This window comes from Hirundo rustica, chromosome 7 (assembly GCF_015227805.2).
Source record: "Hirundo rustica isolate bHirRus1 chromosome 7, bHirRus1.pri.v3, whole genome shotgun sequence".
Classification (NCBI taxonomy): Eukaryota; Metazoa; Chordata; class Aves; order Passeriformes; family Hirundinidae; genus Hirundo; species Hirundo rustica.
Window position 1 is genome coordinate 27643417 of NC_053456.1, and position 72089 is coordinate 27715505.

At 44.1% G+C, this 72089-nt stretch overlaps 1 long non-coding RNA gene across 2 annotated transcripts; it reads left to right on the forward strand.

Annotated features, from left to right (window-relative positions):
• Window positions 1–26451: 26451 nt before the first annotated feature.
• LOC120755145 (uncharacterized) lies at window positions 26452–55705 on the forward strand. 2 transcript variants are annotated; one of them, XR_009208039.1, is made up of 4 exons: window positions 26452–26638; window positions 43997–44131; window positions 52298–52872; window positions 54770–55705. It is a non-coding gene; the product is annotated as an uncharacterized LOC120755145 (long non-coding RNA). The 2 variants fall into 2 exon arrangements; XR_005701648.2 differs by lacking the exon at window positions 54770–55705 and having other exon boundaries at window positions 52298–53348.
• The last annotated feature ends 16384 nt before the right edge of the window (window positions 55706–72089 follow it).

Here is a 72089-nt window from a genome sequence, read left to right on the forward strand (position 1 = left end):
GCCCATTGAGGCAGTTCTCTGCAGGCCCAGTTACTTGTTTTGTACCTTGTTTTGTTATCCTTGTCCCTGGGTCCTCTGGAACTGGGGACACAATGGTGGAAGGGCAGGGGAAGGCAGAAGCATTGCTCTGATGCCCAGAGGCTGGGAGCTGGCATATGTGGCACAGCACATGGGACAAAGGAGACAGAAGATTCCAAGGGTGAGTGACAGCTGGGAAGGAGGGAAGGAAAGAACCCGGCTGCAGGGGCTGTTTAAAGCATAAGCTCTCCATAAATCCCGAGAATAAGGCCCATACAAGCCTTCAGAACAGCAGGCAGGAAATGGTGGCTGGGAGAAGGAGGCTGATGCTCATCATGAAAGGTCAGAGAAACCATCAACGCCACGAGACCCTTCCATGTAAACCACAACACCCAGAACATTCACATTTGGAGATATGCGATAGGCTGGATTTAATCTTCTCTCTCCTAATGTTCCTCCTGTTAAAAATGGAGTTGCTCGGAACCTTCATGAATGAAGAAGTCTCACAAGTCAACAAATTTGTCTGATCCCTCCCTGAACCCATTTAACTTTCTAGTCCCACAGTGAGCAGTTCCTAGGTTAGCTGTGCTTTGTGTGCAAACATGGTTCCTGCTTTGCCTGCTTGGACCCTGATACTCAGTTGGCTTGTCTGGTACTTTCCCCGTCTTCAGTTCTTGGTTTGGAAGAAACATGGAGCCATCAGTTTCCTTGAATGATTTGTCTTCTCTGTGCTTCCATAGGTTTATCACTTTCTGATAATGTGTTAGTCATTATTGGAGCAGACCTTGTATCAGAAAAATATGCCGTGAGTTAAAGTTACATGTTTTAAACCCAAGTGAGAATACTGTGTTGGCATTGGTGGAGTGCTTGATAGCTCCAGCTCAAATGAATACTGTCCTACAGCCTGTGTTTGGTGGAACACGAGTTCCATGCTTTTCTGAAAGTTGTGTGGGATGAAATTAGGAAGAGCAAATCCATTTTTGATTAGCATAAATCAGTAGTATACATGCCTTCATCTTCTCTGCTGAACTTGTTTTAGTATTGGCCAATTGAAATACTTGAAAATCATTTCGGTACAATTTCAAGACATACTAAAACTATCTTAGCCCAGAGGTGTGCTGCCAAAACCTAGCAAAGCAGGAAGCGGGTGCATGGGCAAAAGAAGTGATTAAATGCGCCCAGAAATAAAGTGAAGAGCTAATGACTCATACTCAGCATGGTTTTATAACCTGTATGCAGAGCCTGACTCATCATGCCACCTAATCATACCCATGGGACGGGACTTGGCGAATACAGAGTTCTTCCCATCTTTTCAAGGTGTCTGCTCTACCCTTTAAACCAAACAGGTTTGCCACTGCCTCAGGAAATGCTGCATTTTTATATAGCAGTCAAGTCTAACAGCTGCCACACTACCTGGCATTTTGGCAGTAATGCGATGGCGGTTTGAGGTTTTGCCTGTTGGCGTTTAACAGTGTAACTTCCATCATGTCGCCATGCATGGCACCATGACCAGAGTCACAGGGTGGCCATAGGTGAGTCACATCTAAATGAGTTCTGGATATTTGTATTGTAGTTCCATAATGGATCTTAAAGTCCTTATGGCTGAGTCTGATATTTTGGTGTGCCTCACAAAAAAATCAGCTACAGAAATTGAACATGAGGCAAAAGAAACCACACTGCTTTGAACAAAGAGGAATTAATTTTGCTGTTGGAATAACTTTTATCTTCTTCAAACCTTTTCTAGGAATGCTTTTCTAAAAACTTGAGGTTTTTAACTGAGTATTGAGTAAGAGAATACACAGCACACATGGCACCTAGAAATGATGTTTTCTCTTTAAACAGATAAATGTTGTCTTTTTTTTAAAGAAGCTCACCTTTAAATTGGAGAAGACAGAAAACCATCTTTCTCTTTGGGGAATCTGATGTTTCTGCTCTCACATCTACTGTCATGGTCATAAAATTATTTCTCAGTGAACAATCTTTTCAAATAACTTGTGTACTGAATAAGTTCACCTCGAAAAAGACCCAGTGCTTACATTTCACTTTTAGAAGAAGGCCAGCTTTGATGGAGTCTGCATGTCTAAGGCTTATCAAACAATCTTTATCACACTGCTCCGGCTAACTATGTGCACAAAGTGAATCCTACCCTACAGATCAGTATGCTGTACAGCTAAAAAGAAAATAACATTTAAAAAGCTCCAGATGTTTGAGTTGATGAAAAGAAATAGAACAGCTCAGCACTGTAACACCAATCTTCACTCATCATCCTCTGTGCTCCCTCTCTCTGGGCTTGTTTCTGTCTTTCACTCAAGACTTACACTGTAAACAAAATAAAGCAAGGACAAGCTGCCGTGATATTTCCTGGTGCAGACACCAGCAAACTGACCTGAGTCTTGACTTGCAGCCGAAGCTCCTAGAGCTGCTACTGCAGTTTAAGAAAAGGATTATTAATTCCAGGTGCTCCAAGAGTAGTTCTGGAATGTCATGATAAAATGGGGAGTGTCCTATTAAGGAAAAGTTTGCTACTTTTGCCCACCTTCAGTTACTTGGACCTTTCCTGTTTTGATGGAATGGATTACTTGTTTTTCATTTGAGCCTTCCTTAAACCCAGGAGACAGCAGTGCCAGCACAACCAAAAGGCATGTATTTGTTAGGGATTGAAAGCCATGACTCATGTTCTGAGTCAGTTCACCCTGGTTTGAGATGGACACTGTGAATGTAGCAGAGTAGAACAGCCCACAGCCAGCACCATTCAGGCCGCAACTGCCATGGGTAGCTGCAGGAGAAACCTCTTACCTTCTGATGTGCTCAAGGCATTTGGAGACTTACCTGCTCTTTGGTTTCTGTGGGATTAGAACACCTGACTCTCTTTAAATTGTTTTTCAGATTCTGAATGACAAAAAACACACTAGGAAATTACAGAAAATAGACAGGAGACCAGTTAAACAACTGGATCTACTGACCATTTTGTGGGCTATGCCCTATGTCTTTGTAAAACACTGTGGTTGACTGTGCATCTTGCCAGATGTCAGGTAGAAAGTCCACAATGAATTGCAGGTAGTTTTTTCCAAAGACTATTATGGTAATTTTCACACTGCTTTAGGAGTTTGGGGAGAAAGAAATATCTACTTCAGTGCTTGTGGCAGTAGGAGAACAGCCTGTTGTTTGGTAATTCGGGAGCCTGGCTTCATGTGAGGCCGAGTTCCCAGGTTAGTTTGGTCAGCTCTCCCTTCTCTTCTCCACCTTGGCTTCAGTGCCTGGAGAAAGGCTGTGTGCTTAGACTGACCAGAGTTGGGAAATGCTTAGCATTTTATATCCCTCTAACTGCTGTTGTTATTACAGCTTGTAGCTTGGTCGTGTGTGCTTTGTTTCCTTTCCAAAACCTGTTTGAAATCTATCCTTAGTACATCCCTGGGAGCAGCACCATCGCTGCATGGAATTGCATCCAAGCATTTGTTGATGTGCATGTCCTTCCACACAAGTACTCCTCTCTTCTGTCACGGGTGTGACAGCAGAGCTCAGGACTAGGCAGGGAGGACCTAGGCATCACTGCTTTGTATGGGTGAAAAGATGCAGACAGAGGGAGAGAGATTTATATCTCTGTGAGAATGGCTTGAGTTACCACTCAGCAGCTTGGGTGGATGACCTTCACACCAGGGAAGAGTCTGGTCTACAGTGACTGCATTTTACTCCTGTTCATAGAAAAACCACATAATGTTTTAACTGCATTTTGTCACAAAAATAGGTTACAAAAAGAAAGAGGCCACTAAACTAGCTGCCTCAAAGAGGGGGAAAGGGGAGAAATTCACCACTGGTTTATGTATTTGTCTGTGGGAAACCTCTAGAGCTTTGCTTTTTGAGATGGCCGGGGTGTGGTGGCACAGTTTTTTGTGTAATGGAAACCATTATTTATGTGACACTTAGACCACAATGCTCATTTCACTCATTAACTCAGCAACATTAGGACTGCTCTCCAGACAATGGGCGTTAGACATTCAGCGTATTGTTATTTCTATGCCTATGCCATTTATGCAATGGAAGATGTTTGCATATTGCATTTGTCACAGACAACTATGGGGTATCAGATGTAGTGGTATTACTTTAAAATAGAACTGCAAAATGCAACTAAATATGCTCAGCTACAGATAGCTTTGGATTTTCTAAACTGAAAAATCCCATAATCTTACAAGAATGTGGTGCAATGAGAATGTTAATGGCTCAGGAGACTGCTGAATGGAAACAAGGTTTCTTAACTCCTGATAAATAACAGAAATCAAACCCAGCTTGATCATGTCTGAAAGTCCCTATTATTCTTAGATTTACTTTTATTTTGGTTTGGTTTGCTTGTGGTTTGACTAGATGAATATATGATCCAGTTTATCAAATAAAAAGGTGACTCATTCTGATTTAAAAAAAAAAAAAAAAAAAAAAAAACAAAAAAAAAAACAGAAAAAGAAATCTGAGTTAGAACTGGAAACAAGCAATTTTTAGGTACTAACACAAAATGAGGGCTTCCTCATCCCTCTTACTGGAATGAATGTTCCTAAATGAATCCTCCCCAGTGGAAGCCTTTTTGCCATCCAGGGTGAAGTGACAGTGCTGGAAGTCAGGTCTTCGCTCTTTGCGCCTTGGGTGTGTTCACAAAAGGTCTGCTGCACCTTTGGCTGGAGAAGGGAGCACTGTTAACCTGTACAGGGAACATTGTTAACCTGGGAATAGCTCAGCGGGAGCCTGGAGGGATGGGAAGTGGCAGCTGGGCACCCCGGCTTGCCTTAAAACATCTCAGCAGAACCCGAGCTGGTTCAGCCCCAGGGCCATATTGTGCTTCAAGGGAGTAGATTTTGAGAAATTACATTGTTTTAATGAAGAGGATGGTGAATGTTAAATCTGAGGAGGAGCAGGTATGGAAAGGGTATGGAAAAATCCTCAAGTCTGGAAATATGGCAGGTAATGCTAAAAGAGTACGGTCGAAGTAAAATATACAGCAATTTTGTTCTGCTATGTAAAATAAGCTTTTGATTTATGGAGTGTCAAAAATGTAGATTTCTACGCCTTTCACGATGAATTTTTTTGGCAAATTTTTGGATGAAAATTATTATGGGAAAAATGTTCAGAATATAATTATGGCTTTGCTGAAGAATTGAGGGCTCTTTAAAGATGTTTTCTGCTTGTATCTGCCATTGCTGCTGTCAGAGTGCCTCGCTGAACTACTGGGTGGCCCCAGCTGTTGTGTATATTTTACCCCCACCTCCTCTCCAGGGAGCAAAAGCACAATTTGGCCCAAAACTTGCTAGAAATGAATTGATTCCCCTGCAGACTCCATGCAGTACATGCTGAGATAATTAAATAAGGACTGTAAACTGTTGTAATAAAATATCGTGATTTGAAGTAGGGATAATCATCTTTGTTTTGTGGTGGGACAGCACCTATGGGGTCCTGGCCCATAATGCCAATAAAAATGGTAATGCAGAACATCCTTCACGCATCTTTGCTTGTTTTGGGAGGCAAAGTCCAGCTGAAAGCATTTTGAATGCTACTATTTGAATGAAAGTATTTTTATTTCTAGCTTCTGCAATTAGAACAGCGAAATTTGAGTGGGAACATTATTTTACCAGAAGAGATCTTAGCCTACAACTTAGTCTCAATGTATTTGGTTAGAAGAGATGAACAACAAGATTTTGGGGACACCCACTGGTTAATAACCTCACAGTGAACTCTTGTAGTGCATCTATTTTTTTAGCACCTGGCACCACTCCTGCGAATGTACTATGGAATCCCTCAAGGACATGCTGTTGCCTCCTCTGCTTTGAACACTAAGGGAGCAGGAACCTCACCCGGTTTATGAAACTGATGTTAGCATCACCTGATTGCCCCATTCCAGTCACTCCCTCCAGGGCCCTGCGTTTGGTATCAGTGTATCTCTGAACACCAGGCGAATCCTTTCTCTTCAAATCGGACCTCTCTTACTGTTTGAGTATTGCATACCCTTCATTATTAACAGCATTCCATTTAAATAAAACATTTCTCCTTTGTCAGAAATTTTTCAGTAGTTTCCACAGAGGCCAGGGATGAATTAATATGAGCCAAGAACGCATTAAGGTTTGCATGCTTGGCTCTTCTTGGGGGCTATTGTGAAAGTCAATCCCAGCTTGAGCAGGAACACATCAGTATTGCCTCTGTGAGGTATGGGTGTGGGCAACTGAGTCTACGTGCAGTGCCTGGAAAGATCTTATGTCCAGCAAGCCACTTATTCTTGTCTTGCTGTAGTATCTAGCAAATAACGATATTAATTAACACTTCCCTCGGCACTACATAAGGTCTGCATTATGGTGTGCATCTACAGCATGGGCTTCTGAAGGAGGAGACAGTGCCAGGATGCTCCTTGGTGATCTGCAGGGCAGAGACCTGGTCTTTGTTCTTTGTTAGCCAGTGGGATTTTTTTTCTGTATGCAGCCAGTACAGATCCAGGTCAGGTCCTGATGTGGTAAAAAAATCCGTGTGCTGTGACTCCAGTGGAGCCATTCCAGGCTGCACAGGCCAGGGAGCTGGGCCTGAGCAGCCTCTGGCCGCTCCAAGCTAACGCTGCTGGCTCTCTTCAGCACTGTGTTCTCCTCCTGCCATTAGTGCTTCTATAATTAAGCTTCTGCCATCGTTTGCTGCCCTTTTCTACACATACACCCTCCTACATCTTTTGGAGGAATGTTCCCTTAGCAAAACAGTTTGCGTGTCAATTGCTGATACAACATTGTGTTCTCGATGCCATGAGGTTATATTAGCACTTATATTTGTGTTCACAAGGGTTGCTTGCATACATAAACCTTGTGAGTGTTTCAGGGCCGTAGTATGCAGTGTTACTGGGCAATAATCTTATGATGTAACCATAAACTTCGATTGTCTGTTTAATATCTCAGATGTTTCAATTTGCATTTCGTTAAAACTTGGCAAAAGGTTATCAGCTCAGATCCAAAATTCTCACAAAAATTGTTCTAATATGTAAAGTAAGTTTTGATTTATGGAGTGACAAAAATGTAAATTTCTAAGCATTTCAGTTTATTTTTTTGCCAAACTTTAGACTAAAATGTCTTTTTTTTTTTTTTTTTTTTTTTTTTTTTTTAAAGTGAAATGATTCTGGATGTAGTTATTTTCATGATTGTGGAGTGAAAGCAGTTGAAGATGTTAATTTCACTTCATTTACAAATAACTCTGGTAAAGAGCATTGCTTCCCAGGAAATGAATAAGACATCTATACTGAGCTTATTAAAAGTTAGATGTATAGACAGAATATGGTACTATTTTTTGCAGGAAACCTGACTATAAAATAAACTATGAGTATGTTTAATACTACCAAAATATATACTGCTCTTGATGTCCTTCTGAACACTGTTTATTCATTCCAGAGCTGTTCTGCATTATAAAATATAATTGTGGGGTAACCCTTGTTGTAAAAGAGCACATTACAAATATATAATATTTCAAGGGAGTCTTGTTTTGCAACAGGACTACCTTTGACCATTGAGGAAAAGACTCATTTCATAATGTATTTACTGCTGGAATATCATTGAAAGTACAACAGATTTCCAGTGTATATACACAGATAGATTTTGTAGAGGAAATGTCTAACAGCAGATTGCCTTTGATGGTATAAAATTTGAACAGTGGGATAGTCTCAGATTTGTAGTAGTAGTTTGGAGAAGGAAAGAGTACCAACAGCTCACATAAAAAAATCCTCAATTTAAATTCAGTTATCATATTTTCCTTTAAGATACACAGAAACATGATATTTCTTTCATAAATCCCTGCTTTGTTGTTGTTTTATACATAAAACAGGCAATGGGGTCTCTTGTGTTTAATCATTTTAATTAAAAGTGTGAATTTTGCCAGTTGCATCAGCTGGTCTCTCATTTTCTGTGGAAGGATTTCTGCTGTGAATTTGGTTTGAAATCTGGTTACCTTTTAGTATTTTAAATCCCAGAAAAGCATTTGGATTCAAAGAGAAAAATATAACCTATTAACCTAGCTTTAAATATTGGAATGTTATTATTCAAATTTGATATTTTCCAACAAGTCTTCTAAAATACTTGTGGGGTGGGGTGCAAGGAATTCAGTGCATTGTAGGCACAACTTCTCTAGATAAAGCTTGAAATATCTCTTGCAAGAAATGTCAGCATTTCCAAATTCTTTTTCCCCAGTGAAACAAATTTAAAAAAAAAAAAAAAAATCAGAAAAGGAACATTTTCACACAGCGGGGAAAGGATTCAGAGGAGTTTTGAATGGGAAATGTCAAAACAGAAAGTGTAACCGTTTCAGTTTTCAATTTCTTTACATTTTGATTCAAGATGAGATTTTTCATTTTGATTATCTCTATCACAGAATGAAAGGCCTTTGTCAAAACTGCCATTTTCACATGAAAAAGTTTCAAGTTCTAAAAATCACCTTTTTTCCGGCGAGAAATCTTGTTGACTGAGGCAGCTGGACCAGCTGGACTGTGATGCTGAACTGCAGCCAGCAGCTGTCCAGGACTCACACGTGGGTTTTAGGGAGGCTCTGCTGGCCATCCCCACAGGCTGTGCTCCTCAGCTGGGGCAGCCTCCCAGGGGAGGTTCAGTCTGAGCCTGGCGAGCAGAAGGGACCATCTGGCTTTGGGTGGGTGTCAGGCAATGTCGGGTGGCAATGTGGCCCCGCAGCACTTGGAAGGAAGCGCAGGCAGGGAGGGGGGATGTGGCATGGGAAGGGGACATGGCCCCAAGCTATGACCAGCCCACCCATGGGGAGGCAAGACTTGATGTGCCAGATGTGCCCCATCCTGTGTCCACAAACCATCTTGCTGAGAGGGTGGCTCCAGGACTGAAGGCTCCAGGATGCAGCTGATCGGAGTTTCTCGCAGGCTTTTACGTCTGAAATGTCAGGCACTGTGCTGACGCTTTTGGGTTTGACACTTTCATGTGCTTCAGCCACGGAGCAGTCAGGGATGGAGGACAAATCTGTGGTTCCTCCCTCGCTCCCTCTGTCCCTTGCCTGCCTGCACCTACATGGGCAGCAGTGCTGTCTGCTCCTCACCATGTCCTGTGGCACCTCTGCCAGAGCCAGGGCAGGCAGCAAAGCCTTGGGACAGACGCTGTGGCTTCCCCACAGTGGGAAGGCTGCTGTCCCTGCACAGTCCCCAGCCAGCTGTGCCCACGGGAAGGGGCAGCGCTCCTCTGTGTGGGGCCAGCTGTGTCGTGCTTCTCTGGGGAGCTGTATTTGGGGGTCTGAAGGGATACTCTGGTGGTGACAACAAGACACCAGAAAGGCTTGTCCTTTCACATCTTTTGAACTGTGTCCATGCAATGCGTCTCCCCAAAAGAGTGATGACATGTCATAAGGAAACCAATTCCCTTGCTGTGCAGGAATGGGATAGGGTTTTGTAAACCCTAAGGGCACAGAAGGTGCTACAGTAAATAGACATGTAGGCTCTCGAACTTCTAGTTATTCTTGTGTTTAATGCCTCATTGATCCCATCAGGATAAGTGACGTGATTTTAGTAAAATATGTGAGTGCACTTTTCAGAATCCTTTATAAAAGTGAAATTCCACTTTTGGTGGTGGAAACCACAGCTGGAATGTTTTTTGTATGCAAGAGAAAAAAGACAGTTTAACCTCTCTCAATCTCAAGCTCTGTTCAATCTTTGCTCCTAAATAAATGGACCCCATTTTACTTTTCTTTTGCATTCCTGATCCTCTGTGTATTATATGTACTTTGTCACTGTGATCTGCTTAGGAAAGATGTTTATATTTAAATAGATATATTTTATATTTATGTATATTATTTAAATGTGTATGTACATATTTAAAAGTAAAAATGTGCTGTTTTTTCCATTGCCTTTAATTGCAGCTGAGAGAAACAAAGCTTTGATTTGTAATTGCTTGTAAACCGTGCTTTCAGATCTTACGATAAGGGTTATCTTTCCATCTGGGCCCCTGTGTCTGAAGTTGCTAATTTTGCAGAACTTTCATCCTGGGAAAGTTTAGATGAGTTCAGCAGGTCTCAGGAGTGTTCACCTGGGCTGTATTTGTACGTGATTTTGAACATACCTAGGAAGTCTCAGTCTAAACAGTACCATTGTCATTCTGCCCCCAAATCTTTTCTTATTAACAGTCCGTGAGCCTCAACTCCTTGATAATGCAGTCATTACTCTTGATAATGCTCCTGCATTGGTTTCCTCATGGGAATGCTCCTTTCCAAGCTGATAACCTCTGAGCAGCCATCCTTGTGCAATACTCAGCCATGACTTTATCAGTCCTTGATGCATGTGGCACGCCAAATTATCCTTCACATTAGCATAAACAAAATAACTGTATTTTAAGAAACATTAGCATTTTCCCTGTATTTGTGTTAATTACAAGTACACCATACCCAAGTACTGATATAACTTTACTGTATAGAAGCCTTCAACTAAAACAGTATTTATTGTGAAAGATGATTGCAGTTTCAATAACAACTCCTTCTTATTACTTAAAAAACATATATTTAGCCAGATACCATGAACACTAAATTTAGTTCACTTGGCAGCACTTTAACCAACACTTTTATAATCTTTGTACTTAAAATCCCAAATAAGCCATAATTCACTGGCCATGCTGCGTAGTGACTGTATGCATCCTATGTTTTAGAATAAAAGTATAAAATTACAGAGATATGATCAATTATTTTAAAAAATGTAAGTGTAGTGAAATGGCGTAGAAGAGAACCGCACTGGTCTTCATTACTCTGAAAACAGAAATTTTTGGGAAGCACGGGTAAAGGCAATCTGAAAAGAAACGGTTCCTGGGGAGAAATGGCTTTTCTGCAAATGGCACTGACTGAATTCAAAAGAAAGGGGATAACAAGGCATTGGTTAATAACAAGGCACAGGTGTTACATACCCTTTCATCTCTAAAATTACAAATGTAAAGTAACCGTATTCTGTCTGATCATGGGATTATTCATGGGAACCCATTTTCCTTTGGGTCTGAGTGTAGTGTATGTTGACTGAAACTCCCTGAGTATTGCAAGTGGCCATCTCTTCTGAATCACACAGGGAAAAAATTGGGATCCACTTGCATGAGAGACCTTTTACCTTCATCACAAATGTTCTTCTACACCCAGGAGTTGGAGGAGCATTGAAATACAACCTTGAAGTTTTGGGGTTCTTCCTTTTTGTAGGAAAGTTCCTTTGAAGGAGTTCTTTGATTTCCTGTTATAAAAGGGGAGGGATTTTACATATTGTGTTTACAGGGGCCCTTGGATTCAAGTGGGAGGTGGAACAGGTTGTCTGTGTGCTGGCAGTAACCCACTCATGCTGCTGGCCAAGGCTGGTGAGAAGGGACAGAGCTGGATCCTTTTAAAGCATCTGAGCTGCCCTAATGATGCAATTCACTCAGGAGCAGAACAGGGAAGGGTCTTGACCTCCACTGAGGAGTGATTAATTCCCTCAGTTAATAATTTAATTGGAGGTAAAGTCTCCCACAGAGAATTTTATCTGTATTTATAAATCCTGAGAGTACAGAGTGGATGAGTTAAACTTTTCGATATAACCTTGTGACAAATTTAAGTAATTAGTTTCAGAAATGTGGCCCTGTGGAAGAAGCCAAGGCCTTCCTCTAAAATGGAAATACTCAACACTGACCAAATAATAATAACCTGATAAACACAGGGCTTTATAAAAATGTAACATTTTAAAATTTTAACTTGGTGAGAATTAGGAGCAACATGAACAATTATAGATGATATCTTGAAGATTGGTTATAGGAATGAGCTAATATTTCACTATTTGAGGGTTAGGATGTGGACCTTTTCCCCCAAATTTCTTTAAAATTTGCTCCAAAGGGGCTGGGGTCCTCTTGTGGGAAGTGCCCACTAAAGACAAAATGTTTTGGAGACGGTGCCCCGGGGATGGTCCTCAAATACATTTCCCTTTAGCTTGAAGTTGCTTTTCTTCTTTTCTTCTGTGTTGTCCCAGTTCTTCTGTTGATTATTTGTTAAGAATATGGGATTATCTGGTAACGTCTTTTTGTGCATTTTTTACCAGATTCAAAGGCAGTGGAAACTGTCAGTTGTCCTCAACAAAATTTGTTGAAGCAATGAAGGTCTCAGGGATGATTAACTTCCAGCATGTTTTAGGAATATATGTGGTTGTTTAGAGCAGAAAGCTCTGTGAATTTTGACAGAAGGGAAGGATGTGGCATGAACATGCCTGTTAGCAGCTTTAGAAGGTGATCATGTGGGTGGTATGGCCCAGGTACCTGCAGCCCTTGGCTATCAGCTCACAGCCCACGGCCCCGTGAGCCCAGCGCTGTTGGAAATGTGTGGGGATCTTACCCAGGCTGCACGTTTCCTGTCACTCGCTGCCAAGAGGGGCAGTCCTATTGTCCATCCCAGTACTGCCTCCCCAGGCACTGTGACGGCACCGGTGTGCTCGCTGTGGAGCAGCCGACTGACGCACTCTGTCAAAACTGGGATTTTTTTGGCCAAGTGAGTCTGAAGCTTGGTGGGATTCTTGTTCTAGCCCCTGAGACAGTTGTGTCGGTGTTGATGCAGGCCCAAGGATTGAGCAGGATCTTGTACCAGGATCCCTTTGGGTATCTTTTGATACCCTTTTGGTATCTCCACCAGATCAGGACAACAGATGCTGGGGCTTCCAATGAGTTATTTGTGTGTTGTATAGTTGCCTTGTATTTCCTTCCTGCTCCCATTTCAGGTAAACCATTGTGAGTTATTGGGAAAGTCTCTCTGCATCTTTGTTGCAAGTGTCTTGGGTGAACAGCAGCAGCTTTGCACTTGTGAATTTTCTTCTGTTCCTCCTAACCATAATCTAATTTGGAGTTTTTTCATCTTTCCGTTTAACAGGAAAGATGCCTGCTCTAAAAATATAGAATATGGCTCCAGATCTCTGTTCAGAGAACAGCTGGTCACGTTCAAAATGAATGCCTAAAGAAAATAGCAAATTTGAAAAGAAATGTGAGTTTCTGAATTCTGGCAAGTGAAAGGCTGGCCTGAGGTAAGCCAGCCAATTCCTGGATAACTCCAGCGCCAGTGTGAGTGCCAGCGCTTTTGCCTTCTCTCTTTTGCTGCAGAGCTGGTGCTAAGGTTTCACTTTCATGTAAACTGTTCCCCAAATGGTTAGTTCTGGAAATAACAGCCCAGTTCCAATGATGACACAGGTGACATTTTCAAAATCAAAAACTGGGACAGTTCTGTAGTGACATTTTTAGGGTCTCAAAATATCCCTGCAAAAGACGAACGTATGCTTAAAAAAACATGCTGATGTCACTACTGCCAGTGTCTGCTTCAACAGCGGTACATACATACTTCCCTGAGCACAAGGTTTTTTCCAGTTGCTTTAATTTGAAGTAAATTGTGTCATGAAACACCAAAAAGTGCTGCTAACATTCATTCTGGTCTTGTCTGAACCGCGAGGCTGAACAAATTTAACTTAAATGAGTTCAGTAAACCACCAGGACAAGTATGCAGCACCTGTTGGATTGTGTAGAATCATTACCTTTCAGCTCATCCGTTTGATGGCCACAGCTCGGGTTTGAGGTGTCCCGGAGGCATTTGCTGGCTGTGGAATCCCAGGGCTGCACAAGCCACCATGGATGTGCAAAGGCTGCCAGGGAGAGGGAGCCGTGCAGGGGCTGCACTCGTGGGCTGCCCTGCCCACCCCAGCTCCTGCTGTGAGCTGCACTCAGGCCTTTGCTCTCCACAAATTGGGAGAAAGGTCTTGCCCATGTGTTTTGCACCCAGGAAGAAATCAAACATTTTTTTAGTTTATATTGGAAGTAGAAAAACTTGTGCGGCTCGGGTGCTGAAAGAAATTCCTGGGATGCTGAGATGTCCTATGGGGCCAGGACAGTCTTGCTAAAAGAAATGTCAATGTTCCTTTTGTTTTAACTATTAGAAACTAAAATAGCTTTTCCCAGAGAGTCATAAGTCCCGCTAATTAGAAGTGGGACTAATTTTCACCAAAATACAGTAAACCCTGGATGTTTTACTAGGTATCCAGTGTTTGGGGCAACAAGCTGGAGATATCCCTGCTGATGGGCCAGGGTGTAAGCAGACGAGGAGGTGTCTGTGCACTGGGAGGAGCTGCAGGGCAGCCAGGCATCTACAAGGGTACGGAACTCCTTTGTCCAGAGCCCTCAGCTTAAGGACAGCTGCTTAAAGCCCTTCACCATGTTAAGTGTACACACCAAAAGGTGACAGGTACACAGAAGTAAATTGTTGGTGTCTTAAATGTCCCAGCTCTACCCCTTGTTACAAAATGGCTTTTCTGCTGATGGGTATTTCTTACAGTGTTTGTCAAACACTAGGTTCATGGCTTAGTCAGGGACAAAGTTATTAAGGACATAAAACGCCATCTGGATGATGCTAATAAACATAAAACCTAACCTTCAGATGCACTGCAGCAGTGACCAGACTGCACCAGACCAGATTACCCTTTGTGTTAAAATCTGAGCCCTGTACTAACCCTCGTGGCTGCCCAACCTCATATATTTCACGCTGAAAACCTAAAACGTGGTTATTCCAGTGAGACAACTAAGTGACCTATCCCTGACATCTTACTGGAACACTGTCTTAAAAGGACTTATTTCCTAGTAGAATTTCTTTTTCAGTTTCTAAACAGTTGGTGGTTGCTTTTAAACTTTTATTTAGGATTTCTGTTTCTCAGTTTAGTTGGCAGTTCATGTGGCAAGGAAAAAAAATTTAAAACCCTTTTGCAAGCTGAAAACACCCAAACCTATCCTATAAATGCATTTTGTACTTGTTTATATAAGAAAATGCTGGGATTTTCCACACAAAACCAATTCTGTGCTCTAGGAATAACCTAGCTATCACTTTACTCCCATAATCTCTTGCAGATTATATCACTATTAGGGAGAGAGAAAGATATGCAGGCCTAACCCTAAACTATTTGGCATTAAAGTATGGTTTTCTTCTGCAGGAAGATTTTGGGGTTTTTTCTATGACAGGACACGGTTTGTCAAATGAATTTGTGCTTACCACTAGCACTTGCTCTTGAAAGTTGGTGTTTGCTAACAAACATCACACAGGCATTGTGATGCATTGCTCTAAATACAGCTGCTGTGCAGGCAGCAGGTGAGAAGTGCTAGCAAAGGGCAGCTGCTCTGGCTGCTCCCCAGCCGTGCTGACCTCTACAAGGCTCCAAGGCAAGGTCCAGCATCGCCTTCGATGAGCAACGCCGTGCTCTCCCAGGACTTGCACTGAATCCTGTGACTCAGCTTGCAGTCAGGATCTCACCCCTGTGGCTGCAGTGTAAATAAATATCTGCCTCTTTCCCCACCCGGGGTGAACTGAGCAGACCTCTAGACAAATGTAACTTCATGTGTTATTCAGTGCTATGAGACTGTGAGGAAGATGCATGCATTAAGGTGTCCAAATCTGATGCCAGAACTAGTCAGATGCTTCCCAAATGAGCATGCACATGTGTGAGAACTGAAAATGTTACACTTAAAAAGGACAGAAAGTGAAGTTTGCTGTATAATCAGAGGCTTCTCCATGCTGTCAGGCTGATTTGCAGCTTTGTGTACGGCATGTTAAAATAGACAGGACAATTGTAAGGTACCTCTAAGTCTGGTCTAACCTTCCCCTTCGAGCACAACGCAGCAGCAGAGTGGTTAAATAGCTTTGCCACCGTCGCCTGGTACTTTCCAGTGTCATTTTTGGAAAAAAATAGATCATGAAACACTGCGAGCCCTGCCGTGCACATTGCTGTGCAAACAGTGGCAAAGGCTTGACCGCCTGGCAGCATCAGTTTGTGCCCACAGGCTGAGCAGGAACTTTGGCATGGGGAAACTGCAGCTATAGGCACATGTGTTATCTTTTTCTCCCTTCTCTATGTAGGCTCAGTATTAGAAAAACATTTTCTATTGGAATAAATGATATTTCCACTGTGCCTGTCCTGTTGTAGGAATAGTTCTGGGAGCAAGAGTGTGAGTACATGACCCTCACTTTGTGAAATGGTGTCGATGTTAATTATTCCTCTGTACTTCTACGCCTCTGTTGTGACCATCATTTAATGCTTACTGTAGATGATCCTTTTGTTATGTAAGTTTAAAAGTATCCCCTCTGTTCCCCACAGAGAATTCAGCTGCTGGAGGTCCCCTATCTCTCTGTCTCTGCGAATTATGCTGCTGCCACATGACCACCCCTCATTTCCACAGAGTAGATGAGCACAGATTAAGCTCTTGTGAGGTCCTGATTGTTTTTTGGGGCCTTATAAAAACAAACAGAAAGGACTTGCTGGCCCCAGCAGCATCCAGTCTCAAGGGAAAGATAGAGTGGGAGATTTTTAAGCAAGCACGGTAAGGGAAAGTTAGTGGTGCAGGGCACAGGTTTCCACCTGGACAAGTGTTCCTGCCTCACCTCCACCACCCGGTGTTGAGGAGCAACTTGGTGCCATGCAGAAGCTTGGGAAGGGCTTCCCATCCCAGTGCAGTGACCCATGTGTGGAGAGAGAGCACTTGGTTTCTCCTCTCCAGACCCCTCTTTCTTTGTCCCATACACTCTGAGTTTGGAATATAGGGTTTTTTGCTTATTTCTGGTCAGAGACAAGAGGCGTAAATAAAATGAAAATGCTCAGTCAGTAAGCAGCATGTTCTCTACGAAATCAAATTTCTACTCATGAACTTTTAATACTAGTAAGACATTTGGTAAAAATCGTAATTTGGCTGAAGCCATTATGGGTGTATGACTCTCAAATGAAAGTAGCATTTTTGGTTTTTATCCGATATATACTTTGGCTCAGACTCTATGTTCTTTTTCAAGAATATATTGCCTCTAGTTGTCTCCATGTGTAGTGGATTTAGCTTCAGGTGGAAGAAAGTAAAAATCTTTGCAAAAAAAAAAAAAAAAAATCATCTGTATGAAAATTGGTTGCAATTTAATAATTCACAGAGTGATATTTAGAACAAGAAACCTCAGAATAAAACTTAACTAAATATTCACAGTTTGGGAATATCCATGTTTACTTGCTAATGTTTTTTGCAAAATAGGAGACCAAATATAGGAAATCTGTGCTATTATTCATTACAATTAAATGGGCTTTGGTTCTCAGAGACTCTTGCTAAAATCTGTACTCTGGTGAACAAGTCTGTACTAGATTATTTAGTCTGCTATTAATAAATATTTCATTGTGCTGATGGAAAATATTCCTTTTGCTTTGTGATACAAGCCTGGTGTTTTTTTGTTTTTTTTTTTTCATTCTGAAGGAAATTTGAGGCCCTTTTTTTTTTTTTTGTCCTCTTTTCTTTTCTTTTCTTTTCTTTTCTTTTCTTTTCTTTTCTTTTCTTTTCTTTTCTTTTCTTTTCTTTTCTTTTCTTTTCTTTTCTTTTCTTTTCTTTTTCTCTGTGATAGGACTTTAACGCACAGGCAGCTGCTGATCTGATTTAGCAGTTTGTGTTCAGGTTAGTTGGCTGGATGTAATTGAGATGATGTGATAGGCTGAGAAAGGCAAATGGAAGAAGTGATAGGGAGCCCAAATCGTCTTTGAGAAACTGTCCCCTCCTTTGGTGCTGCTGAATCCAGTCAAGGCTCCTGACATTAAACTAGGCTTTCAAATGGAGAGAGGCCTTTTCAGTCAATGGGCTTTTTAAGGCCAATGGAAAACAAGTAAGTTTTCCAAAAAACATTTTTCAATTGAAATATACTTTTGCCAGAGATGCCACGAGTAATCAGCTTCTGCCACCAGAATGGGACTCTATTGTGTATCAGAGAATTGAGATGAAGGAGGAAACCTGGCCAAAACATCTTTGAGTTTCACTATACAGCCCTGGAAAACCAAGGAAATTTCTAACAAAAGCATCTCCTACCCCCACCTATTTTTATCAAAACACGTATGAAAAGATAAAGAGGCAGGAGGGGAGACACAGGGATAGAAGAGTCAGGTGATGGGTGTCCTGACCAGGTCAGTTTCCTTGGCTATAGGACAAGAAGATCCTCTGTCCCACAGGACACTATCCCTTTTCCTCGATGATGATTTCAGTGGGCCGCAGCAATCATAAGGAGCCTGGGATTTGTTCTGTGCCACAAGCATAAATGTGAATCCTGAGGTATCTGTGCATGCCCTTTTCTAGTCTGATGGCCTCTCAGGAAGGCTCCTCTGAACCCCTTCCCTTGAGATCTTTAAATAACGGCTGTACACTGGCTAGCATTAATTAACATGATATTCAGAGTCACCCCTGGATGATAACCCCACACCCATCAAAACTGTCAAAAACTGTTCTGTCACCTCAATGAGAGCAAGAATTCTCTGGCTGTCCACAAAGTCATCGATTCTCATGTTGAGTTTGGGACTTTAAAAAAAGGTCAGTAGTAGTCAAAGGAGCAACTTCAAGGTAACAGTGCTGAGGGAGTGCAAGTTCTGCCCTTCCTGCACCTGCCTCGAGGTCTGGGTGTGAGTTGAATTCTGCAAGCCCCATTACTGGGCACTTGTACAGATCCAGCAGAAGATATGGAAGAGGAAAGCATGGATACAGGAAAACAAAATGCTTCCCCCTGCTTTTCACAGCAGAGCTGACCAAAGCAGCATTGCCTTTTGCTTCTTGGTCTGCTCTCTGCTTTGGGCTTTGTTGCTTCTTCAGTGTTAAAGTGTCCAGCACATGGTGCGTGTTCCTGGCAGTAGTCTGGGGTGTGAGGTGGCTATGGGCACTTCAGTTATTTCAGTACCAGGTTTTGTGGAAAAGGCAGCAAAGTTCACATATTCTCTTGCTTTTTAGGCAGTAGTCTAATGTTTCTTTCCTGACATCCAACTCTAATGGTTGTTTAGGAATCCAAAACATAAAGATTGACAGTTTCCTAATTCTTCCATTACTCCAGATGATTGATTCCATTTTCTAACTGAAGAAGTTGGCTTTTCGTGTTGAATGAACCATGTTCCAATGCCCTTTCATTATTTATGTTCATTAATGAACAATCCCCCTCCTGCCCTACCACCTCCCATTTGCCCATAATGTAGTGGCCATTATGTCCTTATACCAAAATCGCACACCCTTAACTGTTTTTAATAATCTGCGTGTGGTCTGTCTGGCTGTTCTGTCTGTCTGGCACAAGTTTCCAAGGCTATTAAAGAGGAAAAATAGCATTGGCTCCTGTCAATGAGACTGGGGAAGATTTTCAAGGTCAAATCCTGCAGCAAACTGCTTTCTTTCACAAATGTGAGAGACTTGTAGAAACCCCATTCACGTGATAAATATTTATGATTTGGGAGGAGGAATTCAAGAGTAAGCAAAATCTTCTGACATTGACTATCGTGGGAATTTGGGGGGGGGAGAAGGACGGGAACAAAATTAGGGGAAAACCTTCAGCAATTTTAATCATTTCAATTGCATTTTCTCAGCAATTTACTTTTCACTTGGGAAAAATCCTTCTCCATTGGAAATAGTGAATGGGAGGGGAACTTTTTTTCCTTTCCAGTCTAAGTTCTCTATATTAAGGCTGTAAATCCTGCAGTGGGGCTCTCTCAGTGCTAAATACTATTGTGGTAATGGATTTGTTGGCATCCCTTAAAGCTGAGGGACTACATGAATTTGCCAATGTATGGATCTGCTTTCCTTCATTCCAAGTTTCTCAGCTGACATTGCATGGAAGGCATATATGTTTTCTTGGGGTAAATTGAGATTTTGACCCAGGGGGAGAGTAAATCCTTATTCCTTTTTCTTTTCTTCATATGGAAGCCGAGGAGATGGAGACCACTCCCTTTAGACCGAGACATGTTTCTGCACCAACACCATTATATCTTGGTGAAGGGATCCAGTGCATTGAGTAAATATCCCTTACCCATTGTCAGAGAATTTAAAGTCTGAGTATCCTAGAGGAGACTGGCCAGATTTTCTCATTAGTAACTGGACTTCCTATATTTCTAGGAAAGTCTGGAATCACAATTCAGCATGATTTCTGTGCAATCTGATTTATCTGTGGGATTCTGAATTTTTTCCCCATCAAAATAATTTCAGCTTTTTTTGGTGGGTTCTTTTGTGACTTGGACTTTTCCTTAAGAAATGAAATTCAATTAAATTTTAAAATCTGACTCTTCAGAAGCTTTGAGTAGAAAACATTGTCCTCCTAACAGAGACATTCCTTTGGGCATGCTGAGGCATCCACTCAGCCATGTCGGACAGAAACAAGGAAATTTCTTATTCCCAAATAGTAGTATTTTCCTCCTACCAGTTTGATTTTCTGCTCTATTTGTGCATAATCTAAAGATACTAATGCATGGAATGAGATTCTTAGTTCAGCTACATCCTCTAAGATGCACCTTTTTATGTGGGTTTCAGCAATTACAATAGTATATTATATTATTATAGTGTACTAGCACAGGTATTTGTGATCCTCTGGCAAGTGAAACTTTGAGCTGATGAAGAAAACGAAAGAAAAAAAAAAAAAAGTAGTTTATACACAGAGGTAAATGCTTTCAAATAATTTTGTATGTAAAAGAAAAAAACAGCAGACCAAAACCATGCTCTTACTCCAAGAAAGTTAGCCAGAAATTCATATATTAAAGCCCAGAAATATCAGTTTTGGCACATCACGTAAAAGGAAAACATTTTTGCACAATTTGAGTAGTCCATCACCATAATCATCATGTTCCTGTGCTTAGTCCAGGGGAAACCAGGGGATAGAGCATGCAGCACATGATGTACGGCACCAGCAGGCTCCACAGATTCCCTTCCTCTGGTCATCTCAGACCTCATGCCAGCATCAACCATGTCCTTTCTTCCACCTCCCTCCTCAGACCTTGTTTATTTTATTATTATTATTTTATTCCTAATCTTGCTGCCTCCCTGGCCTCCTCATACATCCCTCATGCCAAGGGTTTTGGCCAGGGTCTCTGGCACCTGGAGAACCTACAAGCTCTTCTAGAGACCTGAGATCTGGGCCAAACACACAGGAAAATCTCCAGGAAAACAGAGCACTTGCTTTCAGCCTGACTCCTCTAGTTTTGTAATATTCCCATGTAAAACCAAAACTTTCCAGACAGCGCTCTCAAAATATGTAAAATCTTTCGTGCAGAGCATCCAGAGGGTTCATATGAGCATGGTGTGTAACACTTAGGAGCCCCTGAGTATCACTGCTGATGGCTCTCATCAAATACGAAAGACAGGTTAGTTGTGTCTACATCGCATAAAAAAACTCAAGTTGCTAAATATCAAAAAGAACAGTTATGTCTTCTACTTAATTTATTTAGTAATTGGCAAACAAACCAACTTTCTTTAATGGCTTAAATTCTGAGATTCTTAGAAAAAAAGAATTTGAAACGGGACCTGCAGTCTGTAATAGAGACAAAGTTACAGTCCTTGACACTGACTGTGAGAGCTTCATAAGCCTTTGTGTGTAGTCTGAATGGATCAGAGGGTGTTTTATCTGTCACAGATAATGTTTGGCAACTCTAAGCTAAATGTATTTCAAATTTGAGTGGAGAGATACATGCAGTGATAAGGTTAGTGATGTTATTTTAAATTAACATTTATTACAATCCACTATATACTTGATTGGTGCTTGCTCTGCAAACTTGCAAACTTGTAGATGGCAAAGATTTCACAAACCTTCCCATTTTCAATTTTGTATATTTAGGGTAAATCACAGATACAAAATCAATGTATTGCATTTGCCCTTGAAATTACTCTTTTTCTCATCCTCTTGTTTGTTTTCAGAATAAAATCAAATAACTTTAACAGAGGTAGGTTAGTATTCCTACAAACAGCAGCCATGCTGTGTCTGGCTGGATGTTTGCTCTGCTGGATGATGGTCAGGATGTGGGTGGAGCGGATCCCTGCTCCCACCAGGGGTCACAGGCTTCTCAGGGCCAGGGGTCAGCTGGCAGCAACCCCAGGAGCTGAGCACTTCAGGACTTTCCCTGTGGAAAAGCTTCTGGTTGTGCACAAGGTGCACAAGGCCCAAATGCCAAGCAGGGTAAAGGAACGAGAAAGGAACTGCATCACAGAGCATAGACCTGACTGCTTTATGTCATTGTATTGCTAGAGACCTGCCAGCAGCTTCCTTCTGTTCCCAGCACCTTCTCAGATTTGCTCCTGTTTCCTCAGGGCATGTCCTGCCGTTGGCAGGGGGGACAGTGGCGCATCCCATCTGTGTCTGGCAGAGCTCGCTTTGGAACCACGGAATATCGCACCGAGGGCTTCGGTTTGCAGTGCTTAGACACCAGAGCGTGCACCCAGGCAATTTAGCCTGAACTCACTGCTTATTTGGAGAGAGATAAAAAGCCACTTTCAGTCCCCCTTTCATAATAATTTTTCTGCAACTCTGTTTCTGTTCGATGTTCATCTGGAGATGAAGTCTGCAACCTGTGGCAAGCACTGCTCTCGGGTCAGAAATGCACAAAGATGGTTTGGCCCCGCCACAGCCCAGCTCCCCTGGTCTCCCCTGCCTGGTCCATGGCTAGGAAAGTTCTGCCTTTGGCTTTGTGTAGTTCACCATTCCCATTGTTTGGCTGTTTGTTTGCACCCAAGATGATTAACCTGACACTGCTGGTGGCTGCCTGACATCGAGCAGAACAAACACAGGAGTTTACAGCCCCTCCAGCCAGGTTCTCACTTTGCACAAGTTAAAAACTCCCACGTTGCAAATAATTTTTTCCCATTAACTTGTGTATGACGCTGAAATAAAAGTAACCATTTCCTCTGAAGGAGGCTGTGCTAATAATTAAGCTCTGTGCCAGGATGTTTAAGGAAGAGCAGATACTGAGCTGAATTCTAAACAAAAGTGTAACGGAAAGCGAATCTGTGTTTTCTGTCTAATTTTCTTAGATGTTAAGGCCTATTTATGATCTCCCTCATGCCTCAGAAACCTCTCTGAAATCAACACATATGTGCTGTCATGCAACCTGGTTATATTTAGCAGGGGATGAATTTTCATTTAGGACAACAGTTTGCTCAAAGCTGATATTGTTTCAGTTTCAGGGGGAGCTCTGGCTTTAGTTGTTTCTGATCTGCTGCCTCAAGAGCTGTGTGATCATCCAGATAATGTGTTCTGAAACTACTTCTATGCACCAGCACTGAGGGTTGCTGCTGCCCCATAGCCCCGGTACTGGGGTCCAGATCCTTGGCTGGGGCGTCCAGACTGACCCTCCCCAGCACCAGCTTGACTTTGCCAGTTTGCAGCAGCCTGCAAATGGTACCAGCAAGTTAAACAAAGTTGTTCTCTTTCTTACTTTGAAGTAACCAAAATTGGGGGTATAAGAGAGTTCAGACAGATACGGGAGTTTTCTTTCCTTAACCACAGAGGTCCCTGTTTTCTAGGGAACAAGTGAAGCTCCGTGTCCCCACCTCTAAAGTCTGCAAGCTAAAGTAACCTGAAATCTTGCCTTCTCTGCCTGTGCACGAGGAGAAGGTTCAAAAGGAGCTGAAGCAAGTGCTGATGAGCACAGGCACATGATTCTCTCTCCTCTAGCACTGCTGCAGAAGCCCTGGACCTGTCCTCTGAGCTGACAGCTTTTCCTTGATTCGAAATCCTCAGCAGCAGGAGTTAAAAGAGGGGACTAGTAAGAAAGTCAAAGTGTCTGACTTTCACCAGACCCAAGAAAGGAGCCTCACTCCACCCAAGAGTGCTGTCCTGCTATATGGACCTAGGAAGCCAGTCTGTTGTTTTTCTGATTTTTCATGGGACAGTATGGGTGGAGCTCACAGCTTTCACTTTCGTTGGGAGACAGTACTTAGTAAGCCGACTCTTAGATGGGAAACCCTAACAGCACTTCTGTTTAATGAACATTACTGTTTCAGCATTTGTGGATGTGTACACACGGCAGACAGCACGTGAATGGTTGGTAACAGCTGGAATTTAATTTAACAAATGATCATAGAAAATGTAGGGCTGACTAGTAAGGTGAATTATTGGCTTTTTCATCACTGAGATTATGAACCACATCCAATCCAGACCAGAGAATTAAAAAAAACCCTCTTTTTGATTAAATGCAAGGAGTCTTCCAGGAAATTTGAGTAGATGCTGGTCAGTTCTGTTTCACGGTTGCCAAGCAGAGGCTGTGGGAGGTCTAGGCTCTGTTGCCAGCTGCTGGTGGAACATTAGGGACCTGTGACAATGGGCTAACATAGTTTGGACCCTACCTTTAAGGATGCTGTCCCAGTACTCTGTATTAGAAACCAGAATATGAAACAGTCTTCTTGAGCAAATTCCCTAACACAACTTACATAGCAGCATCTCCAGGAAACTGTGGAGTTGGGGACAGGGGGAGTGTTGAGAGGTGTTGGGGGTTTGGGGTTTTTTTCCCAACCTAACGTATCAACAGACTCCTAAGCAAGGGGATTGGTTTTTGTAAGTTTGAGATTAAACAGAGATGGCAGTTTGGACATACTAAGGGATTTTTTTAAATAAGGACATTTTCATTGTTTGCCATCATTGCTTTCCCCCAAGAGAGGATGGTGTTACCATATGTGAGAACGACTTGGTCTGGAAATCTTGCGTCTGTTTTATCTGCTGGATCTTGCTGTGAACTAATGTGTTTGATTAAAGATTTTAAGCTGTATGCTTACTGTTGGATCTCTTCTGTTTGAAGTGTTAGGAGTCTGAAAACTTCATTGGCTGCTTTGAATCTTATTTACCTAAACCCCACAAGGAAGTTGTTTTTGTTGGCTATTTCTCAAGCACCAGCAATGTGGCTTGGTGATGTGTGAAATGCTAATATCAGGAAACTTTCCTTCTCAAGTAATTTACATTAGAGAATGAACAGATTCTGTGAGACAGGGTGAAACCCCCAGGCCCATGAAGTCAACAGGGGATGTTTTCCTCCTCCTTAACCTGGGGTGGGGTTTTTTTGTTTCATAATAAGGCGTTTTGGAGGAAGTGATCTTCCTAAACGCCAGGCTTGTGCAGAGCACTGTTTGTATTTTAATATCCCCGTGGTGGGAAGGGAGAGGAGCTTAGAGGCAAGAGAGAGCCTGGCTGGGTGCAGTCTGGGGGCTCAGTGGGCTGCATCCTCAGTAGCCCCTGCTCCACGATGCCCTTGGTGCTGCTGAGCACTGCTCTGCAGTGAGGCAGCGTTTGCACTCGCTGCCATGGTGTCTGCAGCTACTCACGGCACAGATGACAGGTTAGATCTGCTTCAAGTGTCCCAAAAGTCCCTGGACTTGTCATTTCTCCAAGTTTAAAGATATAGCCGAGGATTCTAAAAATGTCGCATCTTCCCACAAAAAAGTAATAAATTGGAAATGGTTAGTGTTTGTTAAGGGCACTCACCCTGACCATGCCTAAAAGCAAGGGAGTGTCCACTTAAGAGAGTACATATTCTTCCTATTTTAACCCACAGAAATCGCACTTATATATTCCCCTGACAGACACTGTCTCTATAAATAAGTCCCCGTCACCTCCCCCGGGTACAATAACACAGTATACTAGAGGTGTCAAACATACGGCCCATAGGCCAGATCAGCCCACATATGTACTCAGAACTGACAGAATCTAATCTTTCATCTGAAGAAAGAGAAGTCTCTAGACCTCAGAGGTTGTTTTTTTTAAAAAAAGGTACAAAAAAAAAGGGCTTTGGCAAGGAGTTGGAACTAAGGAGTTCAATAACATCTGCTTGAATCCACGGGCAGCCAGACAGAGGGAGAGAGGACAGGAATTCGTTGTTGACTTCATTGGGATGTCAGTGATTTTGAAGGCTTATCAAGCCTCACATTTTTTCTTTGTTTGAGAGACCACAGTTCAATATAACATCCTGAAGAAAGCATTAATGTTCATTTATGGCTAGTTAACCACTCGTTAGATCTCTTTTGCCTGCACAGTTATTGAAAAGAATTTTCCTCCGTAACACTTTTTCCTCCCTTTCCTTTTTATACTGCAGTGATTCTGTAGCCGCCATCATGGTCTGTTTGACGCTTCATTTTTCCTGGACTAAACCAGCCAAGATCCTTGTGATCCATGCCTCCCTGGCCATCCTAATTGTCTTTCTCTCTACCGGTTTCATTTTTCCTGAATGTGTGTGGTGATAAGAGTCTGCCTGGTGAAGTCTCCTGACCTCCAAAAGGGCTGTTACTGCTACCTTACTTCTGGGGGGATTATTTTGCTTTACCTGCCACAGCAGATGCTTTTTTCTCAAGGCCAGTTTGTGTTAGTTTACTTGCACTTGTCCTGTGATTGGCCAGTATTGCTGCTCCATACAGCTTGTGGTTGGGCACATATGCTGTTGAATCCCACCCACTTCTATCACTCCAGTCATCCAGCTCTTCCGGTTCTCCTGCTCCAGAAATATCTCTCCTATGTATTCCTTTTTGTGGGAAGACAGATAGAGATAATGCTAGAGTCAATCTTGCCCCCCATACATTGCAGCTGTGGTAATTATCAAAGAGTGGGAACAGCCTTGCCCTCACAGCTATGGGTGTGATAAAAGAGTGAATTAGCTGGGAGAGGAGTTACGTGGAGTTTGTTGGTTGTGCTGTGAGGAGGAAGGGACAGGAGGTTGTGGAAGGGATAGAAAGGGTAAGACATTGTACAAGGGACAGACGTGTTTAGGCTAGGGACAGGAAGGTGTGAGGTGGAACTGCAGAAGGAAGGTAGAAGAAGGACAAAAAGAGCCAGAGCTGTTTGGAGCTACTCATGGGACTGCAACATAGAAAAGGTATGAAAGACTTTTAGATAACAAGGTGCTAATCTTGGAGCTTTTGAAGAAGCATTCTTGAGTGCTGTGGCCATCTTGATGACAACACCTTTTCTCTACCTTTGTTGCGTTAATCCAACCACAAAAAACATAAAGAAAATATGAAACACTTGTTTTAAAAGGACATTTATGTGTTTTTAAGTCAAGCTTTTAAAGGCAGGGGATTTGACTAATTTAATTTTGTAGCAAACAAAACAATAGCAAAAATTGGAATTGCTTTCTTTTGCAAAATTATTTTGTGTTTTTTTCCCTTTTGACCTGGAAAATGCAGTGTGGATATTACTTTGAGAAAGTGCAGTGATTCCCCACATGTCTCAGCCAAGTTGAGTGAAATCCTTTCATCTGGAGTCCAAGACATCAGTGGGATGGGTACTGCCCCAAAACTTCATCTGGAGCTGTATCAGTACCAAGTAGCCAGAGTATTAAGTTCTGCTCCTTGCCCCGGTCAAGGGAGTGGTCACAGGAAATTTTGGCAGGTATAAGTTATCTAAAGAACACAGTTGACCTCTGGTGACTCAGGACTTTACCTATAAAATTGTAGAAGTGCAAATATGTCTCGTCCTACTTAAGATATTTGTGAGAATGTGGGGACTTATAATTATTTCTTGGTCAGGTCTCAAAACTAGTTAAAGCAATTCCTGCTGTCTTCCTTTCATGTACAAGATTGTCTTAGCTCTCCGTTCCTTATTCAGTAGTGAGGGAGTCACACCGTCCTCCATCAACTATCTTGAGGGGCTTTTACAGCGTTTAAGCACTACTTTTTATGTAAGCCCTACATTCCCAGGCATGGCCATTTAGGGCACATATAACTTTTTCAGCTCTTAACCAGGAAAATCCTATTGAGAGGAAACTGGAAACCATCACACCCACATGGAAAACACCACCATAAAATATTGACAGGAAAGAGAAGGTCGAGGCTCTTGCTGTTCATTCTCATTTAGGAGACAGAGACATTCAGCACTGACTCACTGAAAACTTTGCTAGGGGAAAAATCATCAAGATAGATCTATTTTCAACCACAATACCCAAGTTGTTTTTCATTTTTTTCAGTCAGGTTATTTCTGTAATGAGACTTTCGCACGAGGCGTAGAGTGCAAGCCAATATACCATATTCATCAGGCCTGGGAAAACCAAAATGATTATATTTTTGACCCTTGAAAGTTTCTGATATCTCCATTTGGTTTGGATTTTCTCAATCTCCAACATGATGCTGTAGCTGAGTAGAGCATATGGTCCTAATAGATATTCAGTCCAGATGTTAGTTGTCTAATATGTATCCTGAACGGCTGTGCCGAGCAGCATATAAGAAAAGCTGGTGGAGGCAGTTAAATAAGGAACATGCACATTCCAGTATTCTCACCAGTTTACGAAAGTTAAAAGTTCCAGATTGCAATACCTCCGGTTCTGTCACTTTGAATTTCTGGGAAATGTTAAGAGCATGAAGCTTGGTGTACACGCTAAGAGCAGGCAGGGAAGAGCCCCACCTGAAAGCCAAGCAGAAATGTGGGGCTGGGAGCTGTGGTGCCCCCTGTCTCGTGTGGGCAGTGAGCGTGGATTGCCCTCTGCTCTGTGCTGGGTGGGAGAAGTGCCCAGAGATGTTTGTGGTCTCCTGGTGCAATTGAAGGTTGGATAACAGCCTGCTGTCCAGAGAGCCTCAGAAAGGGGGCTAGTCTGAGAGAAAACTTCATGCTTAATGGGGGAGGGAAAAATCGTCTCCTGCACCTTTTGAACCCAGGGTCTCTGCTAATCTTGAGCAGCATCTATGAATGGTAGAGGTTTTAGCTCTGGCAGATGAGATTAAGCTGGTGATGGACAAAGAGCATTAATGCTGCTGCCAAGAGGAGGGCTGCTCCCAGAGTGGCAGCCTGAATCCCCCCCACCAGTGGGAAGAGCTTCAGTCAGAACTTGTCTACAGCTCGGCACAAGAAAATCCCACCACAAATTACAAAGCCAAGGAACCCTTCATGTTTTCCCTGCTGCTCGGAGAGCTATTTATATTTTAGTGTTCAACAGAGCAAGTAAGCTGAGAACAGACCTGCTTTTCTTCTCCCATACCATGTCCTCTTCTTACTGAGGTGACACTGGGACTTCTGGGGAGTCCCACGCTGCTGGTTCCTGGCATAAGAGGAACTTGTGCGCAAAGCTTGTGCACAGCTGAACGCAGCCAAACTGGTTCACAGCAATTCGAAGTAGTCTGAGACATCTGGTATGTCCTTCGTTCCCTTTTCTTTGGCTAGAGCTGCGGAAGGATAAATCTGTGTGATGCGTAACTATTCTTTAGCTCTCTCAGATTTTAATTCAAGAATAGGGACAAGACTAAGTCCATTGGGTTCCTTAAAAAAAAAAAGGATCAAAAACGCTCCTTCCCTCCTTATCCTTTCAGTTCATGAGGAAGATTCACTCCCAGTAACAGCCCCCCATAAACAGTGACCAGATGAGTGTGTGGACTTTACTGTCCGAGTTCTCTCACCTCAGGCCTCATTCTGATTTTCATGGAAGACCCCCTGTCAGCTGATTAAGCAAATTGGTTTATAGTTTTAACCTGTGAGTACGAGTTACTCAGCAAGGAAATTAGCAGCTTCAAATACATGCACAGGTATACACAGACCCTCTTATTACTCAAGGAAACCTGAAAGTAGTTTCAGAGCTACAAGTTTATTGACTGGGAAGTCAATAAAAAAGATTAACTTTTAAGATTAACAGTAAAACTTGATTGCTGCTTTCAGCAGCTAACCTAATAATTTCAGGAACAGAGAGTCTGTGAGCTGTAGATCACATACAAAAACTTGGTGAACATCTTTGAAAAGAAATGTTTTTTACACACGGATGGAAATCATTTAAGTCACATAAAGCAGCCTAGATATGCTCTACTATGTGTGGGTTTTGTCCTTGTCAAATAGAGAAAAGAAGACTTTGACCTTTTTAGGAACAAAAGGAGAGGGTTTTCTTTATGAGAAGTACTCTTTAGTGAATAAGTCTCTCACTGTGTTAATTCACAGGGCCTATGCTTATTAATGTTCAATTGTTGATTAAAAGCATTGTCTGTGATTAATGCCTGTCACTGATGTTTGCATGTGATGATGGTGTTTCATCAGAAAAGATAATACTGTTAATAAGTTGCAGCCCTGAGAAATAAGGAGAAGGGTAAGTGCCACACATAGGCCATCAATCACACACATGGTGTGGGGTGCTAAGCTGGACTCCTGAATATCATCCCTGAGCTTGCTCACAAAGGCTTTGCCTGATCTGCAGATAGGCAGGTTTCTGCTTTTGGATTAGCCCAGGGAGATGACAGAAGAGATGCAAGGGGGAACGGGAAAACAGAGCTGACAGGGTCCCAATAGCAGTCCTCTGGTGGTAGGGCTTCTGGGGTGAACCATGGTTACCTGAGCTGAAAAGCACATGAGCAGGTCTGCATTCCTTCTCAGTGGCCTTTAGGAGGATGTATTTGACTTTTCCCCTAGGTTTTCACAATTCTGCCTCGACACCTTTGAAATACTTTTTAAGAAATGTGATAATTTGAGGCAGTGCTGTCCCTGAGCATGCTTGTTTCAGCCTGTAGGGTGGCTGTGCACCTTTCCTGTATTGTATTACCAGCTTGACTGTGGGGCTCTAAATGCTGAAGGGAATTTGCACTTCTCAGCTCCCTCAGCCTCAAGCAAAATCATGGGTTTGAGGTGAAGTACTCCAAAAACCTCCCATAAGAATAATGCAAAAGACAGCTGGAATTCTCTCTGAGGTGGCTGCTGCTTCTGAGCAGGGAGGTCATCCTACCCCTGTACTCAGCCCTGGTGAGGCCACACCTTGAGTATTGTGTCCAGTTCTGGGCCCCTCAGTTTAGGAAGGACGTTGAGATGCTTGAGCACGTCCAGAGGAGGGCAGCGAGGCAGGTGAGGGGCTTGGAACACAAACCCTGTGAGGAACGACTGAGGGAGCTGGGGTTGTTTAGCCTGGAGGAGACTCAGAGGTGACCTTATCACTCTCTACAACTTCCTGAAGGGTGGCTGTGGTCATCTGGGGGTTGGTCTCTTTCTTCAGGCAACAACAGACAGAACAAGAGGAGACAGTCTCAAGCTGCGACAAGAGAGATATAGGCTGGATATTAGGAAAAAGTTTTTCACTGAAAGAGTGATAAAAGTACTGGAATGGCTTGCCCGGGGAGGTGGTGGAGTCACCATCCCTAGAAGTGTTTAAAAAAAACCTGGATGTGGCACTTGGTGTCATGGTCTAGTTGAGGTATCAGAGATGGGTTGGACTCGATGATCTTGAAGGTCTCTTCCAACCTAAAAAATTCTGTGATTCTGTGATTCTTGGCTGGATGAGATACAAAAAATATCTACCAACTGTCAGAGTTAAAGGCATGGAGTGCATACTCAGCAAAACAGAGTTGTCTCCAATAGGATTATCTTCATATATGGAGCTGTCTTCAACAAGTCAACAAGTTATTGCAGGAAAGATGTTTAAAATGAAAAAGAAAAGAAATTGTAACGGGGTAAAATTATACCAGTTGCTGTAGCATAATAGTTTTATGTGTATGTATTATATTTTACTATTAGGTCAGTGTTGTACCTGAAAAAAATCCTGACTTCAACAGAGCAAAGTAATTTCAGTGACCTGGCTCTAGCTTCCAAGTTTAAATTTGTGTCAGGACTAATCCCTGGCTTTTCAGAGAGGGTCAAAGTTGCTCCCTTTTAAGGCTAAACACAAGTACTCGTCCTATGTGGAGTATAAAACTGACCAGAAACATGTAAAAGTCATGGAATCTTCCTAAAAGAGGTTTGAACTCCACATTTCTGGGAAGAAGCAGATTCCTGCTCTTAACTCTGGAATTTATTTTTACATCTCTTCAAAAGTTTTGCAAACAAATAATTTTGCAAGAGGATCCATCCCCTGTAACGACTGAAAGCCCAAGGAGAAACCAAAGGGATGAGAGAACAGGAGATAAGTTTGATGAGAGAGAGAGCATTTCTTGTATTTTATGAAGCTCAGCTCTACTGTGAATTTTTAGTGGCCTTGCACAGGGAGTGGTTGAAAGGGCTGAAAGCAGAATAAGCAGTACTAGTGGAACAGGACCTGTGTCCCTTTGAAGGACTTCTCATCCACCTGCACAGATGCTCTGTGGAATTCCATTTACACTGCTAGTAATCAGTCCTCTCTGAAGGCAGTTTAATATTCAGTATACCTGAAAATAGACCTTGAAAGGTCCAGTGCAAGGTAGGTCATTCTCAACACAAACAGAGCCCTCCTTTTCTTGGAAACCTGCATCAAAAGAAGCAGGGCACAGTCAGCCTCATACCAATAGAAGTCTTTCCCTGTTTAGAAATTCTCAGTGTGCTGCACCTCGCCTTGCATCCACCCTTTCAGCGTCTCTGCTTTCTTTGATTTGACCCACCTCATTTTTGGTGTTCCAGATTCAGTCAGGTCTCAGTTTTATTGACAAGAAGGTGCTCCTTGGAGGCTTCATCTGCAGCTCAGTTCAGTCAGTAAAAGGGCCCTTGTTGACTCCAGCAGATGCTGGATGAGATCTTGTGCGTCTTTTGCTCCATTATCTTTGGCGTCTACTACATAGGGTGCACAGCTTGCAAGCATTCCAGAGCTTCTGAATTTTCCCAGCATCTGCATTCCAGATAACCAAGTGCGTACTTCTTTAAAAAAATAAAATAAAAGTGGTGCCTATAAACCATCCTGGAAGTTTACATTACATCAAAGTTCAGGCGAACACATAATCGTTTCTTTCTGCTTCCAATCTTTCATACACAGTTCTAGATTATCATTTTTGTCTTAGGAAAACCTTTAAATATGATCTGAGGTGTCATAAAACAACCTAGCTGACTGGGACAGGGATAGTGTGTTCTTTCTGAAAAAAATCATTGTGTCTATTTAGATATTAGGCTTTAGCTTGTTAGTCAAAAATATGTCACACACAGCATTTCTTGTGTGTGTGGGAAAATACAAGACAGATTTTGAAGTTTAAAAAAGTCTGGCAAATTACAAATTAGGATAATAATTCATGGGAGTAATAAAATATCAGACTTTTATTGCACTATTGAGAAGGGCATTAAAAAGCATCTGGGAACTTGAGGTTTGGAAAGATGGGCTTTGAAAGGCTTGGTGGGTTAAATATTAATGTAGAAAATATGGCATCTGTAAATGCCTGGAAATATGCTAATAGGGCTTGATTCAGTGAAGGATTAAGCATTCCTTTGGGGTGCTGAGTGCCTCCAGGAGCTCCTGCTGACAAAGGGAGCTGAAGCACCCCAATGTCTCCTAAAAGCCTGTGGTGCCTGAGAGAGCTGTGCTTATATGGATCATGCCGAGGGCTTTTGGTGTCAGCTAGGCCAGCCAAGGCCAAGTGAGAGTCACACACGCAGTGGAGATGTCCAGCAGAGCATTTTCCCAGGCCAGCCTGGGCCCCAGGGTGCCAGGAGCAAGCAGCAGAGCCACCCCACACAGCACTGACTGGCATGGAGCTGTGGGACATGGGAAGCTGGAAGTGAGGGAGGGAACAAAGGCTGTGCGTCTCCCAGTTCCTGTAGTCTGGTACCCTCTGGCTGCCATGCTGAAGGCACTTCCCTGCCAGTTATCATACTGGCCAGAAATGTTGCTGTGCCCCAGTGTGGTGGGAATGGGAGACCCTAGTCTTCTTCTGGGGTCAGCAGGGCTGGAGCAAGAGATCCTCACATTTTTCCCATTTCTTCTAAGACTGGGTAGCAGCTGCAGTTATCCTTCCATAAAGTAGTCTTCTCTTTTCACCTTAATTTTAGTTTTATTTTTCAGTCTGTTGTTTGTTTAGATGCCATGGTCTCGGGGGAACTGAAGTCCTCACTCATCAGCCTTTTATTGTTTGTGCTGAGGAAACCAGCCCTTGTTAGCAGTGCAAACCTCCAGAGGCGTGTGCTTTTCGTGCTGTTTTTCAACACAGAGAGCCAGTCTGTGTGACTTGCTGTCCTTTTGAAGACTCTGTCAGTGTGAGGGAGACTGGTGAACTGGCACAAGCCACTTTTCTGCTTCAGACACTGTTTCCTACTCGCAGTGGGCTGCCACAGCTGTCCACATTGTTGCAGCAGTGGCAGGTAACTCACTCATTTTTTACAAAATAAAAAATATCTATTTGCATCACTATCTTTCATACTCTTCTCTCACGCTCTCTCTCCCCACACCTACATGGTCCTTCAGTTGTCGGAGGAGTTACTGTGCCCTGCTCTCCCCATGGTCTACGTGCAGGAGCAGAGCTGTGGTGGGTGCTCAGGCCCCACTAGGGAGCTGGGAGAGCAGTGCTGTCCCTCTCTCAGCCCTCCAGGGGTGCCAGCACTGATGGTGCAAGGTGCTGGGAGAGCCTTGGTGGTGCCGTGGGCCTTTGCTAGCACTTGTCACGGAGCAGAGCTGGGAGGGCTCTGTGCATTGCCTTTCCTGAGACAGAACAAATACGTCTCATCTTTCTGGCATTGATTTTTGACAAAGGATTCAAGAAACTGCAGCTGTGCTGGCTTTCTTGTACCCTCCCCCACTTTATTACAATGCGTGTTGTTCTGAAGTACTCAATTCAGCTATAAACAATCTACTCTATCAACAACATGCTTTTGCACTTTTTGAAATGGTGCTTTGAGGCAGATAAATGAAAGTAAGTATGGCAGCTTGCCAGTAAAAATCCTGCAAACTGTATCATCACAGGGGCACTGACTAAGACAGCACATTATTTTATTTACTGTGGAAACTGAAAATCCATTTCTGCCCATACAATAGCTGTTTATTTCATCTTTGCTTCATGTTTGTTCTAATCTTTCATGACATTTCTAGATAGTAATGGTTCACAAGCTGTTCAGATCGGTGCTTGCAGGGCTCCATCAGCCAACACTTTCCTCTGGTTTAAGAAGTCCAGCACCCTCTTTGCTGGTGTGTGCCCACTGGCCAACAGCAAAGGAACCTGCCCAAGCCCTGGCAAAGTACTGGGGTGGTCCTGCAACTCCCTGAATCCATCCCCGGGACCAAACTAGCAGACTCGCCTCTGCCTGCCAAGGTGTACAGGGAAGCTTGTACTGCAAATGCATTATAGTGGGCTGACCTGTAGTGGACCAAGGAGTTCCTCAGGATTTGGGTTTTCTTTTCTGAACATTCAGTCTGTCAGATGTTTATGTCGCCAGCCATCTAAATGACATCGCCCTTCCCATACTGAACAAAGTGACTCTGAGATTCAGAAAGATGAGGTGACAGGGTGGCCAATGCATTCCTGCTAAGACCTGCTGGATTCAGATTATCTTTGGTGATTTCTTAATCTGGGCAATGTGTCCTCTGACAGTGTGATGGTGTGTTCCCCAGCTCCCGCTCCAGTAGAACAGCTCCTCCAGCACCACTCATCACAATGGCTTGGAGACAGGAGAAAACCAGGCTGGGGAAGAATGTTGAAACCATTTCAAAAACCTCTGGAGAGAAAATGAGTAATATTTTGTTTTCCTGAATGGTTTCACTGAAATTTAGGGAAAATAATTGCAGTTGAAAGATCTCAGTTTTTGTTGTTCTGTTCTTTCTCTTCTATTTGTTTTCACATGCTTCCTATTGAATGTACTTCCTCCTTTTCATCTCCACCCTCTCCTTTGTTACCCTTTATCCCATACCACACCACAGAAAGGTGCAGAGACAGCAGAAGGGAAAGAATAAATATAATTAAAAAAAGATAAAAAACATTTAATATTTCCTTTTCCAGGTCCAGAGAAAACAGGTTTTATTAACTTTCAGATTTTAATGATGGCATTCTGTGATCAAAAATCAGCTGAAAAATATTCTAAGGAACTATGATTTCACTTAGATTTGGTTACCTAGGTACTTCTGGGGAATTCCATTTTATCCTTTTACATAGCCAAAGGGTCTACTAAAATCATTTTGCTCTGGCAGTTTCTCCCCAGAGATATCCATTATAGTCCATCATGCTGAATGATAGAAAACTCTTGAAGAGCCTTTTTCTGTTGTGTGGTTGGCCATATTTCATAAGCTTATCTGGAGCACAGTCTCTTTCTATGTCCTCTTCTTTTCTTTGAGGGTGTTTGTTAAGGTGTAATGGAGTTTCACACGTGATTTTTTCTTTTCTTGCTGATTCTGTATATTCTACAGTCCTGGTTACTTAAGAAAAAGCACTTGTACAGAGAGAAATGCACTAGAGGTCAAATAGTAGCCAAAGCATCTCTGTATCCTGAAGCAGGGGAAACACAGAACTTTGTGATAGCTAGAAATTCTATCAAGTAAACAAAATAAACCTCTTTTAAAGCTACTGTCTGTGGCCCAGAGACAGAACCCCTTTCACACTCACCAGAGAGCTGAGAATCACAAGCAGAGAGGTTGGTAACAGTCCTGTTGCGCCCCTGGGGCAGTGCTAATGAACATTTGGCAGAGGGAAGGCAAAAAACCTGTGTATGGCATGAGAGAGGTTGCTGGGCTGGAAGCAGGCAGCCTCTGGCAGAGGAGGGATGGCTGAGGATGAATTAATAAAAATTACACTGTTTGGAGAGAGGTGTCCTTTTAAAACGGAGGATTTGGCCCTGCTTTTACATGTTTCTTCTAAGTTCCAAGCAGAAAAGGCTAACACACTTTTCTGTTTGAGAATAACCTGCAAGCCTAACATGCAGGATTGATGAGCATTTTCAAATGGTTCCAGGTAGACAGGTAGGTGTTGTTCTTCATTCTGCCAAATTCAGAATATACCCGAGTGCCTGCATTTCTGTCTGGTTTATCTTACCTTGAATCAATTCCAAATAAACTAGAGCTGACAATTACACACATGCACTGTACACTTGAGACCCACAGGTGTACTTGCAAATCAGCCTAGAGGACTGAAATACGTGTCTTTGATTAATTTTAGTAGTAAAATGTTCAAATCCCTCACTCAGCCTTGCAGTGCTCACCTGTAAGTATCAGCCATACTCCATATTGTTGGCTCTTCATATTTTTACCTGCAGATAAACACAGTCTTAGCCCTTGGAACTCTGTACTGCTTAAACCCCAGGGCAGACAGGATTGTCTTTCTAAGATTTGCCCTAATAGCCCACGGCCTAGTCACTACATGAGTTTATTTCTCAAATGGCCAGTAATGTTTGACCACTGCAGAGCTGGGGTAAAGCTATTGTGTGCGCACAACTGTTGTGACAGCAAATAGAAAATAATGACATAAAAGTCTCTTGGTGAGTACAGCTTGTTTCGCTCCAAGGCACTTAGTGCTGTGGTCTAGTTGTCATGGTGGTGTTTAGTCAAAGATTGGACTTGATGATCTTGGAGGTCTTTTCCAACCTTAATGATTCTATGCCAGGCAAAGAGCAGCTTGTAAAAAAGGCATCATCTTTGGAGCAGTTCCTGTCTAGACGAGGTTCATGTTGCTCTGGCATGGGAATGATTGTTTGCCACCTGTGTGATGCACAAATGTGTTCAGAGCTGGAAGGAAGCAGACAGGAGGGGCTAGGAAAAAAGCTTTAAGGAAATCCCACCAAAAATGCCCCAGGCCAGGGATGGCTTTTCTTGTTTTCTTACTGAAAAGCAAATGTTTTAGAAGATGTCTCTTCTGGCCTCATATATCAAACATGACCACATTTTATCCTCTCAAGTACTGACAGGATTTCTAGCTCTTTACAGAGGCTCAGAGAACTTCCACAGCAATGTGATCCCTAAAGAGACAAAAAAGAAAATAGTAAAAAAGCTGTGGACACTGTAAGATGTCAGTGTGAGCAACAAATCAATGTCACCTCTGCCCTTGCAGAGTATTCCATGTCCCTGTGGATGAGAGCTGGTGAATGGCTACTGCCCTCTTCCTGCATTCAAATATGCAACAAACCACTGTTAGATACTCCCATAATGTCTGAGTCTTTTGTTTGCTTTCCATTTTCCTGTTGCTGGTTTCTTGCCTGGAATGTCCCATGGCTTATTAAACAGAATTAGCTCTGCCAAACTACATACCCTCTGTCTCTCAGTTCCTGCACACCGTGACAAGTGTCATTGCATAGCATTTTGTGGTGTGGCTGTCCCCATGCAGGTGGAGGAACCTTCTCAGAGCTCCCTTCAACCCACTCAGGAGGCCCTCAGGAGGGATTCAAGCCCACACTGGTGCCAGTTCTACCCTGAAACCTGCCAGTGCTGATTAATGAGGGCAGTGAGGCCTGGGTGTGGGCAGGGAGGAGAGGCAGAGCAGTCCTTCGCCCTGTGTGCTCCATGGAAACCTCCCTCTGCTCAACCAGCCCAGGGGAAGTCCAGAGGGCACCCCTGCCCTGCCCTGAGCTCCCAGCTCTTCCCTTCAGCACAGCCACCTGCACATACCCTGGGGGAAGTGCTCATGCTCCTGAGCAGTCCCTGTTAGCCAGGAGGTGCCTGCTTGCTCCACCTGCTTGTAAGGTGAGACCTTGTAAAACGAGTATTTGGCCTTACAGGTCTGTTCAAGGCTTGGGACCACAGCTGCCAGTTTACCACAAGCTCTTAGGAGAGCTGGGGTGACTGAAGGGGTGTGCTCTGAGTGTCCTTGAACCCAAAAGAGATCATCTGATATCCCTTCAAGGGAATAATGGTTCTAGCTAATAGAGATCAGGGACGCAGGAAGGAGTTTTCTTGGGAAAGCAAAGTCAATTTAACCCAGCTAGCCTCTATTCCACAGAAGAATGATTGCTCCAGCATCCTGCAGTGGGAATTTGCTTCTTAAAAAAAAAAATGTTGGATTTTCCATGCAACAGATACCAAATGTAACTGCTGGGGGAGAAAGCAGGTGGAGAGATTAGACATGCCTGGTGCTGACAGATAGCATGTTTGTGCCGAATGCATTGGAGAAATTGTTCAGAAACAATTCAGCCATGTGAAAATGTGTCCCTTGTAATGTTGGCAAGGTCGGAAAAACCTAAGGAGGTCCGCTGAGTAAGTGCTGGTCCTGCAAGGAAAAACCATCTAGAGGCAGTTGTGTGTTGCTGAGGCAGTTTTCCATCAGGGCCCCGTAGGGGCAGAGAGAGGAGCTCCTCCTGCTTTTCTCTGCTCTTTCTGCTCACAATGAAAAGTCCTGTATCAAGGTCCAAACGTGTTCAAGCCCACTGTTGGCTCTTTAATCACTTTCAGTTGAATCTAAAATCCCATACTGATCCAGAGAGGCTCATGTAGTGGGAGGGACTCCTATGGGTCCTCTTTCCATGCTGTCTTCTTTTCCTTTTGCTCTCTTCTGAAACTAATGAGGTTTAATAACTTGTTTCCTTCTTTCACATCCAGGCCAGCTTGGGGAAGAGAGGGGACAGGGCTCTTCCTACCTGTGAATGTCCCTGCCTGGAAAGTCCATCTGCAAACACATTAGAGGTCTGTGAGCCTTTTGGGGCAATCCTGGGGTGTACCAGGTGCAGAGGAAACAGCAGATGCTTTTACAGAAAAATGGCACAGGCAGGAATATATCTCCTCTGGAGTCCTCTCTTTCACTTCCCTAGAGATCTAATGTAAAAGACCAGCCCTATATCTGCTTGGAGAATTCGACTGAAGGGAAGTAGTCGCCAGATGCTCTTTCCAAGAAACTAAGAAATGCCATCTCTGTCATGCTCTGGCTGTGCCTTAGGTCTGTAATCAGGGAGGAATGGAAGAGGCAAGTAACTTTGGGTTGATGCAGACAATTTTCACAGTGCCAGCTCGGCACTCCGTTGCTCTCTTGGTATCATCCAAGGAGATGTTTGTGTGGAAGGCAGCTCTGGAGATTGTCTGGGGCTATGTGAAAGAGGGGGGAAAAAAAAAGATGAACTAGCAAAAAGTTAATTAAAACTCTTCTGATTATGAGGTGGAATTTAATACTTTAAAAAATGCAGTGTGACACATTGCAGCACTGCAGCTGAATTAATCATGAATGAGGATAGTAATTTTTAATTTTTGTGTGCATGAGAAAAACACTCAACAGATTTGACAATTAGAGCAGGGTAACAGCATTGCATGGCACAATGTGAAGTAGTTTTTCCCAGTGGTTTTTGAGAGGGAGCTAAACAGATGTGCTCAAATATTTACAAGTGCACAATATTCACATGCTTTTCAAATGCTGACCCTGCTGATTCGCAGAAGTCTGCTTCAATCTGGAGACCAGCTACTGTGGTGACACCGGCTATTTATCATAGGTAACACAGCAGCACTGCCGCCAGCTCCCCGTGTTCTCGTGTGCACAGTTATCTCCTACTCCTCTGACACTGACACACCACCTCAGCAACTCACCTGCATCACCAGTTGGTCCCAACACGGTCCTGGCAGCACACTGGGCCCTGCTGGCTCAGCCCCAGTTTGTGGGGTAGGAGTGGTTCCTGTGCCCCAGGACACCAAAGAGAAACAGGTTTGATTTCAGCCCCAGCCATAAAAGTCGGGCTAGTTCAGTGGAAGTGTCACAAGGGCAAAGCGCTCCTGTAAGAGTCTAATATTACATGTTTACTCTGTGTAATTCAACATGGTTAGCCATCAATTACCTGCATCAAAGTGACCACCCAGATGCCCAGTGTATTTGGCCTCATCTGTCACTTAGCTGTCCCCTGTCATGTTTCAGTTAAGAGCTGAGAATGCCAGTTAATATTGTCCATATCACCAGCAGTGCAGGGTGTTTCATTGCCTTTTTTCTTCAAAAGGAGCCCAAAGAAAAGTCAGGTTTGTTCAGCACAAGCTGTAGTTGGGGAGGATTCAGGTAAGCCAGATGGCAGTGTCAGTGATGAATGGCACAGATACTGTAGGGCTATGCCTGGACCTCCTAACTGGGAAAGCTGGGCTGCACTGTAACTCACTGAAATCGTGACTATTGCAGCAGTTGCTTTACACTGTTCAATTGGCTGTGTAATTACTTTCACAAATTAAACAAAAACAATGGTGAAAATATGTAAAATGTCACCTGGACTGAATTGTGGTTCAGATCCCCAGTGAAAATTACTTTGGCAGCTTCCCCTCACATTCTAATTTGCTCAGTTTTAGCCTGAATACCTCTCTGCTCTCAAGCCCAGGTTGGTGTTGCAGGTCAGGCTTCAGGTGTGGCGTGGGTGCTGCTGAGTGAGAAGCCCTGTTTATCTGGCTCGAACCGGTGCCCCATTTTTTTCAAGCCATCCTACTCGTTCCATGCTTTGTGTACTTTTTGGTTTGTTGTGCCTGCTGTCCTGGGTTTCTTTACTTTGAAAGGAAAACATGCAGTGATGCACTTCTCTCTTCAGCTCACATTTTTCCTTTAGCATTTAGCCCCACAAATGTGAACCGCTCACTTGGTGAAGACAGACAAGGGAATGAGGGGGGGATAGATCATCCACTTGCAGTTTTGCAAGTCAGCAGGTGCCATCCATGCTGACTTCTCTTCAATAAGCTTAGTGTCACAGCAGGAAGTCAGACAAGCTGAGCAACCTGCCCAGCTCTTTCCCTCCGTGGTCCCCCTTGCTCCTGAGACAGCAGTTAGCAGGGATAAGCCAGCTAGGGCCCTCCTCATTCCAGGGCATCTCAGGCAATCTGGCACACTCACCTTTCTTTCACTGCACTCTTGGTGAGGCTGCAGTTTGCTCTGATTTCCTTCTCTCCTTCTCCCTGTCTGAATGGGTTACTGACGTGGCAGCCTGTGTTTACGAACTTTGTGCAGCTGCTGCACCTGAAGAAATGCACCAAGACACACTGCTGTGGACCTGCAGACAGTAACTGCAACTGCTGTGATGGATCTCATGGCTTTTCAGGAACAGAGGTTGATTCACCCACTGTTGAGTGGGGAGACTAGTAAACTCTGTACTCTTGAGACCCTGTGGAAAATATTATTCTCACATTACCTTCACCAGTGGGTGTAAAGAGCTCTACCCAGTGTTAGCCACTGCCTGGTCCTAGAGCCACTGAATGGCTTGGTTTTCTCCTCTTCTAGCAATTTAGGTAGGAGAGCTTTTATAAAGTACCAAATGAAACATGGCTCTGTTTCAGCCACCCTCTTGAAAGCCAATATGCCTTAAATTCCAGTTACTGTGTATCCTGAAAAGAATGGGCAGTTGTGAGTTAGCTGTCTTGGTTTTGGTTGACAGTGCTTCATGTAGAAAATGAGATCTCTGCATTCATCCTGAGGAGCAGACTAACCCGGATACCGACAGTACAAAATCCACTCTTGGTGAAATGGGGAAGTTTTGGTCCCAGTGAGAATCTGGATTGCCACAGCTGGATTCACCATCAGGCAGTCACAGAGAAACAGTGTGTTCTCAGACAGGCTGGAGGAGCCCAGGCTTCTCATCACATAGATGTATAGTGCCTTTTAATACTTTTTAATAGTTTACAAAATTATGATAAGCTCTGCAAGGCCATTTAGAATGGATAATCTTCAAGTGGTTATTAAGGACTAAAATGGGTCTGCCTTGTATGCCTTAATGGGCCCCTCACAGACTGTTCAACATTATCAAAAGGTGATTTTAAGAGTTTGTAATAAATATGTTCCTTTGGGGAAGATTAGGAAACAGGGTGGGATTTGCCATCCTTCTGCTACCTCCAAATTGCTGTGCTTTAACTGAATTAATTACAGTGGGTCTGCCTTGAACTCCAGAGCGCCAGTTCACTTCTGTTCTATTGCTCAGTAAAGAGGTTTGTCTTTAGAGGGAAATGTTTGCCCCAGGAGCCAGGGCTATTTAGTATTTGATTATCAGCCTAGGAGAAATTAGTCAAATAAGGCTCCAGCTCTGTGTGCACTTGCGTGCATGTTTAACCTTCCTTTCCTGAGGAGTCCTTTAGCTTTCAAAGTGCAGTAAAATGAAGTGTGTCTGCAGAAATCTTATGGGGGACCATGAGAGTTATTTATTCACAAACCAGAAGTGAATGACTTAATTCAGAAAATTTTTCTTGTGCAAGCTGTGCTTATCCTCTTCTAGTGTCCAACCTCATCTTTGTTGCAGGCGCAGCCTTTGAACACACCACTTTCAAGGGCTGGGCCTGAAATTGCAGGGAGATTTGTGTATGAGTGAAACTGGATGAAATTACAGACATTACTCTCCCTAAGTGTTAATTTGTCATTTCACACTTTTCTGTATTGGCAAAGTTCATGTCCTTGGGCAACCAAGTTGTCAGAGTGATACAAAATCCACAATAATAATCCTTCCCTGTCAACCTTCTGGGGTTTCTTTTTATATATCAATTCCACTGTACATTGATTAAAGGCTTTAAAGTACGATTATGAAACTTGTCCATTTCATGAAATGTTGAAGGTTGAACAATTTCTTGTGGAACCCACCAGAGAAGTTCTCATAACACCTACTGTCAGTGTCTTGCCAACAATGAGCTTCCTGCTATTTTTGTCTGCCTAAAATGAACACACTGGAATTTATTGATTTATTGAAATCAATAAATTTAGGAGGTTTGGGAGCAAAAAGTGGTTTCTTATGGTTTTACCAAATCTATTTGTTGTTTGCTGTTTTTGAAGCAAGCTTTTACTCTCTTGGCTCCCCACCCCGCTAAGCTTTGTGCTTTTAGGTCAGCATTCCCAGAGCTTTCATACTGACTGACTTCCTGTTGTTCTTCCTGAGACACTAAGAACCCTTAAAAACAGAGATGGCCCATGTTTTCATGAACCTTGAGTGTGATTTGGAGGCCTCAGTTCAGGCAGAGAGATTTCAAAAGTCACAATACTCTTTTTATGTCACCAAAGGATTCTGTATAAATGCAAACTTCCTGCAGTGATGTGTGTGTGCACCCAGAGAACTGCCTACTTAGCTCCAGCCATATTTCTTGACTGACAGGTTATTTTAAGTTATTGTCACCCAAACAGATCTTGTGCACAGGATATTAATCTTCTTAATTTACTTAGCCATATGATTGCAAGATATCGACATGTAAGACATGAGTAAAAAAGAATTAATACAGTAATTTTTATTAACTCCTCAATATGATGATATGAGAAATTGTCTTCTGTATATCTAACTCACATTGACTTCAACCAAAATACATCATAAATAAAGTTTGGGGGCTTGAAAACGTATTGAATTGGTCTGGTGATGGCTAATTTTAATGAGTATTTGGGGGAGGGGCAAAGTGGGGGCTTCTGGGGCTGGGAACCTGCTAACCCCATGCCATGGTCAGTTGGTGTTGCCAGTTCACATGACAAGGGGAGCACATAATCAGGCTGGGCAAGCCCCCTGTTCCACGTGTGGCTGCCTTTGCTCTTTCTATTGTGACTGCTTCCAAGTATGTAGGTCCAGTTTAACTGAGTCTAACGATACACACTTCCTAAATCTCAGATTGTAGATTTTGAGTTGGTGATTAGTGCTTAAACTCTGCTTTGGGGTTAAACTCTGACTCAAGAAACTGAAGTGGGCAAATGCTCCTATTACCTTCTGTATTTCACACCCTTAGTCTTATTTTTAGGCATCCTGATGAATCAGACCTACTAAGGAAAATGCTAAAGCAGATACTTCATTTGGAGCACATGAATAATCCTACACCAATATTTGAAGGCCGGGACTTTTTAGATCCAAGAATTTGCTGGAAAACTCCAACGAGGTATGTACTGCTTTTACTTTTACCCTCCAGGGCAGTGGTATTCACGTACTTTGCCTGCAAGACCATGCTGGGTGACTGAAAGCATGTGTGGAATCTGGAACATTTATGGTGCAAACATCATTTCAGCATTCTCCTACGCAAGAGATGATGAAACTTCCTAAGATGAGAGCCTATGTAAATATGTGTTATCCATCAGCTAGGCAAACAGATGACGGACTGCTCTTTTTAGAAGCTCCAGATGATGGCCGTGATCCTGTAATGTGATTATTGTGAGCAGAGACATACATCTGCAATCCAATTCTTGCTCTGCAGATCCACTGAATGTGAAAAAGAATATCGAGAATATAAAAAAGACTACCCTCCATAAATTCCACTGTTATCTTCTCTATTCTTAGTAATGCTTAATTTAAATCTTGACATCTAGCACTTCTTCAGCATTCATGATTAGAGAAATTAATTTACAGTTTCTTCTGAAAGCATAACAGAAAACAGGCATCAATGCAGATAGTCATCTATTGCTCCAGCAATGAGGTTAAACAGCTTGTGCTTCTAACTGCATGGTACAAAAATACATAAAGCTTTTGCTTAAGTTATTCATCTGGGATGACCTGATATAATGTGCTAGTAAAAGTTCTTTTCCCAAAGAAGAAAAAATATGTGCTCTGCTCAGTATCTCCTGCTGACTCTCTGCTCCAAGTGAATAAACATACAGCTGAATTCTCCCAGCCAGGTGTGATCCAGGAACAAACTGGCCGAACACCTTTGTGTCTGGTAATGTAAATTCTAACTCACAGAAGTGCCCCCCCCCCAATTAATTCTGCAGTTTAAAATGCTTGCTTTATCTTGTCAAGAATCATATTCCACAGAACATGCCACAAGCCCAGAAAAATCTTCTTCATTCTCAAAGGATGAAGCACGTGGCTTGCACTGACGTACAATGAAGTATCGCATTCAAGACTGGTGTTTCAGGACTCAGCCACTATAGATGAAAAGGAAGCAAAAAATGAAATCTTGTATGAAGTAGACAATAAATATTCTTAAAGACAATTTAAAAAGACTAATGTCTACAGAAGTGATCTGAAATAGAAGAGCTTAGCTCATCTGAAATAATCTTCTCCTCAGAACATGGGGACACATTCCCTCAGCGTGCAGCTGCTGAACTGCCCAGCAGGTCACCCTAGGAAAAGTGCATACTGAATTTGAGTATTTGTCCTGTTCTTCTGTAACCCAAGTATAGCTCTCTCTCTTTTTCTCTACTCAGAAAGAACATGAGACACAATTAAACCTATCTCAATGCCTCAGCCAATGTGCATATAGAGAACATTAGCTCCTGACTATAAAATACACACTTGGATTTGAATAAGTCAGCTTTGTCTTGGTATGGTAATAAGGAAAAAGAGGGTTAAGAAAATAAGTGCTCATGTACCTGAAGCTAAGAGAAGCTGGATAATAGGTTTATATGAAAAGTCTTTCACAGGACTCAACTTGAACAGAAGGAGTAAAAAACAAGGAACCTCATGGTTAATCATTGTAATGGACTACTGATGGTTCCAACTGGCTGAAAAAGAGTTCAGACATTTCAGAGCCCCAGATGCACTTTGATCCTTTGGATGCTAAGCTCTGAAGCAGGGCTGAGTTTGGTAAATTGATGGCAAAAACACATTCTTTTTTGAATGCTGCTTTAGCTACTAGCTTTTTATTCAAGGCAGGGTTTTGTTGACAGCAAGATTATTTTCTTAGAAAAAACACTAAACAAGAAGATGACAAATGCTGTTGTGAATGTTCACACAACTCCAGGAGCAATCAACCACAATTATTCAGACAGGGTTCCTGCAGGAATGGATAGAGCTAAAATCTTGAAATTTGGCAAGAATAAAGTCCTTGGTAAGGAGCAGCACTTAGAGTTGCTCTGGAGAAACTCTAGTTTCATCAGCGAGATTCATGCTCATTTGGAATTGACCATGTGCAGTAGAACATCTTGCCTGCATGTATGCAATTAAGAGATGCACAGTGAATAGTTGCCATGCAGTTAGTGTAACATATGCTCCAGTACTTCCAGACGTGACTACTGAAGTTGGTAGCAAAATCCTGATGTCTTCAACAAGGCCTCAATTTTAGTCAGATAAAAACTGCTACATGTGAAAGCAGCTGGGGATCTTTCTCTTCACTGAAAAAATGTGAGAAAGAGAAGAGGAATCCATATTGAGGAATTGATTGAAAGTCTGGAGAGGCTACAAGCACTGCTTGTAGCATTCAGGAGACAGAATGATATTGCTGCCCAGTCTGTGACCTGCTGTTTGCCTTCTGCCAGATGCTTTTATATTTCTTGCACTTTGCCTGATGCAATTCAGTAAGAAATCCTCAGCCTGACCCCTGCTTAAGAGCATCAGGGCATTTCTCCTTAGTCTCCACAAGCACTGAAGTAATGTACTTAACACTTAAATCCCAGGGTCATATGTACTATACTCTCTGGAAGAAAAAGGGCTGGATCAATGCACTGGACCACTGTCACAGCATCATGGTCTCAAGGACTGAAGCTCACTTGATGGCCTGTGTGACACAGGACAGACAATAAGAGACTGTTCACCAGAGAGGCAGTGATCTGAGGACAAGCAGTCTTAGTCCTAGCACCAGTTGTGGATCTGAAACTTCCCCCTGTCTATCGTGCCAAAATCCAGGACTGAACTCTACAAATCACATGTATTTCCCCAGTGACCTATCCTGAATGCTGGCTCCAAACAACCCCCACTGGAACTGTGTGTGGTTCTCCACTTGAACTGGCTGATGTGAGCCCATCTCTCATCATGACAAGCCCAGCAGGTGATGCACAGGTTCATCTGTGCTCCAGTTTGTCACCAACACTCCAGCTCTGCAGACAGCATGACTGTGCTGAAGCTTTAGACAAGGCAAACAATTTCAGGCAAGATAAGAACAGACGAGTTTTTTATCCAACCAGAATTTATTTATGTGAAGCTTCTAAAAGTTCAGTAGTTTTAACTCCATTGCTGTGTGCTTCACTGCTGTTTTCTGGAATCAGGAGAGGAAGTAACAAATTAGCACAAGGGAAAGCATTCTTGAAGCAACATCCTGGTGGGGAAAAAAGTCATGAACTGCTGGAAATCAACCCAAAACCATTCCTCTGATCTTCCAGGATTTTTTAATCTCTGTTCCAGATCCCAGGGGTCTATAATGCAATAAGTTTTGGACAGGTCTGCCCAATCCTGATGCCAAATTTGAACTGGGATTTCTGATGTTCTTTCCTGTGTAATTTCTTTTTCCCAAGTCCGGGGGTTGAAACATTTTTCTTCTCATTTTGAGCTTGGGGTCCTCTACTTTTAGCAAAACTTGATGAGCTGGGGCCATGGTGAGGACATAGGCTGGACACCAGCTGGACACCAAAATCAGAAAAGCCTCCTGCCGTGGCTCTGTGAACCTCAGAGGGTGCTGTCCTGCTGGCTCCACAGCTCTTTCCTCTTCCTCCATGCATGCCATCCAAGAAAGTGGGTCTGTGCACCAGCTCTTTAACTCCAGAGCCGAATTGCCTGCCCTGGAGTCAGAGATGGATTCTGCAGAACTAATCTGAACATCTGAATTTGTAAGTCCAGAGTTAACATTGTTTAAAAGCAGGTCAGGTTCTGTTCAACCACGATAGCCAGCTGGTAACTCAAGGGTGAATCCTCAGTCCAGGCCATGGATTTGTGTGTGTCATGGAAGTGAATGTAAAAACACCATACACGCCCCCACTCCAAAGAAATTTTGGGGAACAGTGGCTGGCTTCTTCTCTGCACAGCAGAGAGGCTTCCCTGCAAGGTCATGGACAGCATTCCAGCTCATCAGTGCTGCAGATAAACATACTTCCTTCCCAAAGAGCGTATGAAAACAGCTGTTTGGAATTACAGTATATTGCAAATGATTTCTTGTCTCATCAGAGGCAGTTATCCTTCTTGGATAAGGCAAAGGTAGTGGTCTGAGAAGCACCCAGTACCTGCATGGAGCTACGCTACTTGGAGAGGAAGCTGGAGCCAAGGAAAGGCAGTGATTTGCCAGATTAATTGGTTTGCATCTGACATTTATTATGATGCTTTTGTGAATTAACTGGAGGGGGAAAAGTCAGGTGTTTAATGACCAAACTTCTGAGGCAGGCAACATGTCAAATATTTCTCCAATGGTCTTAGAGTAACTTGTTTCACTTTCCTCGCATCAGAATATTGGTAGGCCTCAACCTCATGAGGTTCAGTGCAATGTGGACCTGTGCAGGGAGGCACAGCCAGAGGCTGGGGTGCAGGAAGGGTCTGTGGGGAGCACACCAACAACTGGGGCAGAGATGAGGAGCATCTCATGAGGGGGAAGTGACACAGGGGCTGTGACACCATGGAAAACCAGACCTGCTAGTACATGGAAAGGGAACAGGATAGACCCGAGAACCTGGCTGGGCAGGTACCGAGGTGAGGTCAGCCAGAGCCCTGACTGGAGGACCAGGGTTGGACTGGGACATGTGGGTCCTTGACTTGCTCTGCAGTAACCTGTGAAGCAGGCAGCTCCACGTTTCTCCCGTCTCTTGGTCAAAAAGCACACAGACAAGGCAACCCGCGCTGCACACACCCGCTGAGGAGGCACCAGGCCCTGCGGGGCCTCCTGGCAGGAGGCAGGAAAACATGCAGAAAAAAAAGTGTTCTAGTACTGTCCTTGTCCTTTCTTTGTTGTAAAGCTACCCAGGGTAGTGTTTGTCTATCATCCTAGGCTTGCATGTGTGAATTGGGTGCTGACTTGCTGTTTAAAACCCCCACAGTGGGCAATCTTTGAAAGGCCAAATTAAAACCATAGGTTTGGTGTGTTGGGATAACTGACAATTGATGAAAATGCTTCAATACAGACAGAACCCACAGAAAAACGTAACTCAATTCCTCCAAACTGAAGGCAGCCCCCCCCCCCCGCCCCGGCCCCAAAATATTTCTGTTAAGATACTGTTTACACAGATTTAATCAGTTGTGTCACTGGGGCACAGCAAAAAAACACAATGTGACCTGCTGAGATTTAGCACCAGATTGCGATTTACAATCAAGACACCAAGAGTCACTGAAGTGCATAGCTCCTGCCCCAATTACTAATTAATCAGACCCAAAGAGGTCTCTGGAAAAGGCATGGCAGTCAGCTGTCAGCTCTATAAATTCAGAGGGCTTCTCTATGCTTTATATAGGAAAGGTGACCTGTGGGGCTTTGCATCCTGCAGTTAGGTGCAGGTCACAGAAGAAACCAAACGTGTAATTTGGTCTTGTTGAGGTTTTTTCTGTCTCTCAGTAGTAAGAATGCAGCCAGCTTGATTGCAGTGAAGCACTGTTAAAGAGGCAGCGTGAGAGGCTGGGATGAAGTGAGTTGAGTAGTTTTTTCAGAAGTGTGACTCTTCACAGGTGCTTCTTCCCTTCTTCAGAGCGCTGCTGCCTCTGTGAGGGACACGGGGGCTTTGACAGTGGCCATGGTGTCTTGGCTTGGGACTGCAAGGCCTCTCACCCATGGTGGAGGATAGAGGAGAGCGAGGCAAGGGCTTGGCAGTAATTGTTGAACTCTTGCTGGGTTTACAGAATTTGAGGCTTAAAATCTGCACTGTGAGTATCCCACTGGGCTTGTGGTGAGCAGTGCTGCTCCCCAGGTGCTGATGGAGATGCCCATGCACACATTTCTCAGCAACCCCCAGCTTCTATCCAGGGATTAGAGACTTTTCTGATGCCACTGGCTCCGCTAGATTGGTGGGTATCAGGCTCAATAGGCTCTGAAAAACATCTCAGAGTACTTCAATCATTCCTCAATATATCTTTGAAGGTAGAAAACATAATTCTGATACTATAAAAAAATATAGAGAAGAAAACATGAAAGTATGAGCTAGATACTCCCATTTGATGTTTTTGCTCACTTTATTGCATTTCATCTCATTACTTGTATGGTGAGACCAAACCTTCCTGATGTTGATAGTCCACAATAGAAACCCACCATTTTTAATACATGCTTTTAGAGGAAACCACAAGGCATTGTGTAAACAGATAGCGCAGTGTGTCATTAAAGGGAGTTATTTAAGTATAAATATTCTATTTTCTATTTTTTAAGAGCTCTGTCTATATTGTAGGAGATGATATGGATTTACTTTTTGAGGGCTAGAAATAACAGGGTAAAATGTTGCTGGTAGTATTTTTCTAGTCACTTTGTCAAATGCACGGCTGCGCACATTACAAAGGGGAGAGAAAAAGCCTTCCCTCTTCTCACCCCTCGGCAACATAACAGGGAACAGAACTGCACATCTGTAAATAAATGCATCATTAGATTCTCATCAATTTGTAAGCTTCACTTGATGTATGGCTAAAATAATCCCACAAGGATAACTAAGAAAGTGTTTGCTTCCAAGCACACAGAACGCAGACCAGTGGAAACTATTTCAGTATTAACTCAGTATGCTGGGATTTTTGGTTGTTGGCTATTTTTTATCTTTTTTAACAACAGTCCACACTGAAGAATTATTTTAGATGCATTGCTATCAATATATTCATTAGCTGAGGATCTCTGGACATATTAAAAGAACACAGTAAAACAACTAATGATGCACTTGAGCAGTAACAGGTTGTCATTAGAGCAGCATCTGCTCTCATCAGAGTTAATTATTCAGTTGCTTTGTTTTCCAAGTAGGTGTCTGGTAGAATTTAGCAGAATCTTAATTAAAACACATTTTCAAACTCCATGGATGCTCATCTCATCTAAAGAAATCAAGACAATTTCCACCATAAACATCAAGCTTCAGTTGAGCCATCAAACAGCAGAAGGATCTCAGCCAAGGCAAGTTTTAGGCATTAACCATTACAGCGCCAGTGGGATGCAGGTTGCTGTGGCACAGTGCCCTCATGAAGTCCCCTGATAAACTGCCCTGTGCACATACCCATAGCCAACACAGGCATACAGTTAAGTAATGACAATACACCCACTGTGTAATTGTAATTTTTCTGCTTTCACTGTACAAACCCCTCAGATGCTGCATGTCGATCCTGAGCTGCAGAGGGGCAGCGTGTTCTCCCAGGAAACAGGAGTCACTCCATGTTCAGGCACAGACCTGCCCTTCTGCCCACTTCTACTCTCCTGGACAGCCCTGCCCCGTGCAGGTCCCCTGAGCTGACCTAGAGCAGATGCTGGTGGTGTGGAAACTCTCTTTGCTCTCTTCCACATTGCTGGAAAAAAAATATCTTTTCTCTTATGAAAACTTGTCTCTTGGAAAGCCAATGGAAGAGTTTTGTCTTTGGACATAAAAAGATTAGGTGATTATGATGAGGCTGCACTGATTGTCAGAAATTTGCTGCTAATATAGTAGTCACAGTCATGCCAGAGAAATCTTCCCATCAGATGTGGTAAACCCAAGATTCTTTCAGGGAAGGAGTAGGGGGCTGGACAAATCCATGGTTGTGTGTTTCCACTCAGCTAAAAACTCTCTGTAAAGAAAACACTGTGAGGTGAATAAGCTTAGGTTCAGCCTGCTTCGCTTGAATGCCAATATCTATGGTTACTTTTCAGGGTTTCCTCTTTATTAGATTTCAGCAAGTGCATATCAAACAAGTTCAGTCTATGAGCAAAACCTTTATTTCCCAATGGCCAGCACAGAATATGAGAATTTGAATCTTAAGTTTGGAGTTTTTGCTGCAGTGTGTTGACTTACACTTGAAGCTAGTTGGGAAATTTCTATCATAAAAATGCTGTTTCATCAAAAGAAAATATTTAATGAAAATAGAGTACTCTAAGCAGGCTAAAACAGCTGCATTCATACTTGTAGATGGGAATATTCTGATTTTTCACCTTGAAACTAGTTTTATAAAAAACATTTTTATTTGTAATGTTATAAACATTTTTTTGAAAACTACAGATGAAAGAAAAAAAAAAATTGTCTTGACACATTTCAGGTACACTGCAATGCAATATCTATTTCAATCCTATTTTATGGAGCCTTTTAAAGCTTTTTTGCTTGGTTATGTTTGGAAATGGAGCTGCATCTGGAGAAATTTACTTTTGTCTTTGCTTTTCTGGTCTGTTTTGGAATAAAAGCTGTTCTAATAGATACTATCTGTCTGTTGTGAAAGGGAAAAATGGAAATCCATAACTCAGTGACCGTATTTTAATGGCTTCTACAATTATTTTCAGGTCATTTTGAGGAGCTGAGCAAGCAAAGGCTGTGCAGTATTGCTGGACTCCTGACTTGGTTGGTGGGAACATCTTCTGGTTTGGGTTCCTTAAGCGAAAACAAGCTTCTGAAGGGCACCAGGGTATTTCCTTCTGTGTATTCTCTTCCTCCTCCACGCTGCTGCTTCTCACTTCAGAGCAGCTGTTAAAACTGTTTCCCCATCACCATATTCCCTCTTCCCACCAGAAGTAACTCAGGATGAAGCCGCCAGGTTTTCTCTCCTGCCTGGATGACTTTTCAGATCTCACATCTGACACACAGCACAGAAACACAGCAATCCTGGTGAGAGGAGATTGACATCTCAGGGTGTCCTGAGGGGTTTGAAAGGACACACATTCATTTTACATCCCAGGCCTGAGCAGCTGGACTTGCTTTCTGGCCCACTGACTTCTTGGGCAACAGGGCTAAAAGCAAGAATGAACTGATAACCAAGTGCTACCACCACCTCTCAAACCACAAGCTTTTCTCCAGAATGCTATTTTACATCAGAATTATTCTGAAAACCGGCTTGCACTGAACAGCTAATGGTGAGCAGGTGAGCACATGCAGAAGATGACCCGAATAACTCGCCCACAGTTTTATCCCTTAGAACAATCTAGTTGTCCCCAAACTGATGCTGTTAGGAGCCACACCACAGCTGTTTGTACTCTCCTTCACTCTAACTTCTCTTCTTCACTCTTCTTCACTGTACTCTTCTTCACCTCTAACAGGTGAAGCACAAGGCAAATCAACAAAGCTGGGCATTTTCATGCCATGGCACTGGTGGATGGCACAGAACACTGCCACGTATGAGCTGCGGGCTCCTGCTTCAGCGGGCGGTGAGCAGCCTTGTCAGCAGCCACCACAGTGGGTGACAGCCTGCTTCTGGGGAGCTTTTCTGCTGTGTTTCCTTTGAAAGCCTCATTTTTGCCTAGAAAAAAACCTATCTAGGGACCCTCCCAGCACTGGAGGGTGCTTGTGCATGACCACTTGGTGTGTTAAAACCTCAGAAAAATTGCCAGGATTTGCTGCTTGGAGGGGAAAACACCTGAGCTGTAGTGATGCCCTGTCCTGAGGAAAGGTGGCCTTTTGGAGGGAAAGGGGATTTTCAGTTGTCCTGCTCCTGTCAGAGCATTTGTTGAGCACAGGGAAAATAAATAAATTGAGAGCAGTACTTTGGTCTTCACGGAAGCAGCTGTTATTCACTGCTGAGTGGGGTTTCTTCTGAAGAGTGGCTGCTTTCCAGCAGAGGTGGGTGCTGGAGCCTGTGAGCAGCACGTGAGCTCCGTGTGACAGTTTCTGATGGAAGACAACCATGATGAGGTGGCAGCACCTCTCTGTGTCAGGGCAGTGGAGAGGGCCACTGTGGCCGTTCCTATGGCTGTCATGTAATCATGGAGACTCAGCCAAGCTGGACCTTGCACACGACCCTCACTTTTGAGAGGGAGAAAAGTGTATTTACTCACTGCCATGTGCCTCCAGGAGAAAGATCTGCTTAAAGCCAAGCTTTTTAATTGGAGCTTGGGTCAAATGGCTGCTCAGCCAATTTTTATGCAAACCCCTTTGCAAGCAAACATATCTGCACACAGTGTTTACACTGAAGCACACAACTTGCAGCTGGCACCTGTGTCGTGTGGAGTTCAGCACATGGGGGCTCTGCCACTGAGCGGTGTGGGCTGAGGGGGGGGCTCTGGAAGGACCAGAAGGGGCAAGGCAGGACACCCAGCCTGCCCCATTCAAGCTGTGGACAAGAACTCTGCCTTCTTGCTGTGAAGATTTCTGTGCCTGCAGAAGTGTGTTTTTCCACCCAAAGTGAGATCAGATGGGTTGTAATAGCAGAGTAGGCAGAGAGGGGGGCATGTAGCAAGCCCGAAACTGTAAGTGGGGAGCTACAGTGATGCAAATAGCTCATTCCCAGAACTCACACTTTCAGCTCAGTGATATGATCTGATCAAATTTGTCAAATTCTTTGACAGTTAAAAAAAAAAAAAAAGGAAAATGAGGACTCTATTTGGGTAAATGGATTTTTATTAAAGTCTTTATAGCATATTTTGTTTCACTCAGAACTTAACTTGAATCAATATGCCAAAGACTGAGTTTCTAGTGAAACTCCATTTCCTCTTCCATTTGCCTGGGTCTGATTGCAGGAGCAGCGCCCTCAGTGCCCTGGCTGATGTGCACAGTGTTATCAGTGTGGGAGAGGAGCCAAGCCCCCAAGGACCTTCATCGGCACAGACACACACAGAGCAGATTTGGGGTGCCTGGCACTGCAGGGGCCTGGGTCCTGCCAGAACACCCCAGGGCAGCACAGGGCTTGCTGGAGCAGGGGCAGCTGTGAGGACTGAACTTAGCCCTCGGAGACGCCCCTGGGCAGGACCCTAATAGGGCCTGGGCACCAGGTGCTCCAAGTTAATTTCTGGGTGAGCTAATTTAGTCACTTTTTTTTATTTCAGTTGAAGCTGAGAGGAAGTAAGCTGAGGCTGACCTACAGAGGACACACAGCAGTGAGCTGCAACAACCAGCCCCAGCAGGGAGATGTGCAGCAAAGGCTTCCTGGCTGTATCCCAGGTTCCCAGCTGCCCACCTGCCACTGCTGCAGCACAAGTAGAAATGCTACCTGAAGACCACTGAGTGGTTTGGACTCTGCCAGGTACACCTGTGTGAGCATGGATTTTTGGCCAGGTAGTTTGTTTTGTGGTTCTCTGGTGGGTTGTTATGCTTGGCTTCCTGGCAGTGATACTATTTATTGCCTTTAGTACTGTTTGAACCCAGCTGTGGTGGTTTTGCTGTGATAGTGCCGGAGTGAGGTATTGCAAAGACTGCTTCTTGATGGCCTTGTGAAAGCAGAGATGAGAGCAAGTGATGTTAATAAGAGGGAGAAGCTATGTGCTTGGGTGTAAAATCTGTTTTTAAAACCAAGATGCTCACTGCACTCTGAAGTGCGTTGTTGCTGCCAGGGTTTGACCCAGTTCTCCGTTCAGCTGGCCTAGCTGGTTCTGGGAAACTCCTCCTCCTTTCATTGCAAATACAACATCAGCTGAAATAATCAGGCTCCATGCTGTGAATTGAAAACCAAAAAGTCCCCTCTGACATTTATCTCTGTCTTCATTCCTGGGGGAAAAAACACAGGCACACAAACCCCTCCTAATGAAAATCAGACAGTGCGAGCAAGTGGCTCTGAAGCAAAGTTTTTCTGCTCCTAAACTGTACTTCAAGTCATTACAAGCTTTGCTTGCCAACCTTACAGTAGCTGAAGCAGTATGTACAGCCTGTGATACGCAGACTGGAGTAAAACCTTCTTCATGACATTTTGTTGTATGGGAAAGCTTGAGTTTTTGGAAGACGCTCCGATAACACAATATGGAAAGCATGCTATCTTAGCATTTCCTACGCCGACTTGGAATGCCTTCTGTTTGGAGAAGATCCACTGGCAAGTGAGGGAAGGTCTGAACAGTCAATTTAGATTTTCTTTTAAATGTATTCTGTATGCATATATTGTGGTTATTTTGAGATTTTTGCCTTCTGGAATGATCACTGTCTGATACCAGATAGAAAAGTCATTATGCATAAAACATAGGTGTACAATGAGTTCAGTAGCTATGGGGAGCTGTGGATGGAACCAATTAAGTTTCATTAAGAGGTGCAGACCTTATTTGTCTTTAAAACCCTATTCCACACCTGTGGGCTCTTACTACTAAATTGAAATCTGTTGTCAAGGCTGCTTTCTTTTTCTGAAGCATGCTTTTGTTGAGGATACCCTAAAAACAGAGCAACATGTAGTTGCTGACCCTGGATCAAATGCACGATCTAGGTGTGTTTTATACCCTTCTGCAGTTATGTCCTTCCATGCCCAGCTCCGATAGGCTTTGGAGGGAAGTCGGGAGTCCCAACCTCTTTGACCAACGTTGGTCCCCTCTGGGCTGTACCCTGAAAGTCTGGCAGCACAAGTTGCCCAGAAGGGCAGCACGGGGCCTTCCATCCCTGTCTGAGCACACAGGGCTACTCCTGCCCTGTGGTACAACTGTGTTGTGCCATGGGAGCATCTGTGTGTCTCTTTCAAAGAGCTTACAACTCGCAGAGGAATGTGAGTTGGATGTTATCAGAATATGTAAAAGTGCTTTGTGCATTGTATGTATATTAAATGCCTTCGAGATGACTGTGAGTGGCAGGAGGATTGATGTGGTTGACTGGAACGGTTGGCTGGCCAGTCTGTGTTGGTGAAGAAGAGGAAAGGCTATGCAGGAGGAATGGCAGCACTTGTGTTGTTCAGAGTGGCACAACAGAAAGGACACAGATGGCTGTAAGGGAGGTACAGCATTAAAGGAAACAGCCTTGGGGCAGGAAAGTGGAAGCTCAGCTCAAGGGTATATCACTGTACCTTGTACTGCCTGTATAGGGCAAAGACAGAATAATAATACTTCCTTCTTGTTCCTCTCTGTAGGAAAACAACAGGGAGGGCATCATTACTAGACTTGCCAGGCAGCCCTGTGTGCCCACAGCCTCTGCTTGTTGCCATTGCTGCCCTATTCCAAGTATGGCACAGCTTTAGGATGGAGTGTGGCTTCTGGGGAAGACAGGGAGCTCCTCTGGCTCCTCGCCTCCTTCCTGTTCTAAATGGAGCTTGGGTGATGTGTCTGTGTCCAGCAGGACCAGCACGTTTTATTTAAAACCTAGCCCAGTAAGCCCTGAAGCTGCTGAGCTGTAGCATCAGCAGCCTGATCCAGTTCTCTGCACATCTGGGCAGCAAGTCAAAAATGTGTGCCGCTCAACTCTGCCGTGGCTTGGTGGAGCCCTTAGCCTGTGTGGGAGGGGGAAGCAGTGAGCTGCTGGTGCCGCCTCCTTTCCTGCTTTCTGGAAGGACTGCTGGCATTGCTCTTCAGCTGCTGTTGTGCAGTGACTGCTCCTCATCTCTAGTCAAAAGCCATTTGCTTACTGCTAATTCCTGTGTGGAGCTGTGCCAAGCTGCCCCCTCAGTGCTAGGAGTGCCTATCACAGGTAGGGAGGGTGTCAGAGCCCATTGCTGAGCTCTCGGTTCACGCCTGGTTGTTCACAGACAGCATTAACTAAAATTTGAGGCTAAAGGCTAGCATAGACAGCAGATTTTTCCTCCTTTCCTCTCTGCTTGGAGTGTGCAGTTGCCAAAGTCACAGCTGAAGCCTTCTTACCCTGGGCTCTCAGGGATGCTGTGCAGTATTAAAGCCAGTAACCTCTGTGCTGCCTGTAAGCAGCTAGAGAAAGGCAGTCCAAAATGAGCACAAACAGAAGGCTGGAAAAAGAGCCCCTTGATTATTCAGGTTTTAAGAGGGGAAAATGCTGCGAGAGCAGCAGAACTTAGGAATCCATCTCACTGATGCTCTCTCCCATGGCTTGATTATCTTGTGCTCATCCTGATTAAACCTTTTCTGGTGGCTGGAGTATAGCATTGCTTTCCCATGCAGGATTTGGGGTATCTAGTGGCATGGGTAATTTTACATTGCAGTCTTATCCTTCAGAGGGGAGAGCAGTTCAAGTCTCTCTGCAAATTTTCTTGAGACTCCTAGGAGTTTGGTACATCTGAGATTCCTCAGCGGCATTAATTTTGACTGAAATCATCCATCAGAGCACAGTAGTACCCGAAAGGATTGGAAAATAAATAGTATAGTTGCATAAATCTTGCCTCCATAACAAATCATACCATGAAAAATCTAAATATTTTAACAACATGTTATTGAATACCAGGGTTATTTCTTCTCCCACACCCCCAGTTGAAGGTTCACATGGTGCTTTCAGCACACCTGTTCTCTTATTAGGTTCTGATATTGCAAACAGTTAAGGGTTTTTGCCTCAACAAATGCCCTGGAAGCTGCAGAGCTCTTTCAGGATTGACAGGAGGCACACAGGTGCTGCTGGGCAGTCAGGGTATTAGACTGGTTCATGGTATTAGTTGGGAATAGCCTGTATTCCTGAATCTGGATGAGGCTTCCCAAAGTGCTACTGCCGGTGGCTGAAAGTGTTTAAACACTATTCCCATGGGCAGAGGGATCTGCTGGCCCATTTCAGGTGAAGGGTACAACACGGAGTGCCCTGCTGTGAGGTGACACGGTGTCACTGTCCCCAAATGGGTGGCAAGGGCAGGGTCCTGTACTAGAGGGTACCAGGCATGATGCCGGTATTGGTGTCCCAGTTTTGGCACAAGCACAGGAAGGAAAAGGTTTTTTCAGGACCTGTAGCCTTTGGTGTGAACTGACAAAGAAAATGAAGTGCCCATGGGAGGCATTGAGTCCTAGCTTTGGGGAGGAAGGAACTTGAAGTTTAGCAAAACATTCCTCATCTCAGCAAAATGCTTTGCTTCAAAACTCACCGGAGGATCCAAGGAGCCTGACGTGTTTTAGTGCTGTCCCAGCTCAGTCTGCAGAATCCAACATGAGGCCCATTGCAGAGCCTCTGCCGATCGGCGCGGGCATGGCCAAGCGCTGCTGGCAGTCGCTCCCCTGCTCAGTGCTCGGCGCCGGCGCCAGCCAGAAACAAACAGGCAAAGTGCCGCGCCAAGGAGAAGGGAAACATCTTACTCCTTATTTAATCAATATCAACAGACATATTAACAATCGCATGTCAACACGCTCAGTTATTGGTAACCCACCAGTAAACATGCTCGCTAGGCCAAATCTGGAGGTGCCCTGCAGAGCCAAGGAGGTAGGAGTGTGTTCGGGAATGCACCGGTTCCTTGGGAGCTGTGGATGGGCTGGGTGCAGGGTGCTGTGGGCACAAAGCTGTGGAGCAGAGCGCTGGCACTGCAAGAGCATCGCAGCTCCATCGGTGGCTCGTGTTACACGAGGCAAAGCCATCTCCTCTGCCAGAAGGGGCCTGCAGCAACCACTGCATCTGCTCTGGGCCCCACATGTGTTTACCCTTGTGCAAGCTCTGGACATAGGCCTAGAGCTTCATCTTTGGTGGCTGCCTGTGACTGGAAATGCTGCAGATTTGTGTTGTGTGTGCCATGAGATAGAAGAAAAAGTGGTATCTGATTAGTAGAAAACCAAGGCCTGGCCTACAGCAGAGTGATGGGGGCCTTGGTGCTTGGACTCTGCAGGCTCTGGCAGCGACAGGGCAGCTTGCAGCAGGGAAGGCGTCAGTCAGTGGCTCATAGCCTGACATGCATGGGTGGGGACAGGGGAAGCAGCACGTCTGGAGTGGTTCAGGGAGGACCTGCAGGAAGGCTGATGATGATGGGTGAGCCAGAGCATAGCTGGGGCTTTGGGTTCTCTCTCATCTGTGCAGGAGATGGGAGTGGCAGCGTGGCGCTGTTGTAATGGCATTGGTTTAAGAATAAAATAAGCATCACTCCTCCTTATTAATGTGAATGCAGAAAGCATCCTGTCTCAGGCTTCTCATTTCTTCCCTGGAACAAATGAAGTTTCATGAGTCCTACTGGCTGTGATGAGGGTATGTCCATAAAGAGAGGTAAAAGAAGACCTCTGCTTTAATTTGAGAAATATGAGTTTTTCTCTAGTGGCAAAAGCCCCCACTGCCCCCCGAGTGAATGTGCTATCAAATACCAATGTGTGAGACAAGGCTGCACAGACCCTTTGGGTGCTGTGTTGGTGGGGGAGATGCTACCTCTCCCCTCCTGGGGCCAAGGGGCAGTGTGACTGCCCTGTGTGGGGAGCACCAAAGCTCGGGTGTGGGCTGCTTTCCTGAGCCCTTGTCTGGATGTCAGCTCAAAGACCATCCACTCCCTGCAATATTTACAAATATATCTGCCTCTGAAATCTGCCCAAGTTTATCAATGAGACAGGAATAACATTACAGGGCTGTGCACACACATGTTATACATTCCCCCAGAAATAATTCCTTCCTCCAGTTATGCTATGTATTTAGTACATTCCTCCAGTATGATAATCATCAACATGCCTTTAAAAAAAAAAGAAAAAGGCTAACAAGATCAAAACAAAACATAGAAGCTGGCCAGATAGTGGGAAGAGAGTGCTGCAGGCCCTGAGGCTGGGACTTCATCATCCTGGCAGTCTGCACCCTCTCGCAGGACTGCGGAGCCGCTGCCTGTTGTGAGAGCAGCAATGCTGTGGTGAGGAGGGTGACAGCAGCCAGCCCCACTCGCTGCCTGCCGGGCAAACGGAGGGGGCTGGCAGGGGCAGAGGGGAAAGGAAGGCTAAAACATAACAGAAGTAATAGAAAGCAGCTTGACAATCTTTTCTCTATTTATGTATCAACCCACAGAGGCAGGGGGAAGCCGTGTGGCGCATTCAGCTGTTGTTAGCTGCCTCCCCTGTGCCGAGGGTGAGGGAACTGCCATGAGACCACAGCTAGACCCGTGGGCCAGCTCTGAGTCCCTTGAGAGAGAGGTGTGCTGTTCTTTCCCAAAGCAGATGCTTTGTTCTTGGGCTCAAAACCTGCTTTCCCACAGTTTGCACAAGAAGCAGTAAGTAGTGCAAGGCTGTTAGCTGTGTCACAGGGTTTTGTTTGTTTTTAAAACTGATTTGAAGGCTCCGTATCTGCTGATGTTCAGCTCATAATTAAATGTTCTCAGATTTTCTGTGGCCAGTCTTTTCCCTTTGGCTTGTCCTCAGCAGAAAGCTGCTTCTCGAGCTGGCCCCAGCACAAAGCAATTGCTGCTCCTTTCCTTTCATTCCACTTGCCGGGGGATGAGCACCCTGTGGCCACTAACTGGTCTTGAGCCAGCAAGATTGCAGGTGATTGTGCTCTCTCTTTTCCCTTTGCTGTCATCAGAAGATGCCATGTTTGGCCCCAGATATTTCTTCTGATCTTTCCTGTGGTACCTTGGCCTGCAGGACTGCTAGGAGTGCTTTGGGCAGCATCTTCCAAGGCTCTCCTTAACCAGGATTGATGGGCAGTGTCTTTTGAGGGAGAGAAAGATGAGGAGTTGCCTGTGTCTGTTTGCTCTCTGTGGAGCACCCAGGATCATGAGCCTGGCAGGAGCCATTAGCCCAGCAGGTCTGGGTAGGAATTAGGAGCTGGAGACGTATTTCTCCTGCTGTATCCTGCTCCCTTGCTTTGTGGGGGCTGTTAGCTTTCCTGGTGAAGCACATGCTCAAGCATCGCAATGACAACATGCTCCTTTCAGCCTGAACATGTTACCTGCTTGTTAGTGGGCACAAAAAATGGTGGAATGTGTCAAAGATGGCCTTTACCACAAAGGCTTGGGTGGATTCCCAGGTTGCCCATATTCCTACCAGTTGCCCCATCATTCCCACGGCCTCCCTGCACAGGGACACCTCACTGTGCAACTGTGACCGACTGAGCTGTGAGGCCATTGGGTATGCAGGGATTCAAGCAGCAGCCTCAGGTATCCAGGGAACCTTGTGGTAAGTCCTAGCTGGAGGATCAGTGTGGCTGGGAGTCCCCACCAACACCACCTCCCAGCTTGCCACCAAGCTGTGTCAACTCCAATGCTTGTGACCTCTGCTCTGCTGACAGGTGCTGCACCCCACCCCACTGCCAGAGGGTTTGGGAAAAATCCCAGCCCTTTTAGGATATACCAGTGCTGAATACTTCCTTAGACTTTTGTTTTCTCCCTAAAGGCAAGACACATGTTTGGGAAAGGCAAGCAACTTTTTGCTTCTAACCCTTCCCAGTACAATTGCTTATTTTCCATTCCCCAGGACAATTTAATCCTAGCATTTCAGGCAGGCAGCAAAGCAAACTTTGCTGATGTCTGAGGGGCAGAAGCACATGAAGTGGGGTTGCAAGAAGGTCTGGGTACCTTCAAGCCACCGTGGCGGCTTGAGCTTAGTGCCTGAAGTGCAAATAGTTGGTTGGGAGCACGTGTGGAAGCACTGCTGTGTGCAGCACTCTCTGTCTGCATTCGTCTTTCAGGCAACAAGCGGCAGCACGTTATCGGGTGTGTGAATACATATTTACTACGGTAGGCCCAGAAGGGCTTTTCAACAACTTTCCCTGCATGTGTTGCTAACAAGTCACTCTACAGATTTACCAAGTGAGCAGAATCGCAAATGTTTCTCTTTACAATGAGAAGTAATCAGAGGAGGTCTAAATGGCAAACAGCGATCCAATATATACATTTGTCACAGATATAATGTGAAGTCAGCTCAGCCTCTTTGATGTCACATAAACATGTCATTTTGAAGCGACTCAGCTTCGCTGGCATTTCATCAGCCAGTGCACGACAAACAGCGCCAATTATGCTCCTTCGCTGTTTATCATTTGCCTCCTTTAAAATGCCCATCCATTACCAGCAGAGTGCTTTGGAGTGTTTAGTCTCTGGTGGGAATGGTATTCCACAGCCCTCAGCCCCAAGGCAGATTCTCTCTTCTGCAGCTTAACCCACTGGTTTAATTACTGTGTGGGTTCCAAAAAAAAAAAAAACCCCAAAACCTACCCTAAAATGCCCTGTATGTCAAACCTTTGTAATATTTAGCCTCTGAAAAAAGAGATGCTGCGGAAAGATGCATTAGGAGTAGGATTTCTGTTTGAGGAGAAAGGGAAGGGTACGTCTCCTTGGGCATCCCTGCTATTTGTCTGGTTTCCTTTTCTCAAGGGGGAAGTCAGGCATGGCTCTCACAGCTGGGCCCAGGGGGTTGCCATCATGGCACAGGCGCAGTGACCAAAGCATGTCCTACTGGTTCAGCTGCATTGGGTCCCACTCTGACCAGGAGAGTGCATGGAGAACCAGTCTGAATTGCCAACAAAGTGACCTAATCCCAGCACTTGTGCTCTAACACGCATTGCCGGTTAACGGAAGGAGGATGCGGTGCAATCCCTTGTGTGTTGGCAAACGCATCATTTGTAACGTACGTCAGCCCCCACGCGTACATGTGTGCATGACGTAGTCGTCAGATCCTGCACGGATGTTCTTTCAAAGAGTTGGGGAGATGGGATATTACAGATGTGGTGCTTGAAACACTAATGCTACCAGCTGCTGAACTCGCTGAAAAGAATACAGTTCTTCTGTTTGCTTCCCTGCTAGTAGTTAAAAAGTAATGAATCCTTTTATGCTTTCTTTACATAATAGGCTCCAGCCAGAAAACTGGATGTTTCCTCGTCAATAAAATAAAAAAGAAATTCCCAATATTAAAGGAACAAAGATGAAATTGAGCAAGTCTGATGTTATTGTGGTTAACAGTCAATCAGAAAAACCAGAGTTTTGTTCTGCTGACTTAAAAAAGCATTAAGCTGTAAATATCTTACTCTGTTCTATTTTAGTGTTGGGGTTTCTTTCCTTTAAATTTAATCCATGACAAAATTCCCTCCCAAAGTTTTGGTGTTAGTTTTCTTCCCCTTCTTCTTTCCTCAAAACATCAAGCAATTTACATATAAGGGCCTTATCTTCTTAAAATCTACAAAGTTTAGTGGAAACAGTAATTTTTCATGTGCTAAAGTAATTCTGGGACTGCTGCAGGGTTAAAATGGGATTTCAGCACTCAAGGAAACCCAAAGAATAGGAGCACAATGTCTGAGGTTTGTGCTTGTCTGGGCAGAGCAGGGAGTGAGGTGGCTGCAGAAAAAGATGATGTGACTGCAACTTTCCTGGGCAGCTTGAGGTTCAGCCACTGGTGATGGGACAAATACCTCTGAGAGTGACTGAGATACCTGAGCCGACATTGAATGTGGACACCCTTTGCTGATTCATTATCAGAATGTTTTTGATGAGGTTTTTCTACATGTCTGAAGACATTCTAAGGCAAGTGCTTGTCTTGGGTGGGAAAGCCCAGCAATCCTTTCTGGACACACAGGAACTCAGCTCCCAAACAATTTTACTTCTAGGGGGAGAGAGGTCCAGGCACACAAGCTGGAGCCAAGGGCTGCAAATCCAGCTTGGCAGGGGTAACATGTTGGAAGAACAGCATACCTGATCTAGATGAGCAAAGTTGGACCCTCAGATGAACTTGAGTTAGCAGGCAGATCACATTGGTCATAAATATAGCTGTGCTGTAAAGTGTGTGCACACAAATCCTCTCTATATATTTTAAGTGTACTGACAAAGACTTTGGTTGCAGTATTTAGAGGAGAAAACTGTTTTCTTTCCCCTGAGCCCAAACTGTTCCCAATGAATAATTTGTCCAGTTCTAATGTATAATTAACATCCGAAGGTGGAGGCTGCTGTCGCCTATAAACATTACCATATTTCCATATTCCTACTCTGCAAGTTATCAGTTTTAAAAAGGAAACTGCACATGGATGCACACAGGAGCAGAGCTGGCCCTGTGACCCAGCAGCAGCGAGTGCCACTGGTGGTCACCAGAGCCCCTCGCCACGTGTCCCTTCACATTCCTCAGCCTGCCCTTTACTGCCAACAACCCCCTTCACAGCCTTTTCGTGCCTTCCTTGAAGGCTTATTTAAAGGCTTATACCAAATCGTAGGTGGCCACAGTGGGACTGACACGAAAGCAGCTGCTGGTCCCTTCCTGCCTGTGAATGGGGGCTGATTGCTGCTTGCTGAAAACTTCTCAAGGATCCATCCACAGAAACTATGGATGGGTTTTGGATCATCTGCAGAAACTTGATTTATTTGGAGTTTGTTTGTCAGTTTAGCTCTCTTTAATCTACTTCACTGAACAGATCTTAGGAACCCTTTTCCTGGCTTTTGGGCTTTTACCATTTGCTAGCATTAGTCACTTGCTGCCAAACGGTGCCTGTCATTCAGGAACAAGCCCGTTGCAGAGGCCTCAGCCTTCTCTGGAGTGGGACCAAAGCTGGGCTGTATGGTGCTGCTGGCAGGGCAGTCACACAGCAGCTGCCTGCTGACATGGCTGTATTGGTGCCTGTACAGCTGGTAACTGGAGGGGAGATGGGAATCGATGCTCCTGAGAGCAGAGCCCCATGCTCCACACATCAGCCTGGTGCAACACTGTTCTGGGCCGGGGAGTAATTTAATAGCACAGCACTGGTGGTTGAGCCATCCCAGCACAACCAGCAGCTGGGTTGTTATGAAGAATTCACCTGCATCAAGCTGTGTTCCTGTCAGAGAAGAGCCTTTTTGTTGCCTTTCATCTCCCGACTTGGTTGAAGGAATCAAGAGCTAGCATCCTCCCCAGCAAGGCTGTGGCCCCGAGCCTTCACATATCTCTGCATGTGTGTGAGATGGAGGGGCCCACCAATGACTCCAGCCTGAGTGTGCCCAAACTGTGCCTCGCCTCCCGTCCTGGAGCTTTGCGGAGGCTCTTGCTTGGCACAGCCTTTGGCTGGGGCTGTGGGGTCTCTGTGCTGTGTTGCAATAACTCTCTTTGCAGTGTGCAGTGCATGGCAGCATATGGCTCGGCTCTGTCTGGTTTGTTTGTTTGTTTTAGGGGTTTTTTTGTTTCTTTCTATTTTGGTTTACTGTCACAAATAATTTAATTATCCCATGACTTGCCATTTCAGTTATGCATTGTCTCTGTTCCTGTTTGACTTGGGGGCAGCTGTTGAGCTCTCCAGATTTAGGGCTCAAATCTGCTCATCATTATGTGTGAACACAACACAGCCCATCTTGTAAAACTGGCAGCTCTGCACAAGGTAGGCATGTGTGAGAGCTGATGTGCTGGGATGCAGCTCACATCCCGCGCCAGGAGCTGGGACCAGCCCTCGGCCCCCAGGAGTGCCCTGTGGGACCCAGAGAAGCCTGAGCACACCGTGGGTGTTTGTTAGCAGCTGACAAAGGGTGACCTACCTGAAGCATTCATGGATAGTGAGGCAGGCTAAAAATCAGCTCATAAATATTTGTTGTTGTTGCAGTCAACAAAACCAGCAAGGAATCTTTCTTAGTTTTGTTTTTGTTTGTTTGTTTTGGTTTGGGTTTTGGGGGGTTTTTTGTTGTTGTTTTTGTGGGGGTTTTTTTTGGTTGTGTGGTGTGGGGGTTTTTTGTGGGTTTTTTGTTGTTGGTTTTTTTTTTGTTGTTTTTGTTTTGTCCACTGTCTCAAGCTTAGAGTCCCTCCTGTTCTCAAAATTTCTCCTCTTAGGTCTCATACCAAGTAGTTTAAAACCTTTGTACCACCTGTGTAACGGGAGAGGTGAATGAGTGAGAGATGGAGATCAAGGAATCCCCTGAATTCAGCAGGCTGGGGCTTGAAGGAAAATGCCTTTCAATAAAATGCTAAAAGATGGCTGTAACTAGCATTGTGTTGATGAGTGACAAATTAGGTGTGGCAGCCCTTGCTCAGAAAATGGAATCAACTTGTGTGTTGGACCATCGTTTTTTATCAAACTATTTGTGGTCTTATTTATATCTGCGAATCCCAAAAAGTAGCTGTAAACTCTCAGCTGGAGATGGATGACTTGTTCCTCCAAGCATGTGCCCAGAGGAGAACATTTGTTTGGCTTTTACCTATGCTTTTCTCCCGTGTGGTGGATTTAGGAGGCATGTCCTGTGGGAAGATAGGGAAGCAAACAATTCATCAGTATCTCACTGGAGCTCTGCAGACATTTCTAAGACATACAGCTGTTTCTCTTTTTAATTTGGAGGAATACAGGCCTCACAAACAGGGTGGTTGGTTGTTCCTACAAATAAAAGCCCACAGCTTAAAGGCAAAATATTTTGAAGACAATGTACAATAAGAGCTTTTTTTCTTTTTTTTTTTAGCCATGTAAAAGCTGTTTTATGAAATTAAGCTGGAAATATCATAAGTGGGAAATGACCACAGAATAAATAGAACCTTTTAGAAAGACAGCAAACATATGTTATTTATTTTCCTAGTAAATGGAAGTGGCAGATCCAATCAGCAAGAAACATCAGATAGTTATGACCATTTTAATCACATAAAAAAGTTCATAAGTTTTGTTTGTGGTACATTTAACATTTTCAGTTTAGTGAAAGGGGGGGAAGCAAATAACTCATGTTTACCAGCAAACAAGAGACAAGATGAGACTGATTTTTCTTATATTGCCAGAAAGGGGACAAGAGATAGAACAGTGAAGTGTCTGTGCCATTACCTTTTGCACTCACATACTCATCTGGAAAGCATTATGACCCATTGCATCAGAAATATTTTAAAACTATCAAACTGTTCCAAAGCATGCACTGTACCCCATGAAGAGAGACAGCCTTCATGCCTGCCATTTCAGGAGGTTTGTCATTCTGCCAAGGAAACCTATTTTACATAGGTCCATCTCTGCTTATATTTGCTTGAAGGCTTTAAAGTCACATTCAAAAATGTTAATGCTAGATGTTAATTTTAGAGATGGGACAAAACGAGGGCTATAAAATAGCCAGCTGAGATTAAATCCCTACATAATGACAAGATGCTGAAATGCCATCAGTAGCTACAAAAGGAAAGTGGAAGGAGGGACAAGGAAATGTGGTGTGTCTTGGCTCTGGGGTGTGTACATCAACGCTGACCAAGACCAACGTAGTGTTTGTGCATCTTTCTCTGTATTTTGGAAGCCATGCATCTCAAGTTGAAAGCTGCCTCATGGATTTGTGCATTATAAAGGAAATAGTCATAAACAGATGTGTTGAGAGCTTGATCTTCCAAGTGTCCTTGTAGCTGCAGTGTGTCACTGTGTCAGCCCCAGCACACTGTCCTCTTTCCATGCAATTACAGAATATTCTGATTGGAAGGGACCCATGTGGACCATTGAGGCCATTCTTAAATGAATGACCCATGCAGGGGTTGAGCTGAATGTGTGGTCTGGAAGAGCTGTACAATTTCAACTGCTCGGTGAGAAAGGTTAATTTTCTTCTTGGCAAGCATTCTATTACAGCAAGAGGGAAAGGCTTGTATTTGAGGGACACAGAAGGAAAATATACAAGCAATATAAATACTAGGGGGTATTAACTGTATGTGGAATGGACTGATTTATTAAAGGAGACTGTGTGCTTTTGTGGATACCACATGTGGTGTTTTCTTTTGAGACAGCAGTAGATATAAAGTAATCTCATATCCTTGGAATATTAGCTCTATTGACTTCTACAGAGAAGTGAATCCAAAGAGGATAGAAGGCAAAAGCTCAGGCAAATTCATCTGGGAGAAGAAAAAGGAGTTAGCAGTAGGACTGCAGAGAAGAAATGAACCCCCAGAAAGATTTAGGTGGAAACATGCTCAAAGTCAAGGAGCAGTGAGGTTCCTTGAGCACCTTAAGTATGAGTGCAGGCAGGCAGCACAGCCATTGCCTTCCTCCTCTCTTCTACCTTACTTACTTTCCACTGAAGAACAAAAACTTTTTAGATCTGGTCTAAGAGTTCAGGGATTAACCTACAATACAGGACTCAATGGTACCTGGAGTACAATTGCCTGGGGTGCACCGAGAAACCATAGTGAGTTAAACACAGACATGGTCTCCTCTGGCCCCTTGGCAGGTTCAGCTCTGGCTATGTCAGAGATCTAAGGGTTTCTCGGCTCCCCAGAGACTACTCTTGCTCATTGGCAAAAAAAAGAAAACCTGATGCAATTCTTCTGCTGGAGAAAGCCTGTACCACCTAAGAAATGCGGCAGGTGTGTTGCTGTATTTGTATGGAGTAAATGCAGGTAACACCTAAGTGACCTCCAGATCTGGATAGCTTGGTTTTGCAGCAATGGGAGAAGCCTGGAAAAGCACAAACAGCTGGGAGAAACCAACTCTGCACAGGGTTTGGGGAGTAAGAGCACAGCATGTCACTGTAGGGCTCACTGCCAGACGCAGGTTTCTTCAGTGTCCTTTGTCCTTTAAGGCACAAGGTCTGATGGGGACCTAACAGATGGCTCCTTTCCCAAAGGCTGGATTTGGAGTCAGCCTTTCTTGGAGGCTCATGACTGTCAATGCTTTGTCAGGGACCTAGAATCAACACTCCAAGATGGGAAGGAGAGAGAGTAAAGCAAGATTTGGTATGTTATAAAAAATAAGTTTCCACTTTGTTGGAACACTGAAATGCCAAAAGCAAAGTCACATCTTGGCTGCTCCAGCAAGCACGGCCACAGCATCAGTGCTCAATACAGGGCCGCTGACTCTTGCAAGCCTCTGTCATGCACGTGCTCCTCCTCTACGTGTACACATCCATAGTTTAAAATAAACAATGCCACACAGCTGCTGAGTCAGAGACTTGGCCCTGCCCAGGAACCCACAGCTTGGCAACACCTCTGCTCCCTCAGAGGATTTCCAGCATAATTTGGCCTTGAGCTTGATTAAGACCTTGGTTTGTGGCAGCCAAATAAAGGCTTACAATAATCAGGAAGATAAAAACAAGTCACAGTGCTGTGTAGGAGAAAAGCAAATCCCAAGTGTCGCGTGGCAGGAGGAATGGCCACTGTCGCGTAGCGGTGCAGCCTCACATGTGGTGCTGCGGTGGATCCTGGGCATGACACTGCTGCTGCTTCCAGTGCAACCAGCATACAACAACAAAGCCATGCAACAGATGGTGCCCTTTTCCTCTGACCCCTGATGTTTTCTAGAAAAAAGGAACATCCATGACACAACAAACATTAAATTAGTTCAAGTTACACTGTGGAAACACAGCACCACACCAGTAAGCAACTTCAAGGCAGGTTCTGTTGCCTGCCAGCCATGCTGTGCTACCCTAGATGGGGATTGAAGTCCTTCTGGTATGTGGAGATGGCCATCAGAGAATGTTTTTTGTGATGAGTTTTGGGCAGGAAAATGGCAAGCTCAGCCCCAAGAGAGATGAGAAACTGGCTGCTACTGACTCACGCACAGCCAATGTTTCTGCATCAAAGTGTGAGTGACACTGCTGGGTTCAGACACAGTGGTGGGAAGGTGCAAGTGTGCACTCATGAACAGGGGAAGAACCCCTCCCTGCAGTTTGGTGATCAGTGCAGAGTACTGTCTCTTCTGCATTCAGGATTCTCTTTCTCTCTTTGCCCCGAACACACACAACTGGATAATTAAAGTCACCAAAATCTTCTAGTGCAGGAAGGTGGTCTGCATTTTGTCAGGAGCAAAAAAAGCCAGCCCTGGCTGCCATGCAATGCTACGGACAATAGCTGGAAAAAGCCTAGCTCTTTTCTCCCATGGAAAAAGATCTCCCTTACTAAAACAGACTTTGGCTGTTGTACTCTTCCTACAAGGTTAAACAGACAATTTTTAGAAAAAAATATTATAATCCAGTACACGATGCTAATTCATCTTTGCATCTTAGGGGTCCTTTATCCCTGTACACTGCTACTCTGTGCCAGGAGCATCTCTGGGCTGTTGTGGCCCTGGAGTTTGGTGGCAGGTCAGGAGCTGTGTCACGGGCTGTCCTTGTGGGAGCAGAGTGGGATGCTTCACTGCCAGGCTGAGCTGGGGCTGGGTATGGTATCCATGGCTGCAATGGTGCCTTGTAAAAGGAAGACCTAACCCTTGAACATGCCCTGGGTGAAAGAGTCCAGCACAGGACTGGTTACCAGCTGTGGGGAGCAGAAGGGCTAATGGCAGCTCTCCACCATGTGGGAATGATTAAAGAAAGAATTGTGCTGGATAGATCCCAGATGAGTTAACTTAATAAAGTTGTGGTCTAATTAAACCACATCCCTTGCATCTTATCTGTCTTCCTGCACGTCCAGAGCAGTGCCCAAAGACTGTGTTGCGAGCAAGCGTTCACCTTGTGCTGCAGCCCCATAACCACTGCCTGCACCCAGTCACTGGGCAGCGCTAATGGAATTGCAGGGGAACATAACCTGATTTCAGGTTCTCACTACCTGGAGTCGTTGCACACTGGTCAAGTGCTCAAGGGTTATCCCTTCCTATAAAGAGGGGGGCAGATGCGTGGAATTCTTTCAAACATGGCTATTTCTATTAAGTTTATCTAATTAACCTTGAGCAGTATAGAGGTCTGAGACCCAGGAACAAAACTCATCATGTAAAAGGCACGCGAATTCTTCAGTAATGAAGTAAAATACCTGTGAGTTTAAAGGGTCTCTCCTGCTCACCCAGCACTTCAGGGGGTTTATTACTGCCCAGCCTCTCAGTGGCCAGGCTGGAGATGTCACCTAGAGGTGACAGATTTGTGTCTGGTGCCAGTTTAACAGAGGAGGCGGCATTAGCGGGGGACTTGGCAGGGTGTGGAGCCTCACATCTGCACCTGTGGACAACTGCTCAGTAAATGCAAAAGCTGCCAGCATGGTGTGCTGTGAGTAGATGTGAATTTTATTGCAGTTCTGTAAAAGCCAGAACCGGAGGGTGTCTGGGATTGCTGAAGCAGCCCTGTGGGCTTTCCTCAGCCTCACTGGAGTGGTAGAATGGGTCCAGGGCAGGACCTGACAGGGATCTGGGGTGGCCGTGTCAGAAGCAGCATTCTTGGCATGTCCACTGATGTCTCCGTCTGCTGGCACTAGGAAGGGCTACCCACAAGCTGCTCCTCAGGAGGGAGCTGACACTGGATAGCTTGGGCACTGCCACTATACTGATGCCAAAAAGAAAGGAAAAAACCTTTTGCCTTACCTTTATTTAGGGAAACTAATTAATGGTGACCTGTAAAATGCCATTGCTAATGCATGTAGAAGTCCCCTTGAGGGAATTTATGACTGACTTGTAAGAAGATAAATAAAAGCTTCTTTTGAGTGAGAGTGTAAGGGGGTGCCTGCAGCCAGGACTAGACAGGCTGGTTATTTCTCACTTGGCACGATGATCATGGCTGCATTTCTGACTCCTAGCTCACACACAGCCAGAAAGCTGATCCCCAAAATTGTGTGCCATTGAATCACTTGGAAGGAAGAAAACCACACAAGTGAGTCCTAATAGGAAGGTTTATATATCTGGTCTATGTCTTGCTGCAGAAATAAACAGCCCTTAACTGAGAAATCTTTGTGGGCAGGAATATAATGGATGAAGGAGAGATGCCTGTATCATTTTGCTCACTTGGTCATTACATGGAATTATAACTGTTATCAATAAGCCTCAACGTCATTATTC